Source organism: Physcomitrium patens, chromosome 6 (assembly GCF_059467195.1).
Source record: "Physcomitrium patens ecotype Gransden chromosome 6, ASM5946719v1, whole genome shotgun sequence".
Classification (NCBI taxonomy): Eukaryota; Viridiplantae; Streptophyta; class Bryopsida; order Funariales; family Funariaceae; genus Physcomitrium; species Physcomitrium patens.
Genome location: NC_143415.1, coordinates 17,710,422 through 17,779,977, shown reverse-complemented (window position 1 = coordinate 17,779,977; position 69,556 = coordinate 17,710,422). Strand labels below are relative to the sequence as shown.

Genomic DNA, 69,556 nt, shown 5'->3' with positions numbered 1-69,556 from the left:
ACGATTGACTTTTTCTGTACATGGATTCCTCTAAGTAGAAAAGGATCTAAGCCAGGTATTCTGCAATCTTAAAAACTTCGAGCACATGATTTTCTTGCAATATGCAGATACAAAATTTCTCAGGGCAACTAACTAAATGAACAATTCAAAGCAAAGACGAAGCGAGGGAAATGGGGTGATGCTATTGAGAAGAAGCCCACAGTCTCACTTCACTGAGTATACGCCCCTACCGAAAACCCAGAGACATGACCGAATTCACGAGTCCAAAATGGGTATCCATACCCAAGAAGCCGAGTTCCGAAGAGTGGCAAATGCGAATCGGTGCTGCGAATTCACCATGAGCTTGGAGTGTACAAAAAGGATTATTGCTTGCTTTATGGCATCTAAGCGACACAGCCCCTTGCCCTGCGTCCCCAGCTTCATTTCCACATTCATTTCGGCATCCGCATCCACGCAGAAAAGAATGTCCTCAGCCATATGACCCATACCCCGCAGTCCGTAACGCGAGAAATACGCCTCTCCCTCCCCTTGCATCCCTATCCACCCACCCACCCACCGAACTCTCCACCAATGTACCGCAAATGCTGTGAAATCCTAACGCACTCTCCTTACGGCACAACATTCACAGCCATAAAACAATCAATCGAGCCCACAAACCCTAAACACTCCAAAACATTCCAAACTCCAGGAATAGTCCTAAATGCTCTGAAATCGCAACATCCACGTATTCTCAAGAAGAACTTGGAGCACTGGAAACCTAACCATCGCCATGGCCTGCTGCCCACATCCGAGAGAGTTGTTTACAGCTGCAAACGAGGCCTGGATGGGTGTCAATCCACATCCGACTATGTCGGACAGCAAACCAGGGAAATGGAATGGAATTGGAGCTCTCGATGGAATCGAACTACGTGTGTGTGCATGTGGGGTCGTGTGCTTCGAAAACTAACCCGCACAATGTGATGCTCTCTCTCTCTCTCGGTGCGATTCGGGGATGCAAACCCTAATTTCCAAACTTGAGAGATTGCTTCATCTCTCCGGACATACCTTCTTCTTATTATTACTATTCTTCGTTTATGGCTCTTTTCACACGTCATGTTCATTTAAACTAATCATGACAATGTTCATAATTTTATTTATTACATGGGTGTGTGTTGAAAGTGTGTTTCATTGCTCTAATTATTGTTGGTATTACGTGCTTGTTGCAAATATTTATATTTATATTTAAATAATTTGACCACTTCAATGTAACAACATATGATGTAGAACACTTTGCAATTATGTCCAATTAAGGTAGAGAATGTGTCTTTATAAATTGCTTATCAGTTGATTAATCATATGTTATTACTTTTTTGAATTGTTTCCTATCTTTTGTCATTGTTGTTTAATTTTGGTATTGGTCTATTTATAAGGATTTTATATACTCATTTTATATTTAATTATTTATCTGTTTTCAGTGTTGCATAATTGTTTATTTAACTCTTGCTAACTTTACATTAAATATTACAATAATTAATTTTGTTGAATTGGAAATGTTTTTTACTCAAAAATTAGTAAATACAATAATAATAATAATAATAATAAATTATTCACATATTTATTTAATTACTAACAATAATGAATTTTATGGATGATTGTAAATCCACAATATATTTATTAGCAACTATTATGTTTAAATTTGTACACAAAACTTTATTAGGTTTAGCATCATTGCATTTTATCAAAATCTTCAATAGTTTATTTTTGCAATCTAGTCCTAAGTATGACAAACTACTTTACATCCTATAATAATTAGTTTGTGTGTACACAAATTTCTTAAGTTCAGTTAACAAGAGCATTTTAACAAATGAAGGAACAAGTTTATTTTTGTGGAGAAAGCTCATAAGTTTCAAGTTGTTTTAAATATATAAATATTTTTACAATCAATTGAAATATTTATTAAATGAGAGTTTGTACAACTAATTTCTATTCATGTGCTTGAATAAATTGTCTCACAAGTTTGTATTAAATTTCTTATAAGTAATGGTCTCTTTGTAAATGATTATATATATATATATATATATATATATATATATATTACATTCAAGCAAAAAGTATAGTATAATCTAAAATTTCTTGAGTGCAAAACCTTGTGCTTGCAGATAGTGGGTTAAGATAAAATTCCAACTGATATATATATATGTATATATATGAATTTATTTATTTATTTACTTGTGTATTAAATATCAATAAAAAATATAATCAGTAAGTTATAGTATAAATAATAGGTGAGAGTAAAAAAGGGATTTAAGGTCTTGTATTTGATACTTAGCACAAATAAGAGTTGTGGTGCCTCTTTTTATTTCTTATTCACAAAATGTGTTTTTTTTTTCATAAACAAACTAAAGTTGCATAGGTTCATCTCCTACACCTAATAAAACGAGTGGGCAAACCAAAAGTTTAGTACCCATCTAAATCCATCAACAAAATGAACATTTACTAAGAATTTCTATTTGTATAATATCTTTCCCAACATGAGCCACTAAATATCCCATTGCCTCCCTTTCTGAAAACCAAATCAATTACAAAATGCATATTATTTTTGATATTGGTACATTTACAATAATGGCTGTAAATTTTAATTATATCAGTAATTAAGTAAATTTTTTTAATAAGTTATTTTTAAATCTTTGTTTTTGAATGAAAAAGAAGTTTGTTAGTTGCAGAGAAAACAACATAAATTTAACTTAGTGAATTGTTGGGGGGAGGGACAAAGAAAAACATGATCAAACGATAAGGATTTATGATGGAAATGAATTTTACTGGGTTTAGATTTCTATTAGTTGAACAAATGATTTTCTCTGCAACTCCAATTGTCCACTCCAAAGCATCTACCAAATTCATAGTATGTTGGTTTCAGGTACAGATTACACATTCTGTGTTCAATGACAAGCGTAAATTATTCAATGATTCTTCAAAGTGCATATTAATGCTTGCATGTCTCATATCCATCTCCAACAAGGAAGTTTATGTCCACTCTTTGAAAGACATGACATGAGAGGAAAATGATGGGTGTTAGTTCAGGTCTAGTTATAAAAAATTGGGAGGCAGTATTGGAAGCCCTTCTGCTTGAAGGTCTATACACTGAACATCAATAATTGAACTCCATCTCCAGTAGGTCTAGATTAGGTTTATGTAATATCAGAGCAATCAAAATGATTGGTATAAGGGTATCAACAGCTGGAAATGAACAAATTGTGTCACTCTTATAACTTGCATGACTCTTCTGCACATTGCAGACCACCTGGGAAAGGTGGGTTATGTCATTTTCATGTCAAGTTCCTGTTACGTCTTAATGTATTTGACTTTTAGTCTCAGTATGAAATTATTGGTAATAAAGAAATTCATTTGCAGTGAGGGTCATTTTCAGCAGAATCATGAAGAGGACCTTTGGAATGAGATGCAGGGATCTCTCAGCGATCTCAACAGCGAGAAGACACAATCTCTCCAGTAACAATGAAACTTCTATGATAACCATCTCAATAAAGTAGCGCTTCTGTCATTTTGACTCCAAGTTGGGGTAAAACATCAACATCCATGTGCAGACATCATGGGCACTAAGAAATTGCAATAAGCGACCGTGATATCCAAGATGAGCTTGTTGCAAGGGAACTGGTATGCATAGAATCTATTTTCAAACAGCAATTAAAATCTGTGAGTTTTGCTCGAGTATCTGTAAAGTACTAGCGTACATTTAACTCCACTTCTAAATTACTGCATCCTGTCAACTCGCATAGATACTCTTAGAGATGATCGCTGATGCTGAATCTATCTACATCTATCCTTGCATTTCCGACGTTTGGATCAACGCGAGTGAAAACTAGAGTTGAGGAAGTTTAGAATGAGATACCCACACGCATGAGTGCAAGTAATAATTATTCATGGACTGCCAGTACTTAAATCAACCTTCGGCTCTTTTGGTAACAGGCAGGTGGGATTCAGATACGTCCAAAACACTTACAAACACCATTCTGCAAGTCGATCTTGAACACATCTATAAACACACATTTCTCACCAATTCCACAAACACCGACACAAAAGTATTACCAAGGTGAGGACAGGTAGTACCAAGACCACTGACACATAGTCCCACTTGAAGTTTTCAAAAGCAATGAATACCTGTATTTAATTCCAGAAATGAGCCTAAGTAGGAACGATTGATCGAAGAATATTAAACTTAAAGAAAGTGGGCGATCACTCTTCTACGCCGCCTGCTCCTTGCTAGCTGTCGCTTCCAGAAAGACCCCGTCACAGTCAAGACCGATTATCCTCGGATCAGCTTTGTTGTGCAACTTCGCATCTTTGCTTCCGTGCAATTAACCATGCCAACTTAACAAAAGCTGCCACTCGTTCAGTGTTGAGGTTAGAGTGTTTCTCACAGGATTAGATTACGAGGTCCGCCTCCAAGGACCTGGAGAGCGTTGACGGCCACTGTTTGCTCGAATTCTGATGCACCACTTATTGCTGAACCAGGTCCAACTTCGTGGCAAGGAGAGTCTGAAGCACTGGCTGAATAGCTAACCCATACTTGGATGACGAATCTTCACAGACATTTGCTTGCATGAGAAGGCAACTTCGAGATCTTTGAAATGGACCTGGGAATCTGGTTAGTCTAAACAAGGTATATGAATGGTTTAGTGAAAATTGCACTGTTGCAAATAAGAATTCTGGTAGTCAACATATCGCTCCCAGACGGGCTTGTACCTACTCATGGCTAGTTTTAGCCATGGCTTCATGTTGCCATTGTAATGCACAACGGCGCCATTCTCAATTGACTCTGCATCAATATTTGCGTCGTAACCAAGTCCTAAAATATGCCACCGTCTATCCAGAGGCTCTGTGAGCCCGTAGAAGGCAAGTAACCCTGCGGGCAACGTCCCCAGTTTCCAAAGCGTCCGGTCTACATTTTGTTCTTGCCAGTAGTGGTACCTAGCAGTTACATTCTTCTCTCTCCATTGAACCAAGTCAAACACATTCATCCCAAATGCCCAACCACATGCATCTGGATCAAAATGAGATTTGATCTTCGGATGGGAGAAGTTCAAGTACTTATGGAAGCGATGAAAGCTCTCCAGACAGGTTTCCACTGCACCGTTCACATTACCGTGTAGATCAAGCGAGAAAAGGTCGGAGAGATCTCGTTGAACCACGACATCATCATCCAAGAAGACGACCTACAAAGGAGAATCAAATGATGTCAGCCAACCAATAAACAAGTGAATCCAAACCTTGATGTAAAGCCCACCGCAGCTGTTACCACAAACATTTGAATGGAACGTAGTGATACGAGACGTGTACATTATCAGAATAAAAATAGCCCGTTAAAAAACTGAGGCGATATTCCTTAACCATGCAACACGAACACGTAACCACCTTGAGGAAAATAGGGTACCTTCTCCAGTGTGGGATAAACTTCCGGAATGTAGAACCGTAAATGGTTCAGCATAGACAAATATTTGGGATTCCGAAACTTGAGCGCAGTTTTTTGAGCTTCCCCCCCACCTGGAGTATTAGACCGGAAGTAGTAACTTTGAGTCTCTGCATCTTGAAGTTGCTTGAGAACTGGAACGTAAGTAGCATTCAACCATGTGAAGCTCTCCACATACCGGATCTCAACCGCCACACCTTTGAAGTCATTCTCCGCGAACCACGTTTGCATCGCCCCGTGGTTCACAAAATCTGTGACGACATGGAAGACAAGGCGCTCGGGATTATGTGAATTCATTATTGTGGAGTTGATGACAACGGAAGCACCCAGTACGTTGTCAGAAAACACACAGAAGTGCTGAAGAGCAGTATCCGTGAGCTTCGGGACGAAACTCTTCTGCATTGCCTCCGCTTTTTCGCGTAGCTTTCCATCCGTAGCCCACTTGGTCACAAGTCTCAAGCTTAAGCAGTGAAGACTCTTTGGAACTGCTTCTGCCGCTAGCTGCCCAAATGTTGCGCTTTGAGTAGCTGCTGTATTGGCCATTTCTTCCAGAGCCTGGATCAGTAATTAGGTCAACAAGAGTTTCTGAACTAAATCATCTCACAAGAAAGTAATGACCTACATGTCATCTCTTCCAATCATACAGGCTAATCTAAAGTACGTGTCGTCAAATAATCACTGGCGAAAACCTCAAGTTGTCCACATGACTAACAAATAAGTCGACAATTTATTCCTTATCTGCATGAAAGTTAAGTTAATACAATCTTTACACCATGTAAATCTAATACAAGGTAACGCTGACAATCAACCTTAGGTACACATTAGTGAAATTTGGCAAGCTTCAAGTTGATAAGGGATTGAATAGATGAAGCCAAGATGGCACACACACACACACACACATACGCAGGGCATGAAGCATAAACTCACCTGCATTTCGGCTTTCAGTTTCATGAGCATGGTGGCGCTGTCATAGTGCAGTTCTTTGGCTTGAAAGATGAGAGCAGACATCTCTCGCATAATTGGTTCTGCCCCTTCCCACAGAATCGGGGTTCCCCGAGTAGCGGCCTGAACACCAAAATTAGGGAAGAAAAAAGACTAAGGAAATTACACATGCGGAGGATATTAACAAAGAAGAAGAAGAAGAAAAAGAAGAGGAAGAGGAAGAAAAGAAGCACACACTACTTTGGAACAGAACATACGTGTGTCACAAAAAGATATTCCTGTGAAGCCAACCTACATTTGTACGCCATGCATCAATTGTGGCAGTAAACGTCAAATCATAACTGATACGGAATAGAACACCACCACATACCAGAGATAGGAGCTGTTGTGCAGCTCGAATTTGGGCACTCAGATGCCAAGCCAACTGCAGATTGTTGTTCTCTTTGGCAATCACAGCATAGGATTTGCAAAGAGTCATTTGATCACCAAGCTGTCTTGAAAGTGAGTCCAGACTGAGTGCTTCGTCGGTTGAGCCATCGACGCCAGGTATTCTCTCACCCTGACAAGTAGATGCATACAGAGGAGTAAGTTCAGGGCGAAGCTAAGAATGATTCAGCAAACCACTTCCTGATTAATGTATCAATCATCCACTTTTACACTGAATACTTCAAAAGTATCACAATGTCCTTCATTATGAACTCTTGAATCATTAGAAACATTTTTTTTCATTTAACCCACTCGAAGTTTGGCCATAAAAAAGAATTGAAGGCTCTCAATCACTTCTTCTCAAGCTGGCTAAAATTCACACGTCCCTCGCCAAATGAGACTCATTCTAATTCGTGTCCACACTCACCACAGATTGGGAAGGATTGGGATGCCATTGTAGCCCTACAAGGAGGAACCCTGCTATGAAAAGCACTCCTGCAGGATAATAGATCGACTTAATCTGAGATATTTTCTTCCAATCCGAGGATCGAACTATCAATCTTAAATTGAAGCTCTCACACAAGACAATGCAAAATTGAAAAAGGAAAAATAGGATCCAATGTTACAACAGCAAACCTCTAGAGATCGGCAGAAGAAAAATATGTTCCCGAAGCTACCGACCGAGGATGCAAGCATTGAGAGGAAGAAACAAAAACCTGCAATGAGGAGAAGGGAGAGATAAGTGGGACGTCTACGTGCAAGGCCTCTGCGACCAAGCTCTTTGCGAAGGCGCTGCTGGGGAGACGGACTGGAACTGTTAAACATCCCCGCTCGCATGCCGTTCTCCCTCCCTATTTTGACTCCGTTCAATCCCACGAACACCTCCTTCTTTTCCAGCAACATGCTCCGAGCCAATCCTTCTTCCGCTCCTTTCTAATCCCCCGAAGAAGTCCCTTCTCCACCATACAAACTGTGATCCGCGAGTTAACTGCCCCCAACTGCTCACTGTCTACTTGACGTAACCATTGCTATACCTCAAACCTCCGCGAGATGTGAGATTTGCCTTGCGAACTGACTCCTTATCGTAGATCTTACATCCTTTTCACCCCCCTCCCCCCCTTACCACAGGATCCAACCCGGCAAACTCTGCAGCTCAATCCTCAACGAATTCTTCACAAACTGCTACAACAACACCCACGGCCTCCCCAGATCCATCCACACTCCAAACACACAACCAGAACCTAAAAGCACTCTCAGCACGCACCACAACTGCTCTCCGTGCCTTCACCTCAGTAACAACTCCCACAATTCCTAAGAATCATCCACATTAATTATATATATATATATATATATATATTTACGCGGTATGAAAAACAAAAATAAAAACAACAACAACAACAACAACAACAACAACACTGGTAAGCTGGAGGGGTGTAAGAACTAGTTCAAGGCCGACTCTTCAAAGGCGTAGTACCGTCTTCTCCCCAAGCCCACTAACGAGTGTCTCACTCTCCCTCAACCATCTCTCTCTTGGAAACTAAAACCTCCTCCTCCTCCTCCGCATCCTGGAAAGACAACTTTGTGATGAGATCCGGGTATGGCCCACTTGCAAACTAGGCAAACAACTAAGACCCCAATGCGGCTCAGATCGTCACACACAGGTTTAGAACGAGACAAAGCCGGGCGTTAATGAGACAAAACCGGTGAAGCGGGAGTGAGTGAGTGTGTGAGAGAGGCGGGAGCTTGATGCGAGACGCGGACGATGAAGATGTGCGGACGGTGATACTGCCTCCATTGCAACTCAACCCAACTCAATTCAACTCAACAAGACCACAACAACAACAATATGCTACTTTTTTTTTTTTTTTTTTTTTTTTTTTACTGCTACTGCTACTGCTTCTTCCTCATCGTCTTGTGCCTCCTCTTCCTTCGAACTTGTGCTCACTGTTCCATGATGCTGTCTGTCTTGCACTCCTAGTTGCTGTTTTCGGAGCCTTCTTCCCCAACTAGATCTGGCCCTGTCTTTGTTTTCCTTGTTGTTGTCCATGGGCCTTATTTTTTCTTTTGCCTCTTCCTGCCCACTTTCACTCCCTTTGGATTTTTTTTCTCACTCTTTTCCTTGCTTTGGGTATCTCTGTGAATACTTAGAATGCCATGAATAGGGAGGGTGGTATTGCATCCATGAGGAGTTGGGTGTGACGTGGCTTTCTATTGAGGATAGGGCAAAGTATAAATTTGTTTGCTTGGGTGGTGGAGATTTGTTGCTTGGTGTTATTTTTATAATTGAATTAAATTGCATGAAAAGGATGGAAGTGTTGGTTTGTGGTTATTTTATTTATTAAATTGTTTAATGAATGGGCTTGATTGTGCCTACAGGTTTGAACCATTCAAAAATTATTTGGTAGCAGACATGTTTTTATGTATCCAGAAACAAACTACATGGAACTTGGCATGCTTTTTTGACAGTATTATTATGAGTGCATACGACAAAAGTCTTTGCAATAATTTTTTTTTGATTTTTTTAAAATAAATTTCATTTGCGGTGGTTTGAACAGTTGAGGTTTAGCTTTTCTAAGGAAACTATGATTGATGTGTTGATAAAAATATGTTTGTACCTAAATCAAAAGGAATCATAAAAATCATGAACAATTTAAGAAGTTAAAGTAAATGGATTGTAGGAATTTCGTATTTTATGATATTATTATTGTAAGTAAACCGTGTATATATCTGTATTTTAAGTATCTTATCTCTTGAATTTTTGTTTTAGTTGTGGTGGTGTTCTTATATGGCTTGTCAAATATTTACCACTCAAAATTCCTAAATATTATATGTATATTTTAAAGAAAACACATATAAAATATAATCATTTGTTGATCACTTTATGGTTACATCATTTTCGGTCACTTAAATCATATTTTTAAGATTGCTTTAAGTAGAATTAATAGTTAAAAACAAGATAGAAAAAGACAAAACAATAGCTGAGAATACGAGGAGAGATATAAACCCGGATGTAGTTGTAGTGAAAGAGATAGGTTATTTTCATAAAAGGGTAATAGAAGAGAACTGAAGTTGTCACTGAACATTATTGTTTTCAGATAAAAGCAGACTCATAAGGAGATTTCGAATTACAAGATACATTCGTCAAATCATAGTGTTATATTTGCTGCACATTTTTGCAATTTAGCTTTTATTAAAAAAAAAAAAAAAAAAAAAAAAAAACAAGGATATAAATTTAGTCTTCCTAACGTTGGAAGGAACATGGGAGGCAGGTAGTGAAGCTGGAACCAAGAGATCTCACATGGTTAATCCCTTGTTGCATCATGTTAATGAATGAGAACTATGCAACTGAGATACTAAGATACTTGGAGAGTGGAAAACCTAAATAAAATCTCTGTGCACAGGCAGATGAACAGCACTAAGTAAAGGTTACCATTGCTTACCGTGACTCTTTTGTAGGTGAACTAGTCTGAGCACAGGTGGCTATAGCCACAAGACAAACCTTAATACCATATTTGCAAAGTTTATCAGTATAAATACATCTGCTGTAATACACTTTGTTGTGAACATCCAAAGTTAACAATGACAAGAACTCAAAATTCTTAGGGTCTGCAAAAAACAAAACATTAATTTAGAGGTAAGCCTTATGTGTGAATCACAGCAGAAGTAAAACAGCAAGCCACATCATGCAGGCTAATCCTTCTACACAACAATCACTCAATTGCACCTGCTGAACAAATTAGGACCAAACAATTTCATTAGTACAGACTGCACATTATTTTTCAGAATTTCCAATTTTCTAGGGAGTATTCCTAATAAGTGCCATGCCGTATGCACGTGTGGGCTGCTTATGCAACATGATGTCTTCTTCCTCAAAGGCCTGCACGGTCACCAGACACCACAGTGAGAACAATGATGTCTCCGTGGGTTACACCAATGAGTCGTGGGGTTTGTCTAAATATCCCCATAAAAAACGTCATTCAAAAATGTAGCTAGCAGAATTGGGTGGGTAAAGACAGGATTTGGCTCTAACTCCAAATCATCTACACAAAACTTGAGACCACTGACAAAACAGCTAGTTGTGTGTGTAAGGCTCTGCCTCCCTCATTCTCTTTCTCTCTATGTATTTCTATATTTACGTTGATACGTTTTCCAGAGAAGGTAGAAAGTAGAAAAAAATGGAGATAGAAAAATAATATCTTTATCCTGCCTTTTTCCTAAAATTGAAAGAAATAGTTTAGGAGTAGAAATCTGAAGCTTATAATTAAAAGTCAAGGCACATGTTCTAGATCAAGTTCATTACTTGCAATTCATCCTGCTTCCACTTGCATGAGTACGCTGCAGTACTGCAAAAGCCTCATGTTCAGGTCTCAGAGTTTTAATATGAACCAAACTCCAGGTTTTGTTTTAGCACTAAAACAGTGAAATACCGCCAATGAAATGAAGTTCGTGAGTGCAGAGCATGACAAACAAATATGGAGCGAGCATCCTGAAAGTCTTCAAAAGATTCCACAGTTACTACAGCACAAGAGTGCGTACCTGCATAACATCTGGGGAAACACACCGAAACTGAAGCCTAGACTCTAACGTGTGAACTTAGCGTTCTGATTAAAGTAAATGAGTGTATCAAAATTCGCTTATGGTCATGTTCTTGCAAGTACCAGGCTTGGTAATATCTTCCATTTCTTGAGGAGGCATCATCCCAATCAAGATTCTTCACTCCTACATCGTTGTTGTAGAAACTGGCACTTGCGTTGTTTACAGGGTTGTAGTTGAGTTCCTGTATCTCCATTTTTGGTAACCGTGCCACGAAGCATCCGGGCTTGACATAGAAGACCGGGTCGGTGTTCCTGAAGAGGACACAGCCGCTAAATATAAAACTTGGTTGATTATTACTCTCATTTGTTTTAGTTCAATACTTTCGAGTAACCGAATTTGATCCCGGAGAAAACACAACGACAGCTGCCGTACTATGCAGAACATTTACACGTGGACACAAAACACATATTTCTAAAAGGCTCCAATGACGGCCTCGCTAGAATTTCTTACCGCATCCCCACCGCGAAATCTGAGATATATTTGGTTCCAGTTTCCCCTCGTCACCATGATTAAATGATGCAATTGCTCTTAGAAATAAATATTTACCTGGACTGCCTAAATGTGGTTCCATTATGCAGATATAATCACATGCAGGACTTCTAGAAATGCCTAGCTCAAGGCAAGAAATAAATAATTAGATCCACAAGCCCAAAATATATGCTCCATCTTTTACAGATTGCCGTCGCGACTTTACAAGAAACTCTTTTAGTCGAAATTGAGTACTTGACAGGAACAGGAAACAAATTAGGTAGCAAACAAATCATTAGATAACCAAATAGTCTAGGAGTTTTACGTATAAGCCTTAAGACAGTGTCCTTGTCTGGGAGCGCTGGAATGGCTCCTCTTTCCGTCGTTGTGATGGCTCCGCATGCATTCGCAAATGTGAGAGCATTACGAAGCTTGGGCTCATCCTGCAGTTATACACGAACACAGTGTTAAATCATGGATGTTATCGTCCTGATATGACCAAACATGTGTAAAAAGCACAACAATACAGCCAGTTCAAGACCCATTGGCCAGCAAGTGCCATCAACCAAAAACACAGTCTTATTAAATTTGAATGTGCGCAAGGAGGACCAGATTGAAACACGAAAAACCATGAACTATTCACCACAGTAACAAAGTAGCTATACAGACTTGAAAAGAAAACAGAACTAACTAGTTCACATGTACTAAATGTTTTCCTTACGTCTATTATGGATGGGACTACTGCAAGCTGGCTCAAGAGGCCGGCACAAAATGCATCACCAGCTCCAGTGGTATCAACAACTTGAACCTTAACACCATTAACATGGCCTCTGAACTTCTGTATTACCATTCCCAGGAAATAAATTAAGAACATACTTACACAGCATTAAGTGTGAGTAGTGCAATCTCAAGATGAACATTACATTGGCTTGATCATTGATCGTGTTTCAGAGAATAACCGCCACCAATTGGAACTATTACAAGCACTCACTACATTTTTCTTAGTCATAATTAACAGACAGCTTCCATCAAACACTATGTATTATCCTCAAAATGTATGGAACTCATTTTCAATTCGAAACATGTCAAATCAATCATATGAAAGACCAAAAAGACAGATATACTAGGATGACGAGGAGCATACTGGGGTGTAGTAACGACATCCCTCCCCACCCTCAGTCACCAGCATCAGCTTGCAGCGAGGATGGAACATTTTCATATTGTTTTGGTCATCCTTGGGATCGCCATCGGTGAGAAAAACAACCTCCTCATCACTAACCTTCAGAAGGTATAATTTCCGAAAATCATGATTTTGTTAGTTCAAGTTGGGCACCACCAGTACGTTCTCGCCACTTACAGTGCAGGAGCCAAACACTAATGTGCAAAGCTTCATCAAAGAATTAGGGGAAGACGAGGATAGTGATCTTGTCACACAAACCTTGATGATATCGGCTCTTTCCCAAATAGACTTAATGCCCTCTTTAGCGGCCGCAGCCGATGGCCACAAGGCCAGCCGAAGATTAGGGTCGTACGATAGTAATGCACCTGCTTCTTTAGCGATGCGCATTGCTTCCAGATGTGTCGAGCGAGAAGGCTCCGTAATTAAGCTGATGGAGCCATAGTGCAAAATTGACGCCTGCAAATACAAATCAGAATCTTTCTTCTTAAGCTTCTGAATTCTTCAAACTCCTAGCTGGAGAAAAAAAGAAAATCCAGCAGTACTATGTATTTTAGAAAGTGCGTACAAAATTAATGTTTGTGATGACACTCTATTTTATGACGGAGTAGTACAAAGCAGTACCTGCTTCAATAAATCAGTGTCCAGCTCATGAACTTCAAAGAGCATGTCAGCACTGGGATTGCGGTAGAACATGAACTCCCGCTCCCCATCCTCCCTCAAGGTCACAAATGCTAGCGCTGTCCTTGCTTGAGAATCAAACCTAATACCTTTGGTCTCAACTTTGTTGTCTTTTAGCACATCACAGAGCATGTAACCAAACTCGTCATCCCCAACCTGCAGCATACCCCAAGCTCAATTAAGATTGATATTTACCATTGAGTAGTTCTCCCATCTTCAGTAGAATGAATACAAAGTTTACAAACTTCTGCAAAAACGGAACTCCAGAAAAGCTATGACATCAACTCCAATACAATTCATTGCCAGAGAATGCTTGACCTCTCTCGGATAATCCGATTGGGACTATCTGCATGACCAGCAAATTCGACAAGGATGGCTTCGAAAGTATATCAGGAAGCACATGACAAACCTTGCCAACGAAAGCAGAATTACCGCCGAGCTTTGCAATCCCACAAGCTACATTCGCAGGTGCACCTCCTGGTGCTTTCTTAAACGCTGGGGCATCAGCAAGTGGGACACCTCCAACCGTAGGCACAAAGTCAATAAGGAGCTCCCCGAAGCATACCACCAAATCATTCCTACCGGGTTTCACTGCAAACACACAAACATACCATACAAAACCATAATTCATTCGCATCAAAACGCCTCACAACCATGTCCACCAACATAATTGAAGACCACGTAACGTAACAATATTCAAAACTACAACGTCCACTCAGGACCAGACTTTATGAGCTCTCGGGCATTTTGCAGGGTGACCTATTTTCTGCATCTCGCTTCATTTCTCTAAGTACGACCTGAACAGAAAGACAAGCGAAGAAGGTTTCTGAAAATTTTCACATTATAGAAAAACCAAAAGAAGCACTATTCAAGTTGGTAGTCAACATAAACACTGTGATAAGGAAGTTTCACACCAGACTTGAGAAAGCTGTGCCTAGGCAGAGATGGAGGGAAAAGTAGCAGAGATTTTAGAAAAGAATTCCCACCTTGGACAGTAATTTGATGGACCTTGAACGACGAGACACTTATCCCAACCCCTTGAGCAGAAAAATTGGCAGTGATAAGAGGAAGAAACGATGACTTCAGCAGAGCAAGAGAAAACAATGCTGACGACGATGCTGAGGGAAGCTTCATTGGAGAGATCAAACGCAGTTGGGATGTAAAGCCAGATGACACCATGTTGGAAACAGTGCGAAAAGATGGCTGTACATTACATGGATTGCAGAACAATCTGCCGACACATGAGCATGCCATCGATATACCCTCACTTCTCCCCCCTACCAGCCCACTCCTCTTGACCGCAATTTCTAATCCTTTCAATCTTGCGGCTTCCTCCGTCTCCTCTTCGCCAACTTCCTCTCCCCCACAACACTGTGAGCACGTCAGTTTTCAATTCTGGCTGGTCTTACGCCGACTTCATGGGCAATTCAGATCCAATCAACTCTTCCTAGACCTCTCTTCCTTAAAATTCTCCCAATTGCCTGCCGGCGAGTAAAGCAGAATTCTCTTCTCCTTCTTCTTCTTCGATGAAATTTAATCCGACGCACAATGCACCGGAGCATGCTGAGCACATGACAAACCTCTGATCGCGCTCTACCCCTTACCGTGCTTTACAAAAACCCTGCAACGCCCCATCGCCACGGCACTCCCACCCCCTCCTCCTCCACCCTCACCCTCGATGCCCGTGGCGTCCTCTGGCCCGAAAGTTCCAAACAACGGATCCAAATGGCACAAAGCTGGACGATAATTAAAGGTCTCCACACCAGCAGAAACTCCGCAGACCTCTGCTCATTACCACACTACCTGCAGCAAACGACAAGACAATGATCAACACATTCCTAAAATCGAAAACGAAGACCAAATCAAAAATCTATAACAAAGACACGCCGCACACACAGCCAAAGCGTGAAACAAAGAGAATACGAAACGGCATTGTTGTCACGATACTACAATCACATGACGATTGATCACTGAACATATGAGAGAGAGAGAGAGAGGTGATGTACCGAGGCGAGGACCAGCAACGGCATAGCGAGAAAGGCGAGGGAGATGCAAGAAGTCACAGTGCAAGGGCAGTGGGAGGAGGTGAAAGAGCACCTTCACAAGGAGGGCACGATTGGAAGAAAGGAAAGCGCCATCGCGCATAGGAACGGAGCCGAATGCATCATGCCAAGAAGCAAGAAGGAAATGCGGGTTGTGCTCCATTTGATTGTGTGTCTCACTACTGCGAGAGGATCGGCCCCCTCTCCGCTTCAACAACTCCTCCCCTTCCCCCTTCCCTTTTCTGATCATATCCCTTGTTCCCGCCTACTGTCTGTGTCGGGGTGGCGCCAGCCCTCGGGATTTCATTCTCCATGTCTCATTCTCCACGTCACTCCCGATCCGCCTCACCCCGCCTTTTCCACCTGCATGGACTGACTGACTCTGTGTGCCAACTTACTTCATGGCAGGCCTTTCAGCTAAAGAATTTCCCACAACCCCTCGTTGTGATCATTCGATGAATGCTCTCTTGCCACGCTGGCTCATGTTCTTGCCACGCTGGCTCATGTTCTTGCCACGCTGGCACCCATCCCTTGATGGCTTGGGTGGGTTTGTCAAATTCAGGTGCTTGTAATAGTTGCAAAATTTTATAAATTAAAAAATTAATTAAGGGGATTGTAAAATTGACTTAGGCACTTACTAAACTGACCCACCCTTCATCATTGGTTGAGAATTCAACAACTTTTTCATTGGTTTTTGACTATTTTGATGATGGTTAGGATGGGTGGGTTAATTTAATAATTTCCTTTATTAATTCATTACTTGTTGCACAAATAACTTAACATGAAGAATAGCATTCTTTTTCAAGTTCGGAAATAAAAAGTGGGGTATTACAATTATTGTTTGAAGACACTTGTACCAAGTAGATGTAGGTTTGATCATAAATTTTTGTTTTGCACATTTTACAATTGTGGATTAGTATCTAATGCGTTTTTAAGTAATGATGATGTAATTTCTTTGTCAACTTCATTTGACATTGTGAGATTTGAATGAATTTTTGTAAAGTAATACTTTATTTCAAGATAAAATCTATTATTGTATTTAGTATCACTTTTTATGATATTCACATATTTGTTGTTCATTGTTGTATTATATAACATTGTAAATTAAAATTTTGTTTTTAACTATGACTTCTAATGCAAATCAAGGGTCTCCAACAATAAATAAATGAAGTATTTTTTAGAATTTTTTCTCTTTAATATATATTTTTTATATTTCATATTCTATTCTTTGAGTATACTAAAGGAATGGAAATATATATATATATATATATATATATATTTATAATTTATCTATTTGCAATTACAACAATAAATCTTTTTTATTTTTCTAATAATAAAATTGTGAGTCGATTAGGTTATTGTAAATTTAGTTTTCACATCATTTTTCTCTCAATTCTACTAACATATGTTTTCACAATATAATTGTATCTATATATATATGTGTGTGTGTGTGTGTGTGGTTTTCACTAATTTCGAATGAAAATAATCGACGAGGATGAAACTCATGACTAGGTGAACGAGGTTGATTGAGCAGCGAAACCCTGTTCACACAGCCATCTCAATATAACCCTCAACAACTTGGGCAACGCTTCTTTAAGGTCGTAATAGAAGTGGAGTCAGAGAAGAGACACGTTTGATTATCCACGTGCGTGCGTGGTTGCCACCTGTCACAGCCTTCCACAAAAAGCCTACGTGGAGGGAGGACGAAGAACTGCTCATTGTCGTCGATGTTTGTCATCCATAAAAGGACGTTATTCATCCAAATCAACTCAATGGCGCCAGTTCAGGACACGGAGAGGGGAAACCCTAAACCCTGAGTGTCAGTTTCGAATTTCCCGGTTGCGACGTCGTCAATCGCGTGGCATGAAGCAGCGTGTGCATGAATCTCAATTAACTTGTCTTAGATCCCTATCGTCGCGAATTGCGCAAGAATGTTTTGAAATCTGCTTTGATGGACATTTCTAAGGTTTTTGAGATGGAGATAAATCCAGACGGCAGGGCGTTGCGCGCTGCGTTTCGTGCCATGGAGCCGACATCAGTGATTATTTCTCTGGCTAGGTGACGCAGTTTTCAATACCTGGGGACTGGATCACGGTCATTTTTTTTTGGATTGCCCTGGTCGTGTCAATGCGTCAGAATTTGCGTATGGTATTTTGCACATGCTAACTCTGTGGATAGAATGCATCCTTGCCATTCTTCTCTTTACGTGAATCGAAAGTGGATCGTCGGTGTTTCTAGTGGCTGATTTTGTCTCGAAATTAGTGAAGACTGGTAAAAGAGAGAATCACAAGTGAACGATCGAGTCGTTTCCCTGGCAGTATACTTATGGAATTGTTTTAGCTATGTAATGTACAGTTAGTCTTGGGATCTCATCTTGTCACAGCGTGCTGTGTCTCCAACCTTTTCATTTTATGTGGGGGAGATCGAGCGATTATTGTCTAGTCTTATTCTGTTTGTAATATTCCTTCCTTGAATATTGGAGTGCATCCTTGCGTGGCGTTTTCGTTTGATTCTTCTGTTTCGCCGATTAATTTTAAATTTGAATACTAATAAAAAATAACGTCGGTCTCTACTTGAGGTGATTTATTGTAATGTAACTCTGTGAAGCTATGCAGGAAACTAGGGAGGAGTGTTCTGTCGAATGATGCTCAGTCATTTTTTCTGGACATGTGCATCAATGACGAGGTTAACTGGCTTTTAACCTACTATTTTTATTCTTTTTCTGTTGCATTTCTTATCCTTGATAGCTCAATCTACGTGTAAACAACCTATTCTGACGAGATGCTAAATGGTACCGCTTGAGTTCAATTTAGAAATCGTGGTGAGGGTGCTTTCTCACGCTCACTCTTCTCATGAAGTGGTCGCGAAGATTTTCAAGCTGTACCCACCAAGTTGGTTGTACGTAAGGCGTACTTTGAAGGAGATTATTTTGGCAGCTGAAAAGGACGGTGAGGAAGTTTCTGATGGCTTGTATGAGCTGCACGCTATCTATTTGCTGCCACCTCAGGTGACTGATCAACTTGTATCACTTGTGTCATCAGATCAGGGACATTGTGGTATTTCTTTGTACAGAAAGTTTAACATGAGCATGTACCTCCGATTTACAGTCAAGCATCTGAAGGTATATGCTGGTTACAAACTCACTGAATATGACTGTGACAGGATGGCTCCTCTGAGCTAGCTTCAAAGTGCTATAAAACCTTCACTTATACAGTTCCCCCCAAATCTAGATCATACCTGGCTTGCCAGACAGACTCTAAGAAGTTCTTGGAAGAGGATGAGCAGCTAGTGACACTTCGAGTCTCTTCGAACATGCTGGAAGGTGGCACTGGGTATGTGCCTCATTTCACATGGCCAGAGACGATTTAGAGTTTTTTTTGGTCGGAAAGCATTCTTTGTCCATGCCTGTTGATTAGGATCAACCTTGATTGCCATCTTCTATCGCATTTTTTTTTTTTTTTTTTTTTTTTTTTTTTCATAAATGCCAGCGGCAAACCTGTTAGTAGGTGAGAGCTGTGAGACGATGTGTATCATGTTGTTCAGTGAAACAAGATAGCTCTCTGAAGGGGGATAGGTTCTCACTTGTATTTATAGTGTAGTCGAACTTCAGGTGCGTCAATGAAAATATATTCATCTTTAATGGTTGCGGGTTACGATTTTCCTGTAATCCAGCAACTGGGTCGTAGTTAATCCTTATGGTGCAGCAAGTCTGTAATGTTTTGTCATGGGTGTATGGTTACAGGTGTAGTACGTGGCCTGCTGGTCTTCTGCTCTCTGAGTTCGTCTTAAGCCATCCAGAGCTCTTTTTTGGAAAGAACTGCTTGGAAGTATGTATTGCTGAATGCTTGTCAATACTATATGCTTTTCTTTCCATGACTTTGCTTAATCTATGAAATGTAAAAACCATGTAAAAAAAGGTTTTGCATTCCTTTTGTGATAATGTGAGGCTGTCGCTAAATCTGCATACACTTAACGTCGGATTGTTTTGTATATTTTTTTATCTGAACCAACTGTTATCAAATAGGACGATGACTAGTATTACTTTGCTTTAAATTCAGGTAGGGGCCGGAACAGGCATGGTTGGTGTATTGCTTGCACGAATTGGTACAGGAAAGGTACTGCCTGGCGCTTTTCTTCGTAATTTTCATGTCAGAATCACCGAATACGTTTGCTCTTATGTGCTGAATTGGAATCACTGGAAAAAACACTTCTCTCTCTTTCAGGTTGCATGATGTGTTACTCGTACTCTTTCTATATGTTAAGTACTAGTAAATTGGTAAGCATATGCTAGGTGGTGATTCAGGTTAGGTCGCTGTTGAGGATTTCTGATTCTAAGTTTCATGTGTGAGTCAGATCATGTTGACTGATGGTTCTTTGGCTACCCTGGCCAACTTGAAGAATAATTTGTCTATCAATAATGTGGAAGTGGAAGAAGCGCAACAAGCCAATAGTGATTTGAACACACACTCTTCAACTAGGGTAAGAGTAGCAATTTCTTTCCCATATTGCACGGTAGTTGTTTCAAACTCTTGGTACAGTCACCTATTTTAATTGGGGACTACTTTCTATGTAGGTGGAGTGCAGGCAGTTGACATGGGAGACACTCTTTGATAAAGAACGTAATTTGGATTGTAATGTTATGTAAGTTGATCTTCATTTTCTGTTCAGTACTATACAGTTGGTTTAATCATAGAGCAATGTTTTTTTAGCACTGTGTGATGGCCATCAGTTGTATCATCACATGTACCAGCGAGACTTTTACTGTATATTTCTAACTGTCTTCCTTAATGCCATTGCAGCTTGGGGGCTGATTTGATTTATGATCCACTTAACATACCACCTCTTGTGAATTTGCTGGCGTCTCTCCTTCCGGTTGGGCGCCCAATACGGACTAATGGTTTGGAACAGAATGTGTACGAGTATCCTGTAGCATTTATAGCATCTGCTATCCGGAATCCTGATACTCTTGTGTATTTTGTGGAGACGGTAAGGAAAGCAGGTTTAAAAATGGCTGAAGTTGGAGAGACCATGCGACCAGCTATTTGTTTAACTGGTATCAGTGATCTTGATAGATCAACAATTTTAATACATAAAATACAAGCTTGGAAAGATTAGCTTTGAAACAGAGCATGTTTCTTGTTATTTTTCAACGCATAACTGTTTTATCATGTAGTGCAAGATGGCAGCTTGTTCATATGAACGTCTTTTATTTTAACATAGCATATTTGCGTGTAAGTAATTTAACATACATTTGAACAAAGCTTGAAGTTGGTTGAATCCTATTACTTTGTTTAGAGTTTTGTTCAAAATTTACACATAAGAGACATTGACAATTTGATACAACATTGATATATTGACAACTTCGTACATCAATATATGATCTATCAATCTGTTGTATTTATCTCAAGGTTTCACTCAAAGATGGTCTTTCAATTTGTCAATTAGCACTTGATGTTTTGTGGATTTGATTAAGTAGGTTCTGTGATTTATGTGTAAAAATATCAATGAGTTTCTACCAAATTTAGTGGGTTTAGAATACCAAATTTATATACACACAAAAGAAAAATAAATTTGTACATTATATGAGTTGAAAGCAAATCATGTGAAGTCAAAAACACAAATTCAAAGATAAAAGATGTGAAATAAAGTATTAATAAATAAGTTTGAGAAGTAATTATTATTATAACTATAATACCTTTGTGTACACATTAATAGAATTAGTTTGCTACTACACATAGTCTAACAAAGCCAATACTAATTAATCAAAAACTCAATTAAATAGAAGTTTTTTCACAACAAATATAAATTATGGAGTTACAATGAGGAGTTCTATTATACATATTGGTACTAAGTAGAGTAAGGGTAAAAATGCCATGATAGTATAATCATTGAAAATTTGATTTTTTAACCTTCAAAGCCAATGAAAGAATCAAGGCACAACTAGATATTCATCAAAAATATTAGGCTATTGGCTCTTATGTACCTTAACAAATAAATTTTAACTAAAGAAATTGTAGTAAAAAACCATTTTTTTAGCACAATTACAATCTCTATAATACTACTAGCTTTTAAAGATTAGAAGGTGACAAGGTGGTTATCTTTCTAATATAAGTGTTTCTTTATTTACTACTAAGAGTGGATTGACAATGTTTTCAACATAAAAATCTATATATTTTCTATAACCAAAGAATTATCAAAAATATTTGCATACCATGTGCAATGCATATTCTATATTGTTTTAAAACAATAATAACATGAGGAAACAACTCAAGTTGATTGTTATTGCCAATGCAAGAAAGATTATGAAATAAGCCTATTGTGCAGCATTGCTTCAAAAACAAAATCCACAAATTTCATCAAAATCCATTACTTAAAGTCAATATTGGTGTAAAAATCATGCAATAAAGACTTCTTTATGTAATATAACTTTTTCCCAAGCTCATAGTTTGAAAAAAACCAACTTTTATAAAGCTCCATTACCATCTACACCAATCAAAACATCTTTAAAATTTTCTACCATTTTGTTGGTTCAGAAGATGTTATTTTCATTTTATTTCATGTTTTTTCTTTTGATTTTTTTTTAAACCCTAAACCCTAAACCCTAAACCATTACCCAATAACATGTTCAAAATAACATAATCACTCTATTGACCTCACTTTGGTGGTGAATGTGTGCAACATTGCCATTTTTCCCTCTTCATTTGTACTACGTCAAGTTGACTACATTACCAGTGAGAATGTTTTTAACTAAATTGATTTGATGGTGGATTGCCAAGGCTAGAACAGGAATCACTTCCAAGACTACATGGCTCCTAATTTGCAAGCATAACATTCAATAGTAGTAGGTAAATTCATCAGCAGCGTTAAAAATCATCAACTGGAACACACCTTTTAAAAGCATATGCCCAGTGATTTTTCTTGCATTCTCAGATGCTACATGTACACTAAGTGTTTTTTCGAGACTTAAGCTCTAGCCTAGTCGACCTTCCTCACCGGAGATTTTCTTACGGACTCCGAGTAGTGATGTTTTCACAGTGAAGTGGGTGAGGATAATGACACAGTATAACTACATTTACTTAGCCTGCACAGCTGTTGACATTGAGAGATGTGCTTCTAGGTCACGACTGCAGCGAAACCTAGGTCGCTAAAACAAAGCAATAGGTCTAAATGATGTCAAAATCATCCTAGCTGACATTAGAGGATCTAGCGCGTGATTACTCAAAAATGTGTACTCAGGATGACAATAAAAGATAATACACAAGATGTATCGCTGCAAACAAATGCGTCTAAACCTGCCGATAAAAAATGTCTACTTCAAAATTACGATGCAGACACAATTCTTCCGAAATTTTGTACCGTAGGAAACACATCCAAGCAACATGGATTCCTTTCTAGGGATCAGATTCTAAACGAGAGACAGATGGTTTAAGTTTATTGCCGATTACCAACACCATCTGAAGAACTCAGTTAGATAGTGCTGTTCGCCTTGGCTTACCAGGTCGGTGAGAACATTGTCAATAGTTCCATGACAGATGGAATTGGATGCTGCTGGATCACAGCCGGAGCGTGCTAATAGAAGCTCAAGATCTCAAGCAGGAGAATGATTTCGGTCGAACCTTGTTTAATCGTTCAAAGTCCTGTGGTACATCAGTTGGAAATGCCTCTAATGAACCACAGCAAAGTTATTCTGTCTACTTGGAAGTGCTCTCGTTACCCTGTTTGTTCCAAATTAGAGAGTAATGCATCTTCAGAATTCTCCTTACGGTACAAAATGTCATAATGACCTGGACGATATAGAAGGATCACATTAGGTTCTACAGCCGCATCCATTCCTTCGGGGATGAAGTCATGGTTGTTCACAATCACAGGCTTGTCATTCACGTCCCCGCTCTGGTCAAGATAGACGACACGTACAGGTACTCCCAAAGCATCTGACAAAGCAGTAATGTGGACATGATCACTTTCCTCACCCATAGGTTCCACTGATGACCGACGAAACTGCACCATCCACATTCGCACTGTGAGTAAATTAATTGTGGATACATAGCTATAAAGACATGGCTGAAACATCAAACTGAAAACATGAAGAGCGTGACGCACTTGGTTGTTCAATTTTCACGCTGATTGATTTCGAAAGGCACATAGAGAAGCCTAGCAAATTGGACCTTGAACTGAAAATACCTGGAGCCATTCAAAAAGAGACTGATGTTGCTGTACCACGAGGATATGGATGAAAAAAGAGAAATGACATAGTAGAGCGTCTATAGCCAAAAACCCACCTGTACAACGCTCATGTTGCTCATTCCCTGAATAAACGGTTCAAAGAATTCCGTACGTCGGCCTATTTCACCAGACGTCACAAATCTGAAAAACATCACCACTGAAGTCTCCATTCTGTAAGATAACTTGCTGAAAATACACTACAATCAAAATAACATTCTCAACAGTGAGGATAAAAAAGAGGACTAAAAGACTTGAATAAGACATTATGAACGAAATTAATTCAAGACACTCAAGAACCCAAAGTAACCAATGTCATCTGAGCCACTCAGAACTGAGAGCAGAATCTTCTGAAGTGAATGAAACCTAACAGAACAGCTGTAAACGACAAGTCTGGTTTTACATATAAACGACAAAAATAAGCCTCGAAGTCTGACCCTCACGAACATTATCACAATTTCATACCCAGTCACTTACCAGAATTGGAAATGTATTGGTCTCTGCAGCGCTCTACTAGTGTCTCAAGGCTGATCCACCACAAAAAGTTAAATTAGTTTCAGAAACTCCATTTTCAAATAAAAAAAGCACGTTAAGATGTCACAGATATCAAAAAGGGCAGGGCATTGAGGAACATTGCTCAAATGTGCAACAAAACTACCGAACACACAAGAAAGCGTGGAGGGAAAATTCCACTAAACAGTATAATTTGGTCAGGAAGCTAAGACGGTTTCAATTTGTAATTAAAAAATAGCATACGTTTTTTTATACCTTACAGAGACTTCTTTGTCTTGAATGACGCTCTGCAGCTGCTCAACAAAAATCTGAGAGAAATGCAAAGATATAACATTCAGTAATTGACCTTATTTTTAAATGTGATACTCTTCAACCTCAAATCTACGTCTCCAGAAGTAACAACTTCGACAACCTTGTATCAACAAGAGCCAAAAATGTAGTGTCACTTACAGCCAGAAAATCTTCAAATGTGAATTCAGCAAAACCATGATCAATGAGGGTTTTCTTGCAAATCTCAATAGCCTTCTCCATGCGCGCGACCTCAGCTACATCTTGTGTAACTAATAAATGCTCCTGCACCAGTCATATGTTTCAATCAGAAAACACTCAACCAAATCAGGCTTAAAATCAAAATAAAATAAAATAACGATAAAATTGAAATGAACAGAAATTTGACACAGTATGCGTTTCAGAGAAGAACACTTGTGCTCACCAAGTAAGAGAACATAAAACTTCGGAAAAAACAGTTTCCATCGCCACGAGCACGCCTAATTGCACCGTACTTTTGTTTCAGTATCTGCGAAATGATCATCATCAATATATAGTACAAAAAAAACCTAATCAATAATAACTTCAACATGCACACTCGCCAATTCTGACCGAGTCTATGGAAGCAAAATGAAAGATGAATCAGTGAACTCCTATCTCGAGGAATCGAACTAAAGCTCTTGACGTTTACCTGGAGCTTGGCAAGAAAAACACGGCTGCCAGCTTTATACTCTTCTTCAAGTACAGAAAGTGGCTCCTGCAATGAGAGGGAGCACAAGGAGTCTTTGAGAAAAACCAACTTCATTGTTGTGGTTAGTGATGGCCTTGAGGGGAGGAGCTAGACGACCACTCTTGCAAAAGCAAAATCAAAGAGGACTGTTCCACATTTTGTAGGAGGATTTACACCACCTGAGATTCTAAGGCATAAAAATCTGCAACAAGAAGCACGAATACCGCGGAATGGTGGCGTAATAAAGTCTTTGAAACACAAATTAGAGATGACAGAAAAGCTTATCCCAGAATCTGAAAACTAGTTTAAACGTGCTATTGACTAGAATTAGTTTTTAGGACATAATACTTAATTGGTTATAACTTGTGCTTTTATCTAGTACACATGAGTCGCTAAATAGTTCTCCAGCGAAACTCCACTTCTCTCGATGATTTGAAATGCATCACGAAGCAACCTCAAAGTCAACGTTGCCTTTCAATTTAGTTGGCGCATGAAGTACGTGCATACATTATCGTCTCTTAGTCTGGTAAGAAGAAAAAAAAAAAGAAAAAAAAAAGAAAAAAGACAAATCACACGAACTGTCCAATGTTATGATAATAACCAATCACTTGATCTAAATGACATCCCTGACGCGAACTTAGATAAACCCTCAACACAAAGAAAGGAGACCCAAGACATACGGTAGGGCGATGGTGCCATAATATATTGGAATAATAGGACGGAAGCTCAAGAAGAGCGAGGAGGAAAAGCGTTATTTCTACTTTCCAATACTTCCTGAAAAGGCTACTACAAAGACATGCATGGTTGAAACTATGAGCCAAGATCTAACTCGTACAGATTTTAGTCAAGTTTTTGACTCCATCAATGTTGTGATCACTTCTGAGAACAACAAAGAGGTGTGTATTTAGGTCTCTGACCTTCTTTGAACTACAAACCTGCTCCATTATTAAGACTGACCATATGTTTATTGTGCCTATCTTCAGTGGCACGTGCATTCGAGATTGGCGTCACCCATCCCAACGTAATTTTGACAGCCTTACCTTCAGAAAACTACACATTCTGCGCGATGTCGCCTCTGTAATAACCGTGTGACGTGAGGTCAAAATCAATGCACCATGATAAGACTATACATTACACGATTACCAGTCCGCAGCTTGCAAGAGAAAAAAATATATGTGAAAAAGCAAGGCAATCCCACCTTATCACCCACAAATTCAAGCTTCTCCGCATCAACAGCCCTAATTTGGTTATGAAACGCCTGCATCTCATCATCGCGAGGCATATCTTGGTCACCTCCAGGTAGACTCCCATTTTCCATCACATTCTCCGTCACATCCATGTTTGTAATTACACCGACGTCTCCACCAAAGACTACGACTCACACTCTTATCTCACTCCGGCGCTCCTCGAAACCGATCCTCTCTTCGAAGAAATGGCCTCTGCAAGACCAATGCACCCTACCCTGGCCTCGGAAAAACTCAAAACCCCACCATCTGCTCCACAAATAAGCGCAACTCGCCTCTCCACTCGCCGAATGTGCTAATGCAACTCCATGTCAAATTCGGCAATCGTGAAACAGGTAATGGATCCAGAGTAGAAGAAGCGAAGTAGAAGAGGGGGATTGTAGTAAGTGGCGAAGGGCGTCGTCACCGTTTGTGGAGCTCTCCTCCTCGTCCCGTTTTGTCGTCCTCCATTTTCCTCCAGGTCTTTCAAACCTTCGCTCTTCTTACTTCCACGCAACGGAGAGAGAAAGACAAAGCGAGCGAGAGAGTAAAGACAAAAATCATGGCTGATTATTATTTAAGCTTCGCTTGGCTCATACCCTCCTCCTCGGGACATCTATACCTTGGTCGCTCATACCCTCTTCCCCTAGGTACCCACCCATGCCTCCTCCTCCTTCTTCGTCGTGAGCTTGGGAATGATTTGAAAACCAAGCTCGAAGTCCTTGTAACGCCAGCGATTCTTCCGAATAACGAGATGCAAAGCGTGATGGTGAAGCCCTTCAATCATGTGTGGTTCTAGTGTTTAGGTCTGTGCACTAGATTTGGCGTTGCAGGAGGGGTGGGTTTTTTGTGTGAGGCATTGGGGAGGTGTGACTTATTTGGGGGATCAGCGATGTCGCGGGAGAGGGGACGGGACGAGGAAGATGGTGGAGAGAAGCGGTCCAAGGTTTTCCGAGGGCGAGCCGAGGGCTCGGCCTCACGTTTCGACAAGCTGCAATCGAATCCAATTTTCAAGAAGGTGTGCTTGGAAGGGGAAGACGAGAAGACTTCGAGGCCTCGGCTGGGCCTCAACCTCATTGCGAGTGATGGCAGAGGGCATTTGTTCGCCTGGAATTCCAAAGAGCAGCTGCTGCATCACGTGGAAGTGCAGCATTCCGATTCTCTGAAGGCCAATGCCGACAATCCGTCTCTGTTTGCCTCGAAGATCTTTAAGGTTTTTCATTCGACCAAGACTTATCCAATGTGTTGGAATCTATTAGAGCATGCTTTCTGTGTAGGTTCTACGAATTTCGAATTTTAGATTTCTTGTGTGTTTTCGTTGTAGAAATTAAGTTTAAGATTGCTCCAGCGCTTTCTGCAACGTTGTAGAAAGCGCTGAGGCTGACTTCGCCGCAGGTACACTCTGTTTGCTGATCTTAGGGCTTAGGGTTTATGTGAGCAAGTTTAAGATTGCCCCAGCGCTTTTCATTTAGCTTGAACTACATGATGATACCATATTCAGCAGTGAAGATGATTTTCGTTCTAATAGTTAGTACACTTTTAACAAATGAAGTTGTTCGGCGCAGAATTTTATTTTCCATCCTTGAGTGAGTGTTAGTGGGTTGTGTTGATCGGAAAGATTTGGGGGGATTCTGCAGACTTTCAAAATCAGTCCTGAAATCGATTTCACTGTGAGATACATAGCGTTCAACAGAACAGGGCGTTCGTTAACAGTTGCTGGGGACACTGGCTTGATCGTACTTGACTTGGCTCCTCATTTCTCAGCTCCTTCAGTCTCATCCGGAGGCGCAACTGTCGTCAGGTACTTGAATTTGATGTCTTGAATATCATTTTATTACTTGAACGACTCGTATTCATCTTTCCTGTGCTTGATATCGAGACTCTTTATTTCAAGCTCCATTATTTAACACTATGGTTACACGGACATGGAGAGCATCGGCATGAATGACTGATGTCTCTCAATTTAAGACTCGAAATTTAATTATTGAAAGCTGGCATAGCTCCACATGTTGAAATGATAGTTGCTGGGACGTACTCGTTGCAGATCTAGCAAGGTCGGGGGTAGCAGGCTGTTTAATAAAAAGACTTGGAATGCATTGCGCATATTGCAAGTCGAATGGCACCCTTACAGCGACACTCATTTGGGAGTTCTCTCAACTGATGGTGTCCTCAGGTTAGGGTTATGATTACACGTTGTCGCTTTCATGTCTCTCATCATCTTTCTTTATCTGAACATTTCATGGAGATCAGCGGGGAAACTTAAGTGCCCTTAATACTCGATATTTTCGTTTGTTTTTATGTGGACAGTTGTGTCATTAATATCTACGTAGTCGTAATTATTCTTTTCAGAATACCTTTGTGCATTTTTTTTATTATTATTTTTTAACATGACATCGCTGGATTTACTTAATGTCACAATAGGCTATTTGATTTATCGCTAGACGTTGAGGAAGCAGAGCAGGAGTATCACTTGCAAGCAGAACTTCCTGCTCGTCCAGGATCTCATCCTCTTGCACGAGCTGTTGGCTTTGCTTTTGGTGGCGAACATCTTTGGGATCGGTTTACAGTGCGTTCTGAACTTATTGCTCATTTATGCTACAGATTATCGTTGTTGTTGGAATTGTATCATAGGACGTTGCGTTTATGGGATTCTTCCAAGGCCATGCTTGCCACTACATGCTAACTTTGCGTTTTGTACTGGTGCTTTTCGAAGTCAAGATAAAGAGGCCTCTTTCTAATCATTAAGGAACCATATTACGAAATTACTCTAGGCCTTTCTTATCTAGGGTCTAATGTCTCTTGTAATAGAGTTGCTGGAAGAAAATTAAGCTGATGAGCGTTTTGTTTTCCCTGGTGCAAAGGTCTTCATACTTTTCAGCAATGGCTCCATCTACGTTCTCTGTCCTGTTGTGCCCTTTGGGAGGTACTAATACCAAGCCTTTTCTTACACGCATTACCTTCTTTTTAATGTGCCCAGTTCAACTTATTCTTGGTCCTTCAGCAGGTGTGTGCTCGTTTGAAAACCGTTCCTTCCGTTAGCTAATCGTCGTGTACACGATTGACGATTGTTTTTGATAGTACCTTATTGATTGGTGTGTAACGCAGTATGTTCAATGGAGCAGCGATTGATGAGCTGGTGAAGGACGCAATGCATTTCACACTACCGTCTAGCACTCGTGACTCAACAGTGGTGCGCAACGCAAGTTTGGCACTCGCCTGGCTCGAGTCAGTATTTACTGGTCTTGCAGCGTGGTCAGAAAGCATAGGGAAAGAAGCTTTACTTTCATCCTTTATGTTGAAAGCACACGCGCATGTTCCGTTAGATGCTTCTGTGTTACTTCAGGTGAGTATCTCTGGCATTCTAGCCGACACGTTTCGTGTATATACCTAGCTACACAGGGTTGTTTTTTTTTGGTGAGGGGCATATCACGATGCATAATTGAAGCCTCGGAATCTAATTCTTTTCGTCATTTGACGTACTCAGAAGGATTGTCTTGCCTTTAATGTTATTAACTTTGTCATGTCGAGCTAATGTAGGACATGCAGTTAATATTGAAAGTGTCTTCAAATTTCATTAGCTACAGCAGCAGCCCGTAGCATTAGTTTGCATGGGGTTAGTATAATGGTTGCTTATTACCAGTTGTGATGTTTGCAGGGTCCTCTACCTATAACAGGTAGTGTGGCAAAGCAGGCTGAAAATATAGCGTACACAGTTGTAGGCTCGGACAGCATACTTGCCGTGAGTGGGAGAGATAGCTGTATTCATCTCTATGGCGTGGATGATGAGATGCAGCCCATGTGGAATACTGCCAACCCTCCCCGACTTACAGTAGATGACGATGGTCATATCTTATCGGTTGGCATGCTTGCTCAAGTTGCTCAGCAAGATCGGCTGTCAACCTCTGCATCTCTTCGTAGTATCGTTAATCAACATGGAGATGGTGCTACTGATGAAGATGCAAATACCCCTTGGACAGGTCAACCACCACCTTTGGTGGGCCTCGCAGATGTTGAGCTCTCCCTTCCTGCGCTGGTGTTATCTTCTGCTCCTATTTCTCTTTTTGTCGATCCGGTTGTTCCTGAAAGGCTCTACTGTCACCATGCGACTGGTATGGATGCCATTATTTTACAATGGTTACCATTTTCTGATGATTCTTTGAACAAAAGATTTACTGGTAAGTGAAAGGCTACTTTTTGATGAGTTTACGTTTCTTTTTCCTTGAAGCAACTTAAAATTCTAATCAGATTGAAGACGAGTCTTTATTGATTCAGTTGCATTGTTTCCTGGCTGCAGGAGACCCGCGTCCATCATTGGTTCCACTTTTGGATACATGCCCTAGTAGTAGTGTCGTACCCTCACCTTTGCTAGGGGCGGCTGCTATACTGGATCCTTTGGGAGAGACATGGTTAGTTGCAATTACGTCACGTGGTGATTGTGCAGTGGTTGATGTAAAGCCACAACGCCTTCAAGCAACTCCGCTTTACTTGGAAGGCACTAAGCAAAGTGACGATGAAGCACCAGAGGTTGGGGTTTTCCAGACTATGAGTCGAGACTTGCTTCTTGGACCAAAAGACATTCCTATTCCACAGGTGATCCTTCAATCGTGTTGCTATTATTTAGATCTCTTTATTCCTCTGAACTCTTGGTACTGCCTAAACGTAGGTCTTCCTGAATACAAGTGTTTCAGAACATGTCCATCCTGAAGTAGTTTGGAAACTCAACAAATTTTTGTGAATCTCCTGCAGATTGCATCTTCTGGCACTCCTCTAACAGTGGATAGCATTGAGGGTCGTGCATTTCTCCATGATCAGTGCAAACTGCTGCATGAGAAGTACATTCAGTATGCTCATCGGGTACGACGTCAGCACTATAAATTATCGATCCTTTTTGTTTTTTAGTTTTAGAAAGGGTTTTGTGGAGCTAATCCTGCATAAGAAAGCGTAGTGAAGCTGGCCTATTCCATAGTGCATCTTTCATCAAATGTATATATATATATATATATATATATATATATATATATATATATATATATATATATATATATCCCTCTCTTGTGTGTGCAGTAATGCACTGCAAGATTGTTATTTCTTGATCTTCTTTCAAAGACGACAGGTTTTTATTGGTTTTTATTTGCAGGTACATGTGGAACTGACTTCGTTTGGAACTCGACTTCATCAAAACGTGGAGGATCAACACAAACGATTACAGCAGGCTCAGGACACTGTTAAACAGGCTCAGCGAGATACTGTTGCTCTTGCTGGACGTATTGAGAAGGCATTAGATAAGACTTGGCAACTTGAGCAGCGAATCAAAACTTGTAGCAATATGCCTGGTTTACGACATAAACCTCTCACTGAAGCGGAACTGAATTTCAAATCTGAGCTAGGTTTGTGTAATTATTTCATAAAGTTGACGTTGCTGGTGATTTTTGTTGTTTTCCTTAATTAAATATTTGAATATTTTTGCCAACGTCTGTCTTTGGTTTTAGTTCATGGTTGACCTTGTCATTTTTCGCATTTACCAGCTTCTCTCTTTTTCCCTGTTTTGCAGATGCAATGAGATTTGAAAACCACGAAATATTCCGTTCTGTTATAGAGGTGTTGGTAGATCGTTGTGAACGTGTTCTAGCCGAGTCACAGGAGTATGCCAGGGGATCTTCTGCAAGTCCAAGTCGAGTGTCGTCCCCAGGAAGCAGGAAGATGACTCCGTATAGAGGAAAGCCAGCTGCTCCAGTTGTGTCAAGTTCTCAAATGTGTCATTTGAAGGTGTGAAAAATATTGCTGAACTTTTTGAAACAAGGCTCGTTTGCTAATTTTTCATTTTTTCTCTCTATTTTGTTTTATTTTCTCTTAACCTTTTTTAAGAAAATCTGTCTCTTCGTGTGCGCAGGCTGCTGTAGAGCAGCTGGTGGGACGAGTTACTACCACAATTTCGAATCTTGAACTTGTTGATGATACACTACAACAACGGGAGCGACTTTTGGACAGATGATATTGCTGAGAAAAGTAAATACTTATATATATATATATCAACTTGTGTCTTTATTTTTGGTTATATGTGACAAATTGTAGTGGTAGTTTTCATTCACACTAATAAAATTTAACCCCATACATCACTTATGAATTTCAAATAATTGAGGTGCTTATTATCCGTATGTTTTCACATCAGTGACATATTTTAGTTCTCCTAAATAAACCTCCTTACGGTTGAAGTATTACATCGTACTCTACGGGCCTATCATGTCTGTACAAGCTAAATCGTCTCTATTGCCAGTTGTGTGGTTATGTTGTTGAATGTGCCTCTTGTAACTCTCCTGACAATGCTCAATCCTTTGCAGAATTAATCTTCCACAAGTCTACAAATATTTCGTATTCGGACAAGTTACTCATCGGGTGGTCAGGTAGTTAATACTTGAGTTGAATCAGATGAGATAGCCATTCTTTTATTCGTATGGTAGACATTCTAGTTTAGACGCACATATTTACGATTTATTTGCTGTATCTCCAGTGCAGTTGCAGTCGACATCTTGCAAACTCTTAGACTTATTGGCTGACTCAACAAGATTTAAGTAGTCAACAAACTGAGTGGTCGTTGTGGGTTTTTTCAGGTTCTTATCCTATCTTGAATTTAGGCTGGTAAGCAGATGCAATCTACTCCATTTTTGCGATTCTAATTCAATATTAACGACCCCAAGACCGTACTTTATTCAATTCTTATATCAAGTTGTTTGATGTTTTTTAGTCTAAGGTGAGACAATGACGAAGATGAGTTCACGATTGCTACATGACTGACCAGTTCTAGTGTATTATCAGTTCGTAGAAACCAGAAAGTTTTCTAGTCCCATGACGTCCGACTGTCTGATAATGAATTCACGACAATGTAACCTGAAAATACGATTGATTTTGTATAGAGTTGCGCAGAATCTGAAGTAGTTATTATACTGTTATAATAACTATTGAAATTTCTGCGCCGGGTCATGAGAATAGTCGTCAAATGATAAATGCTCTTTCAACTGCCGACCTGAATGTCCAATTTATATTTTATCTGCACAATTCAAATGCTGCCAAAGATGGAAGTACAGCTAAGGGCTTTTGCCACCACATTTTACCCTTCCCAACCACAGATTGTGCAGGACCCAGTTTGCGCTTTGACCTTTGTACTTCCTCCGCCCATTATTCATACATGCGAAAATAAAGGCAACCATTTACGCAACCGAAATGCAGGCATTAGGGATTTATGGTTTCCACAGAAGAGGAAGACTATAATTATAAATACACACATGTTTTTTTGTTACTAGGATTCAGGTTTTTTATGAGAATGTTTTTGTGTATATGGCTATTTTGATTTTTGTTCATTTAGAATTACGTGTTAGTTAGGTATCTTTACCTCAATGGTCCCCACCCATGTGATAACTTTTTAAGATCACTTTCCAATTTGATTCAATCACACCAACAATAAGCATTTACATTATTTTTAGTGTATTTTATAGGCCTCAAAGCATGAAGTAATCTCATGTCTTATAAATGCCATCATATTTATGTTTATTTTACAAGATCATATAAGGTAGTTTCTAGATTAAGTTTAACGAGGGTATTTATACTTTTTACCATGTGCTTTCACAATGTATAATCTCATATTTTTTTATGGGTGTTGCTAATGGTACCACAATGTTTTCTATTGCCACCACAACTTGTTTTCTATTCCCACCCACAAATTATGGAACATTGCTAATGTACACACAATGAATAAAGTTTACATTTTTTTTAGATGTGTATTTTAGCATTCCATATAGTGCATTGGAATGTGCAATGCAAGTTTAAGGTTGCTTGTGAGAGTATTAGCAAAAAAATATGATAGCATGTGGTAGTAGTAGTTAGAATTGTGGTGGCATAAACACCACTCTGTTTTAGTACATTACTTTTGCATGACAACTTTTATTATATCTTTTAGCTTTATTCTTGTTTTTTTTTTTTTTTTTTTTTTTTTTTTTGGCATACCATTCTTCTATCAAGCCATTCTACTTTGTCTTAAACAATTATTAAACAATAATCTTTGAACTAATTTAATGTAGCCTTAGTTCTTATTGATATAGGTTTTATTTATGTTTCTAGTGTAAGTATGATATTTTAAGGCCTTCAGCCTTTTGTAATGACTATATGTAATCAATAATATTACTAAAATAAAATTATATTAAAATTAAAATTTTAAAATTTGGATCATAGCTTGAATTAATTCATGGTAAAATTTGATCTATTTTAGAAAGTTTTTCAAAAAAAATTATAGTTTTTAATATTAAAAGTCTATAAGTAGATGTTTAAAAATCTAAACATATGAATTATCATTTACTATCTTTATCAAAAGATTAGATGATTTTTGTTTGAATAAATTTATGGTTATTTAAATTTTTTATTTATGATAATATATTATATTTGAAATTATTTATTATTTATTAATATATATATATATATATTCAAATTCTTCATATTTTTTGTTATATTATAGTTTATTTTATCAATATTTTTGTCCTCCATATGTATCATATTGTAGTATGGTTTTTTAAATGATTAAAATCTAAGGATAAGGAGATTACCTCAATAGATGAAAAATTAATCTTTACAATCAATTATAAAAAGGCAAATCTTTTTAATGTATTATCAAACAATGTGTGAAAGTTTATCCAAACCTCAACTTACCAAATAACACAAATCAACTTTTTGTAACCTTCTATTCAAATATCATTAAAAAAATAAAAATCATGCTATAATATTTGTATCATAAGAATCATCTTCTATTAAACCTAAATATATAAAAAAAATCCTTACATATGTGCTTGATATACAATAAATAAAAATGCTCTTCATCTGCACAAAAATATGAAACAAAATAGCAAAAGATGTGCATTTACACAATAAGGAAGCTCAGTTACAAGACAAAGCCATAAAGAAGTCTTCTCGTTGACCAAAATCAAAGAAATCGTTAACCAACAGAAAGCCTTGCACAACCTAAAGAAAGACCTCCACTTTACTATTTATACAGTAAGTAAGTTTACATCTTTTCAGTGCCTAACCACATGGGTTTTTGCAAGTAACTCTATATGTTTGCAGAAACCAAAATGAAACACCATAAATCCTTCTAAAAATTGAAGCTTTACACCAATTATGGATGGATGTGAAGTCTATCTCTCTGTGTTTGTGTTGGTATAGATGGATGAAGCGATGGTTTTGTGGACGCAGGATAAAGGGCCCTTTGTTTTTGTTTTGGGCTTTACATTGTGCGATCGTCTCCACCTCAGGCTCTGAAGCCCCCCCCCCCCCCCCCCCCCACTGGCAGCGGAGACAATTGTGCTTTTATGGCTCCACGACGTTCATGCAACCAGGAACGTGCATTTGGCAGCTCGGAATCGTTGGGGGTTGTGGTCCTTGCCTTCCAATTGTGTAGAAAAAATAACAAAGTCAATTAGATGCGGCAGGATTGCTCGGGAGTGAGTGAGTGAGTGAGTGATTCAGAGTTGCCTGACTCCCTCAGGTTAGAGAATTGTGAAGAATTTGGGAAGTTTTGTGAGGAGAAGAGTTTTAGATTCGGAGGTTTTGTATTTCATTGAGGCGAAAGGCGGCGTCGTCGTCGTCGTTGTTGTTGTTGGAGGTGATGGCGACCCTGGGATTGAGAATTCAGCAAGTTTACTCTGATGGAGTTTGTTCTCAATCACGTGTAAGCACTAGATTTTATGGCGATAGGTGTTGCAAGTTCAAACAAGTGGCTAGGAATGGCGCGGGGATTGTGGTGCACAGGCAGCAAATGAAGATCACGGCTATGGTGGCTCCAGCCACGCAACAGGTGGCGGAGAATTCAGGCGAGACTGCATTGGTGGAGGCCTTGATTGGAGTGCAAGGGCGCGGTCGCTCTGCTTCGAGTAAACAGCTTCAGGTTTTTCGGAATTCGCTAGTTCGATTTCCGATTTTTTATGATCTATCGGTGGAACACATTTGGGTTTCGAACAATTTGTTTGAAACATTCTTGAGATAATATTTGCAGGGCTTTCCAATCAGTGCAATCTGATTAATTTTTGGGGGCTTTTTTCAGGATGTAGCTGAGGCAGTGTCTGCACTGGAAGCCACGGGCGGTGTGCCAGAGCCTGTAAGCACGCCCACCCAAAATCCCTGAAATGTTTTCCTACTCACATATGGACTGCTTGGAAACGTAGCCATTTCTCAAGAGCTTGACAATTGTTCTTTGCTCTGGAGTTACCACAATTCGGAGAACACAGCTTCTGATTCCCCTTTCTTTTGGCAACAGACAGGGTCACCACTGATCGAAGGACGATGGCAGCTCATGTACACCACCAGGCCAGGAACCGCATCGCCGATTCAGGTAAAATTGAGGAGAAGTGGTGGTCACCCTTTATTATGCACCTTGCTCCTTGACTGTTTGAAACCCTTTTTAGGGATTCCTAGTATACCGTAAGGCATCGTCTGAAGCCTATGTTCTCTGTTCGGTGCATGTCCAAGTGCTACATGTACAGCCTTCTTAAGCAAGTTGCAAGGTTTTTCCATACTCCGTTCATTTACCTTCACAACGAGGACATAGTATTCCAAAGCTAAGATTATGGACACTGTGATGATGTTGTTGACGCAGAGAACCTTCGTGGGAGTGGATGCTTTTGCCGTTTTTCAAGAGATTGTATTGAGGGGCACTGACGATCCTCGTGTTAGCAACATCGTCAGATTCTCTGAACAAATAGGCGAGCTTAAAGTAGAGGTATGATCGAAAGAAAGAAAAAAAAAAAAAAAATATATATATATATATATATATATATATCGTTTCAATGTGGAGTTGAATTTTTTCAAATTGTAGAGAAGGGGATACATGGATATGAATGATGATGTTCCAATTTTGGCAGGCAGCTGCATCAGTAAACAGTGGAGAGCGGATTTTATTTCGCTTTGACAAAGCCGCATTTTCCTTCAAGTTCTTGCCTTTCAAAGTTCCTTACCCTGTTCCATTTAGATTTTTGGGGGACGAAGCCAAAGGTTGGCTTGATACAACTTACTTGTCGCCGAATGGGAGCATTCGGATATCTAGAGGCAACAAGGTATGAATACCCACAGAACTGTGTTCTACATACTGTCAAATTTTCTGTGTTTGTGTTATGGATTTCAGTATTTTTCTCAAAGTCAGTGTTGTATATCCACGGCATCAACATGTGAATCTCGCACCCTCCATTTCAAGGTTTATTTATTTGTTTGTTTGTTTGTTTGTTTTTATTGTTGTAGGGGACGACATTCGTTCTGCAAAAGGATGTCGATCCGCGGCAGCGGCTGCTTCGAGCAATTGCCTCAAAGGCAGACGTTGAAAAGGTGAAAGCACGGTGACAAAGTCACAAATGTATTTTGCTGTATCACATATCAACTTTTCTGGCAGGTGTTGATTTTTTTCTTAGTGCTTAACATTTTTCTGAACACGTTTTCTATTCTCTGGACGACAGGAAATTGATGAGCTCGTCAAAAACAACCCAACAAAAGCTCCTACTGATTTGTCTATCCTTGCTGGAAAGTGGCGTCTTTTGTGGAGTTCTCAGGTAGACTGAGAGACCCTGTTTATTTATTTATTTATTTTTGAATTTAGGCTTAACAAAGTCCATGCACATTCCGTAAAATTTCTTAGAGGAAATCTAACATTGGTATTGTCGAACTTGATTGGATTTTCAGACCGCAGATGCTAATTGGCTTCAAAAGGCAACCTCAAACATTCCAAACTGGCAGGTAGTTCTTCTGGCTCTTGATTCTAGGTGTAAAGTTCCGTTGGTCATGAGTAACGTATCCCGTTGAATAAGTTTCATGCAAAACGTGCTAAAAATTGATAGATTGATAGCACCATGCTTTTTTTTTGATGTTTTTTTGTATTTCTTTATTTACTTATTTTTGCCCTGCAGATAGTGAAACCGGAGACTGGAAGATTCGAGAATCTGGTTCGGTTTCTCCCCGGTGTTCGCCTGAGAGCAAGAGCACGTTCTGAGTAAGCATATGATAGAATTTTTGTACTTCAGAATGATGTTGAGAGGAATGTAGCTCCAGGGTTAGCAAGGCCATGTATACTTCACATTTCACTCAATTCCAATCAATTTCACACAATTTTATTCAATGTCTGCCCTAAATAAAATAAAATTGGTCGATACAGAACCATCTCCGAGACACGACGGTCTGTGAATATCGAGGGAGCGGATCTGGAGTTGGGAGAGCTGAAAATACCATTGAAAATATCTGCGGAAGGCTACACTGATATCCTGTAAAGTTCTTTCTCTGTCTCTTCTTTTTCTGTTTTAATCATTCAATTGGTAATGCTTGACAACACATGTATAGGAATATTCTTTGTTCTGATTACAGTCCAGAATAGAAAGTCTGATCCACAGAATGGGATTGATGCATAACTCTATTCTAGCGTCCATGCAGAGTGATCTAACTCGAAAACCCAGAAATTTTGCCGAAACCACGAAATTCATTCAGCTGTGTTGGGTGGTGTACAGGTATATAGACAGTAAAATCAGAATTGCGCGAGGGAACAAAGGAAGTGTGTTTGTGCACATCCGAGAGCCAGATTCTGAGTAGAACTTAAGCCCGTTGGTCTTCACTATTTTTGATGGTCCTTTCAAGTAATATTTTGAATAGCTGAGTTTGCAAAATGCAAAATAAAGATTCAAATGTCTGTGTTAGTGCTCCATATCACACTACTTCATGACCGCGTTTGATGTGCTTTACTTTCATTGTACGTGGCTTCCACATACTTCATTTGAGCCATATTTAATTGGAGAGAATTGACAATCTGCTGTCCTCACCACAGGAGAAGATAGATAGTGTAATGGATCTTAAGACATCACATTGCGCATTTTTCAATATAAGACGATACTTGAAATGTTTCAAACAGATTTCAAGCTGTGCTATGTTATTCAAATCCTCTAATCTTTCACTGTCCAAGATTCAACGCGTAGTACTAATATCTAAAAAATTAAAAACTGAGCAAGAAACCAAAGAATCATTACCAAAGCACATTGTTCTGTTTAGAAAGCATTTGTTTTCATACTCTACGGTGGGAGGATTGCATAAAATCTTTAGAAGTGCTACTAGCCTTCCATAGAACGCTAAATATCTACGTTAGAAGATCGAACTCACAACGTAAAAACCGAGACATGAGTAACAATCTTGCTTCTAATCACTGACCAATTTCTTAAAGATTGCAACGGAATGGAACGACTCAAGGATCATACATGAAACTCTTGCATTAGAATCCGAGCATGGAAAAGCAACCCAAAGACGTCTTTGTAGAATTCTGCATTGAAGAGGTAGTAGGAGCATGAAGAATTGAGTTTCCCGTATAAATTAAGACGCAGATACGAAGTTTCTTCATTACCCTCTTTCTGTCTGCATAATCCCAACTCTGGCCAACTAGAATGAAGACATATCATTGACGAACTGACTGCCGCAGCCGCAAAAGAGGAAGATCGGGTCATCACCACCTGCTGTCGTCTACCTCTAGAAGTGGGTCACGGCCTTCGTATCTTAAAACCGTATCTCTGTGTGATTTCTATGTGTCATGGCTTCCAGGTTCATATCCCTGGACGTTCGGCATCGGGATCAGTCTTGTATCCGATCCTCGGAGGATGTACTGCATTTTCGAGTGCAAACTTAACCGCGGGTTAACAAGTCTTGAGGGTTTCGAATTGGAGGCGTATCATAACCTGGAAGAAGTGAGCTGAGGAGGAATTAACGAACTTGGTGAGGAGGAATTGGTTGTTGGAGGGAGTTGTGAGTTCGGTCGTCTATCGATCAATCTACTGCCACTCCCAATTTGAATTGCACGTGTAGAACTTCATTAAGTGAGTTTGTTTGTTTGTTTTGTTTTGTTTTGTTGTGATTAAATTGTTGTGCTATTACAATTTGAGTTTGGATTTTATTCCGTTTGACGTGATCAGTAGTGCATGAAGCGTCTGTAATATTGTTCTGGTTGAGCTGTACGCGGGTTTCATTGTGGAGTAATATAGTTGTCTGACAACCAGGTTTTAGGATGCTCTAGAGGGATTTCCTATCACGAGAATGGGAACTAAGAATTGTTAAGAGACTTGTACCCTGTGCGTGCTTTTCATCTAAATTGCTACGTCGTATGCATTTGAAGGAAACTTGTGCTTAGAGTAAAATGGAGTGAAGCAGGGGACATTGTGAAGGGAAGTCAACAAATAGGGGCAGCAAGCTTTGGTATCTGATTGTGTCCAAATTACGTGCTTGTGTGCAGGTATTCGTTTTGCTGACAACAGCTTTAGAGATCAGGTGTAGAGTTTTACGATTTATTCCATGCGAGAATCAACGTATGCGAAGCAGAAACAAATATCACTTTGTTTTGGAGATAGAGATGGCGTTCGAGGGGGTGAAGGTTACGCAGGAGGTATGGCTCACGTGCGTTACACACGCCCTTTCTACCGAAACTGAAGAGATCATGGGGCTTCTTCTCGGTGACATTCAGTACTCTTTTTACAGAAGAGCATGCCGCATATAATCTTGCTATGAAACAATCTACAAATAAGAGAGGCCAATTACATCCCCTTGCTGCAATTCACCTTTCTTCAACGTATCAAGCTTCTCTCACAAAGCTTCTGGAGTACTGTCTGTGCCCTGTTTCCATGTCACTTTGGGATCGCTTACAGCAGAACAATATGAGGTTGAAGTCACTGAAAGAGGAAGCTGTACTGCTGCAAGCACGGCAAAAATCAGGGAGTTCTTCTCGTAGCTCCAACTCTGCAAGATACCCCTTGAGGATAGTGTACCATCTTGAAAGCCCTAATACTGACAGTCAAACTGGAAGAGGCAGGTCTTCATAGCGGGCGCATACTAAAGTTTTTATTACTTTTTGAGAGATGCCGCGTTTCTCAACAACTAACTTAAGCCTGCTGCTTGATTGACTTAAAGTTATCAAGGATGCGACTTAGAATCACTTTGATCAATGTAACAAGCAGTTTTAACCCAACTAGAAGCATACATGTATATTATCTATTACTAGCTGACATGTGGATTAGTGGTTGAGGGGTTATTTTTGTACAGATAGCTGTTCCTTCGGTTCAGAGGCATGGATAGGTGCTGCAGCACTACAAAAGGTGCACAGTTATCTCATCAATACCAATTTATTGTAGTGTTAAGCGTACTTCAATTTTGCACCGGAAATGTAGCTTCTGCTTTCACGTTACATTTAAGAGTTCACAGTTGCTTGATAGGTTGAGGTGAAGTTATCATGGAACCTGGAAAATGTAGTCTGTTGTGCTCTGTTTCCATTAGTTCTACATGAAAAATGATAAAAAGGAATAAAAATGTCGTCTCCGCTATTCTGAATGTTGTGAGCCTCACTTATCCTTTAGATTTGGACTTGGTAGAGTGAGTAGTGTGGTAGACATGGAGTCGATACATTTGGATGACAAATTGTTGTGGTTTGTGTCTTCTCGAAAGTAGGTTTTCTGCGCGAAAAAGTAAAGATAAATGTGCCTGTTGCTTGTGCGCAGACAGCTGCAATGTGTGCAACGTTGAGACAGTGGGAAACGATGAGTAGTTGAGGCGGTAGATGGACAGTTTTGAAGCATTTTGAAACAGCGAGTTACTGAAGTTCAGAATTAAGGAACGTGGAACTCGCCTAAGCTCGTGATACTGGACTGAAATTGTTGCAGAAACAAGGGTAGATGGTTCGGAAGAATGGATTGGAGGGACTATATTTTATGCATGTTCGCTGCTGCGCATGTTTTATCACAACCAAGATGTGGCTTACGTGATTTTTTCCCATGATTTTTGTAGTAATCGATGTCTATACATTTGTTTCTGATGAGCAGTATTTTTAATACGTGGGAAATCTGTAAAAACTGTTATTGTAACTGTCATTGTGTGGGCAGGTGTCAGAGATAATCCTTTCATGTGTTGGCCAATGGATCTCGACCCATTACTCTATTTCTTTTGCTCAACACTATTTTCCCACGACCAGGGAGAACCTCGTTGCTGCCTATGTTTGCTGATATGGAATCTCTGTTCTTTGAAACAATCAAGTTGCACTTGGTTGATGAGTTACTTAAATTTAGAATTAAGTCACACATGTAGAGAGAAGAACATGTGCTGAATTCAGTAATTCTATCATAGAGACTGGGAAGCAGGTGGTTATTACGTGTACAAGTGCTTCGTTATAAACCTCAGAATTCGAAGCGTAGAAGCTCGATTTGCATTATCTCTGACACCTGCTCACACAATGTCTTCAATTGGATGCCGAAAAACGAACCAAACGCAGACACCAAGTACCATGCAGGAACTGGGTCTTACTGCATATCAGTCTTAATAAGCCCACGTAGGCTTGATATGTTCGAGTTTCAAAACGTACATTATCGCATCACCTATCCAAACTATTTGCTCCTGACCAGAAAAGATGATTCCAGAGGTTACTTAGGAGCTGCTTTTGGTTTACGTACAAGATCTGTAAGATCTAGAGCCCCAATCTTTGCTGCAACAATGAAGTCATTCTCCGTCAGCCCACCTGCATTATGCACAACCAAGAAAATCAGGGAAACCATCTTATGTGTGCATGAACCCGAATTGCAATACAGACGTTACCACGTTTGACTCGGAAATTATGGCAATTCTCAAAATAGAATGAGGTTGTCCAAGGTGTACCGACTGCATGAGTGGACATATTGATGCTCAACTGATTCCAATTCACTAAGTGCAGGTCTGGATGATGTCCTGTAAACAACTCTCTTACAGTATAATATTAATAACAGGGAAACATGGACACAAGAAAATTCCAGAAACTCAGTACACGATTTCAAGAAACTGTACCTTTCTACCAGACAACCACTTAACATGATAAATCAAATGTACATTAAACTGTCTTTAAAGTGCAACAGTAAATGCAGTACAAACTACATGATTGAAATCAACAAACCTTCTGCTTCGGCAACACCCGCAACCCTCTTCATGATCTCAAGTCCTTTCACAAAACTCTTGGCATTCCAGTTTCTACATAATTGCGGTATCCCATCAATTTCCTTGAGATCCCAGCCTGGAACCTGCACTTGGGAATCACGAATGTAGAGTTATAGACCACAAATGACCCTAATTCTTACCGTTCCAAACTTCAACAGCCATAATTGGCATCATCAACCAAATGAATAACAAAATGATGATAAAAATGTTTCACTTCTTCACATTCACGTGTAAAATATTTTACCCTTCAATTCTTGCGCATCGATTGCAAAAATTCCAACCACAAGTCAGAACATCAAATAGGCAACAAGCTAATTGAAAGACCTGAGGAAGCATCGACTGGGCTTTCTCTTCAGACAGGGGCTGGAGCTTGCCAGTCTCACAAGGGATACACTTCTTCTGCTCCAATGTCATCTCGGAAGAGGAACCTTCTGCATTCATACGTAGCTATCAGATGCGGCTCTCGGGAGCGTCAATCTATATTTACTCGTATTCTCGCAACGTATCAACAGAACAAATCGCCTTCACGAAATAGAGATTATTCAAAAGCGCGATCTCGTCAAACCCCATCCCTCCACAAAAATATCGCACGAAGCGAAAATCTCAGTTAGACTTCAAAATTGGGGCCAGAATACAACCACTCTACAACCACTCTACAACCACTCTACAACCACACAGCGAAATTCAGCACCAACCGAACAATCGGCAATTGTAGCCAAAAAGAAACGATAGAATATCGTCACCTTGGCTTGCAGCACGGATCGGAACCCACGAGTAGGGCGCTTCTCTAGTCTCTGTCAGCCTCCCGGTCCTCCCGGCTCCTCCAGAGCACCCAAAACCTCCAATAGATATCTGAGAGCAAAGTAGGACAGGAAGGTAACTGGCCAGAGCAGTCAAACCCATCACCAAACACACGAAGACTTCACATCATCATCGTGAAATCAGCATGGGGTGCCTGAGCACGGAATTAGGAATCGCTAAAGCATAGACGTATTCCTCCCAAAACCCACCTCCCATTTTGCATCAATTCATGGGACGATTGCTCACCGGAACAATTTTCTGCAAATTCGTGCATGGTGGTGGCAACCGGGAGAAACTCCATGCACTGCCAGCGCGTCCCACAACTGTAAACGCTTGCTGCATCCTCACCACTGATCAACGTGAACCCACCAAACACATACAACTTACCAAAAGCAGGATCACGAAAGTTCACAGTTCAAATCGCTTGAAAAAACCAGCTCTCGATGCAAGTCCATATTGAAATTTGGACTACCACGCCAACTTGAAAGCTGCCCACCCGTGAACTTGCACAGCACCACATGCCATTCGGCTGACGTGGCGACAGCGTGGACGACTAGTTGAGGTGATGTGGCGACAGCGTGGCCTGATGTCGGGTCTACTAGACTCTAGGTCCTGCAGTTTGTCCTCATGACCAGGCCAATGTAGATTAGGCATCTACCTATCTACCTAATTGAAGTCACTAATTCTACATCAAATTAGGCAGTTGACATACCACTCTCTCGTCACAGTATTTAGAGCCGTGATATATCGGAAGGTGTTTATAATAATATTTTGGTAAAGTCTACATATTGCTTGCATTATGAGTAGTTAATAAGAGTACCTCAGAAAGTGTTCTTCTTGTATTTCAAGTTGGAAAAATTGGCCTTTATTAAGTTCATAATGGAGATGTCAAATACCATTTTATTGCAAACAAACATCAACCTTTTAAAGTGGCCAAAAAAATTAGGTATTTTTCAACAATCTTCATATTTTGCAATTGTATTGTCATAGTCTATTTTTTTTTCTCTAATTTGGTAATTTTTTTATTATAAAATATAAAAAATAAAATTTTAATTAGATTAAAGTTCTAAGACATCCACGTCTTTTTCAACCAATCTAATCCTTGTTAAGAAAATAAATCTAGAAAGAATCTAAAAGATAATATATTAATGTATTAGTGAAAAAAATAAAAAAAATAAAAAATAAAAAAAAGATAGTTATAATGTAGAAAAGAATTGAAATGGATATTATTAAATATAAAGAGATTAGAGAGCCTTAAATCAAGACTAAAATATAAAAGAAGGTATTTACAAGATTAATCATGGTGTCTATCTTGCTTTTATATTTATTAGCTATAAAAAAAATCTTTTGAAAGCTTCATATGAACTACAAAGCATGTAACTCAAGTCTTAAGTTGGAAGTTGTTTCCAATGGAACTTTTCAAAAGTAAGTAACTTAATAGATATATATCAAAAGTAATAAATATATATATATATATATATATATATATCCACAAGGAATCATTTCTATCTCCATTAAGTTACTTACTTTTGAAAAGTAATAGATATATATCATATATATATATATATATATATATATATATATACAATAGAAGAAAGTTCTCAAATATTCTTGATAGTTTTGAAAAGGCCCTAGTAGCTCCTAGTAGATTTTAAGAAGAATTTAAAAGATTGTAGAAGATTTTAAAGAATCTTAGATGGTCACAGAAGATTTTTAGAGGTTTAGATATTTATAAAAATTAATAAAGAAGGATCTTAGGCTTACTTATCTTCAAAACATCAAAAAAACTCTTTTACTGCAATATTATTACAAATGGAAGCAAATCACAAGTTCTATCCAATAGTCTTCTATTCTAAGAAATTTTTAGTAGTAAAAATCAACTACAAATCTATATCAAAGAACTTTTTGTAATCATGGATTTATTTCAAAAATAGCATCATTATCTAAAACATACTTCTTATCCAGTCATTATATATACAAATCACAAGCATCTTGAATATTTCATGGCAATACATGTTTTGAATTGTTGCCAAGTCCATTAGAGTATGTCTTTATCAAGATTTTTATTTCAAGATTACTTTTCTACTATATATATATATACATATATATATATTTTATCAAATACCTTTTCTAAATATTTGTATCTTGTATCAAAAGAAAGAAAATATATTTTTTTGCCAATTATGGTTACCATCTACAACTTAATGGTTTTGACTTTTCAAAAGTTAATAATCTTGCAGCAAAAGATTTGACAAATCATTTATCTGAGCTACATGTACTAGTGAAAGTACAATTAAAAAAAGCTCAAAACAAAAAAAATTCAATGTAAATACCTATCACAAGGAATAACGTCAATTCTACATTGGCAATAAGGTATGATTACTTTGTTGTAATATTAAGACATTGCAATAGTCACAACCTTCAAAAAAACGTAATCGAGATGAAAATCTCCAAAAACAATATATTCTTCTTTGAATAGATGGCAAGATGTAACACATTTGGTATCACGACCTTGGAAGAGAGTCCCAATGTTTGGTGATTTTAATGGAGATAGAAATGATTCCTAATGGTATTTCAATTATTTTATTTGAAAGAAATTACAAAGGCCTTAATAATGATTATATATCAAAGTAGTCTTCTTACCTTAGAATGGAACATTATCAATGATTAAGAGGACCTATCAACTATCTTTGAAGGAAACAAAGATTAAATTAAGTGACAAATATAATTTGTCACATCTTAGACTTCATCAACATAATATCACTATTCCTCATGGAACTTGATTTTAAAAGGGGGAATAATGTTATAAACATTCATATATATTTTTATTATTATTCAAATAATATGATAGACAGAAATTGGTAAAAATAAATTAATTTGATAATATCTTATAGAGAAGCTTTTTAGAAGTTTTATAGACATATTTTTACCTTTATACTTTTCTACAAGTAATTGATAGGTTGAATACTTAGCTAACAAGTTAACTAAGTGTTGCACATATTAAGAGTTTGTAATATAAGCTAACTATATGGTGCACATATAAAAAACTTGTCTTACAAGTTAAAATACATGTTGAAACAAGATCAATCTATCTCAAGTGTCCAAGACCCTTCTAATCCACAATAACATAAAATTTCATTACAAAATTAACTAAAACTAAACCTAAAATTGAACAGAACAAAACTGAATAAAACTAAATAGAATGAGATACGGAAGACAAAACTAAGCAACTAGAATTACGACATAATAGAACAAAATAAGAAGATATAAAATCTAATTTTATTAAAAAAAAAGGTCCAAAGCCATACCTGATCAGATGCTTCAAAAGGCCTTGACTAGTCCTATTTATACTTTGTTCTATGATCCCGAACTTTCTAAAATACTTCTAAGTGATAGATTTCATTTAAATAATCACCTTAAATTCCTTCTAGAAGGTTCTATGGTGGGCCATATATAGATAATCATCTTAAACTCTTTCTAGAATATTCTATGATGGATCCTATCTGATTTACTAACTTAACCCCAATTCTAGAAACTTTCATGGTTCTAACTATCTATTCCTATATAAATATCTTATCTATATCATGTTATAGTTAATCCCCCTCCACTAATGTGGAACGTCTTTATTGGATGGGCCTGAATATGTGGCAGAAGCTTGAGGCAATATTTGACATTAAAAATCACTACAAAAATATAAAAAAGTCCAAGCGATTGACGTGCTAGTTTATGAATTTGGATTGATGTAGTAGATAGCAAGTTGGCATTGGAAAGTAATACTTGATGACTATCCCTGAAGATCTTGCATTACTTGTGGTTATTTATATATTATCTTTGTTGATTTTGTATAATAAGGAGGGGATATTGTGCATCTTGTAAGATCATTGTAAGCCATTATATAAATTCTTCCATTGTTGGGTTGTTGGTATCAATGAGACAATGGAGAATTACTAGGATAATTACATGCTAACTGGTATTAAAGAAAAATGGTGATTGATCAATACTTACTTGAATACTATCATTATAAGCAGACTCTAAGGACGTCTAGTATTCATCTCAATTATTATAATGAACTACCACAAATACCCACATCATATCCTCCAAGGTCTGATTTGTATGTTCTATTTGCCTATCTATTTGGAGATAGAAGACTATATACATGACAAGTTGTGTGCCTAATAGCTTGAACGAGGCTTGCCAAAAACTTCTTATGAAGCATAAATGTTGATTTGAAACAATGACATAAGGTGATCCATGGTGATGAAAGATGGTATCAAAGAAGACTTGTGCAAACACTGGGACATTAATATCCGAGAGTACTATGGCCAAGTAAAGTTGCTTTGAGAGTCAATCTATAAAGATGACAATTGCAGTATGATCACAAGACATCTACAGCAAATATGTAATGAGATCCATAGTCACCTACTCCCAACATGCTATAGGTAGTAGAATTGGCTGCAATAATCTAAAAGATGCTATATTGTGTGATTTATTACATTGACATGACTCATAAGAGCGTATACAGGCTCAAACATCACAATCCAAATCTATCCAAAATCATATCCTTGAGATCCGTTCTAGAGTCTTTTCTTGTCCCAGATGTCCAGATATTAGAATGTCATGTCCCTCTTAAAATGTGCATCTGGAATATAGCATTGTCAGAAACATATCTCTATTTCTTGCAATAGAATAAGCCATCACTAAAAGTTTAATCTTGATATTATATATTGTCTACCTTTAACTAATTATTAACTATCTTGAAATAAGCATCCAATGCTTAGCTTCCTTCTATTCTACCTCTTTGGTTAGATTTGAAATGATATTATTAATGGTAGCAACTTCTGCCTTATCTTTCTATTTGTTTTTTAAGTCTAATCTCCTCAATAAGGTATTTAGCATGTTTTCACATTTATTTTTATTTAAGTTGGATATCCAAAAATTACAATTATTCTTTTCAATGATGATGTTGTGAATTCATATTTTTTAGATGCGAATTGTATAGCAAGGGTTGATCGTCAATCCAAACAACCATTGGCTTTCTCAACAAATAGTATCGCCACACCTTTGTAGCATGTATAATTGCTAATTGCTCTCGATCACATACAAAGTAATTATGTTCTATCCTTCTAAGCTTGCATGATTGAAATGCCACAGATTGAAGGTGCCTACTAAAGTCTTGTTGAAAGATTGTTCCAATAGAAAAGTCAAAAGCATCAATGTTAAGTGTACAAGGAAGATTAGGATCATATGGTTGTAATATTAGAGTAGTAATGAGTGTCTTTTTCAACTTATCAAAGATTCTATGTTGTTCTTGTTTCCATTCAAATGGAGCACCTTTCTTCAATAGGTTTGTCAATGAGGCAACAATGTGAGTAAATCACCAAACAAATTATGATAATATCTAGCAAGGCCTAAAAATAAGTGGACTGTAGAAGCATCTTTGGAGATTGGCCAATCTTCCATTGCTTTCACGTTATTTTGTTCCATATGCATGCCTTCAAAAGACACCATATGCCTCAAAAAGATGACTTTTGACTTCCAAAGTTCACATTTTGATTGCTTGTAATAGAAGTGGCTATCTTATAGCCGGTGCAACACTTCTTATAGGTGTTGCTCATGCTTTTTAGGGATTTTACTATATATAAAGATATCATTAATGAAGCCGACTACATACTTATTTATAAGGTCCCAAAATAATCTATTCATGTGACCCATGAAATAGGCTAGAGCATTGGTAAGGCCAAAAGGTAAAATCATCCATTTATAATGTCTTTGCGTGTATAAAATGCTATCTTTTTTACATCCTCTCTTGTAATAATTATTTGCTAATAGAAATTTCAAAGCTCCAATTTACTAAAGTTGATTGCTCCTCAAAGTTAATCAAGAAGATCATCTATGCATGAAAGTGGATATGCATTTTTAACAATCTACTTATTAATGCCTCAATAGTCAATACAAAGGCAAAGTCCACCATCCTTCTTGGGTGCAAAGAGTACGTGTGCTTCCTATGGTGATGTGCTTTCTCGAATGAGGCCTTTCTCTAAAAGTTTATCCAATATCTTTTAGACCTCTTCAAGTTCTTTTGGTGCTAAGTAATAAATTGGTTGACTTATTGGTTTGGCTCCAAGAAATAATCCTATTTTAAAGGAGACACATCGATTAAGAAGAATGCCATTAGACAGGTCAATTGGAAAGACATCCCAATATCCTCGTATAAGTTGATCTACCCATCCTACTCCTTCCATTGTCTTTCTTATTATTGTTGCAAGATTTGGAACCACCATATATATTAGTTGTTTATGTTGTATTTACTTCTTTATAAAGGTCATTTCTACAAATAAGTCTTTTTTTGCAAATTATCTTTTCTCTTCACTAAATATGGAGGTACAAAAAATCACCTTACGTCTAGCATCTTTATAAGAGATTGTCTTTACTATTCAATCAACTTGCTTATTTTCCATCTCTAGCCATAGCATACCAAGGATAATATCATATCTTAGCTTTGTCACCTTAAACTTCTCTCTTAAGATGTAGGTGTCAATCAATTTCAAGGTTTTTTTTTCACATATCTTACTTAATATATTCTCTTGATCATCTGCAAGGTATATATATTTTTTCTTAATTACCTTTTTTTTAATTTTAAATCGGTTGATAATTTCAATTGAGATGTAATTTTTTGTAGAGTCACAATCTACAAGAACTTGACATGGTTGTCCTCTTAGTAGTTTTGTTAGATGTACCAATCAACTCTTTTTATTGTTATATGAGGTCATGCCATTTGTCTCTGAGAGATAATAGTAATCCTCAGTATTATCCTTCGAAGCTTTTATTAACGAGCCTTTTTTTCTTGCTCTATCTCATTATCAATTTAATAAGTTTTGAAACTATGAACCGGCCTTGTTTTGCTAATGCTTGAACTTTGACATTTTGGATAACCTTTGAACTAATGGCCTAGTTCTCGATAATAAAAACATAATTTCTTTTGTATCAATATTTTTCATTTTTTTTGTATCAATGATCATTGTAAGACATCAATCTCCATTGATTGTTGTGCCATAGTATTTAATAGTAGTATAGGACTTCGTGCTATAGGTCGTGCTCCATGATTTTTGAAATCTATAGTATCAATCTTCTTTGTAGTCTAAATCGTCTCTTCAAATGTTTATGGATTCTTTAGCTCCATCTCTTCTTGGACTCTAGATTTTAAACCTTATAGGAATCAATCCATCATCTCTACCTCCAAAACATTGCTAATTTGAAGACATAGGAACTTGAATCTAGAGACATAATTTTACACCAACTTAAATTGTGCAACACTTGCTAAATAATCATGTACTATCTTCTTTGTATTCATGGACCAAAATTGATTCCTAAACTCAATCTCAAACTCCTTCCAATCAAAGAATCCATCTTGAGCTTCATAGCTTTGAACTCGATGTTGCCACCAAATGGTTGTTGCATCTCTCAAATAATTAGCTGCATATATAATTCCTTTAGTGGTATTTGCTACAGATAGTCGGAGGTATTGTCAGATGTTGAAGAGCCATTAACATACATCTTCTTGTCTTAAAGCCTTACAGTATATACTAGACTTACTCAATTTCAATTTGTTAGGTGTTAAGTCCATTATCCTCAAGGCTTCTATTTGCCCTTGCAAAGTAGCTATGTGGCCTAAGATGTATTGTATTTGAGCTTCTATTTGGGATTGCTTCACCATATCTCCCATGCTATAATTTCTCCATTGGACTCTATTATTGTAATTCCTTCTCATCTACTAGCTGCCTTTTTAAGAGTAGCTTGTAGTAGCCTCAACACAATACCCAATGTGACTATAACAATTGAGCTTGGATTAGATGATGACTATTGAAATACTACCAAAAGAAAATAGTCTAGCACTCGCTCTGATACTAATGAAATAAGATCAATCTATTTCAAGTATCCAAGACCCTTCTAATCTACAATAACATAAAATCTCATTACAAGATAAGACAAAGTGAACGAGAATAAAATTGAATAGAACTAAAGAGAATGAGACACAAAAGACAAAAATGAGTAACTAGAATTAAGACAGAATGGAATAAAATATGAAGATACAAAATCCAATTATATTAAGAATAAAGATCCGAAACTATACTTAATTAGATGCCCCAAAAGACCCTGGCTACTCCTATTTATACTTTGTTCTATTATCTTGGACTTTTTAGAATGTTCTTAGGTAATAGATCTTACTTAGATAACTACCTTAAACTCCTTTTAGAAGGTTCTATAGTAGGCCCTACCTAAATAACCACTGTAAACTCTTTTTAGTATGTTCCACAATAGATCCTACGTGGTCTACTAATCTAATATCAATTCTAAAAACTTCCATGGTTCTAACTATTTATCTCTATACAAATATCTTATCTATACCTTGTTATACATGTCTTACAAATTAAACACATGTTTGAGGTCTTATAGAACATCATCATGTAGCTCCTAATTAGATAGTATATATATAAAAATGAATGAAATCTTCTTCATTCTTATCAATGCATTTCTAATCTTTAATCTTATTTGAAGATTTTTTTAATCTTTTTGTCTTTGACAATAGCAATTCGATTTTCAATACTATATTGGTTTTGAGTGAATATCTACTCTTTTTGATTGAAAAAAGAATATATCAAATTTTTATTGATTTAAAATTTATATCTTTCATAGCCTTGTAGCAAAGTTTATAAAAAAAATTATAAAATAAGAGAATCGCATTATGTGCAAAAGACTATCTTCTCTAGAAGATACAATATATAAAGAACCTCTAATATACAAGTATAGATTTTAATGAGCTAAGAAAAAATTAGGTATCAATAACTACAATAACAACTCTAGCTTATTTTGCTTTCAGCCAGATTACAAAAGTTAGTGCAAAAAAAAAAAGACAAGCACAAAATAGAACAGAAAAAGTCCAAATGATAAAAATATTGATTCGAAGAGCAAGAAAAAGGGAGCTTTAGCATTTATATACCAAATTGCCAATTCTAAGCCTAACTCCTCATGATTGTTATTTTGTTGTTACAAAAAGTAAAAAGATCTAGTTATAATTTATATAGAAATCACATTAATATGTATGTCATTATGTAAATGTAATAACAAATTAATAAAGTGAAGCTTATTTGAATGAATTTCAATAGAACAGATAATAAAATTTTAAAAATAAAGCCACATATATATATATATATATATATATATATATATATAATTATATGTATATATTATTTATATGTATTGGTAATGACAATAATTCTTTAATAAAACCTAAAAATTGATCTAATACTATGCAATCATTCATTCTTTGCCTTAGCACCATAGCCATGTGTATGGCTAGGTCCATGGAAAGTAATGCCATTAGAATAACATTCTTTGGTTTAATTAAAATTTAAATATATATGTACATATTTAGAATAAAAAATTTATGGCACATTGATGATTTTCATGAACTGAAACATGGTTTTATATATAAAACTACAGTTTATTGAAGAAAAAGAAGTCTAAAGGCTACAAACACTTAGCATCAGTAAGGATTGTACTCTAATAGAAGTGTGGAGGAAGATAATTCTTACTTCCAACACTCTTTACTTATAGGTGGTGGTTTGCGCACCAATGAGGTAACTTCCATCCATTTGATATTAGATCCATTTCTACCTCATCTTATTAAAGCCTCGATACCACCACAATAACTTACTTTACCTCTTTGCTGCCTTTTTACTATTAGCAACATACTATGCTTAAACTTTATGTGATTGTAACTAAGCAAGTACTTGCTGTTCTTCAACACTCCCACTTTGCTAATATTCAAAATTTTAATCTAATCTTTAAATTAATCACACAATGAGAGTTGCTTCTAATTGCACTTGTCCAATGTCTTCTAAGAGTTGCCTAATCAAACATGCCACCATTGCACAATGACTTACTACCATGTTCTCTGCCTCCATCATTGATCTTGCAATAGTAGGTTGTCTTTTACAATTCCATGAAATGGCTCCTACTCCAATGAAGAACACATATCCTTTTAAGTACCTCAATATCTTGTTTATCATTTTTATTTTAATGGATTGGTCTACCCTTAGACATGGTACCATGCCCTTGGTGATTGTTTCAATCCATACAAAGATTTCTTCAATTTGTAAACAAGATGTTCTTTGCCTTGTTGTACAAATCCTTGAGGTTGGTCCATGTAGATGTCTTCTTGTAATTTTTCATTCAAAAAGGCCGTCTTCACATCCATTTGGTGTATTTCCAAATCCATTGCTGCCTCAATTGCTACAATGGTCCTTATCGTGGTGAATTTGGCAACGGGTGCATAAGTCTCATTGAAATCAACAACTTGTGAATATTCTTTGGCAACTAATCTTGCCTTGTGCCTCACCACCACACCCATTGCATCTCTTTTAGTCCTAAACACCCATTTACAACCAATACTAGATCGATTTGGTGGAAGAGGTGCTAATTTCCATGTACCATTGTCTATAAGAGATTGGTACTCTTCTTCCATAGCCTTCTCCCACTTGATTGCATCTTCACTCTTCATAGCATCACACAAAGACAATGGATCAAAAAGAAGAGCAACATTTGTATTTTCTTGACTTACTTGAGGGAAGATGTGATCCTTCCACCATTCGCTACATTGCCTTCTTTTTCTCAAATGATATCTCCTTTCATTGATTGAAGAACATTCACCTTGTTCTTTTCCAACTCTTAAACCTTGTCATTTTTCACTCAATGGTTGGAAGTCTTCATCATTATCATCATCCCAATCTTCAACATCTTCATTTCTTTCATTGTTGGTCCTATTAATTATAGGAGCCTTCATCTTTTCAACCTTCTTTGGCTTTTCATCTTCATCATCTTCATTAACTTCATCTTCTTGTTTCTTTGTTGAATTCAAAGATGTGTCCATAAACACACCATTACTCCTACTTGGACACATCTCCAAGTGCTCACAAGCACTGTTGTGCTCTAAAAACACAATATTACGACTTTTGATGATCTTCTTGGATTCCAAGCACATTAGCTTATATGCCTTGGTACCTTCACAATAACCAAGAAACACACACTTTGTATCTTTTGCATCAAGTTTGGACCTCATACAATCAGGTGTTTTTGCATATACAATGCAACCAAAGGTCCTCATATGGAAAATGTAAGGTTGTCTACCACTCTATGCTTCTTGTGGTATCATTGATGCAAGAGCACTTATTGGACATCTATTTCTTGTATATACTGCATTCACCACAGCTTCCACCCAAAATTCATAGCCAAGGTTTTGAGCATGTAACATACTCCTTGCCATCTCTACAATGGTTCGATTTGCCCTTTCAGCAACACCATTTTGTTGTGGAGTGTACGGAGTTGTGGTTTGTCTAGAAATTCCTTCATTCTTCAAATAAATATCAAATTGCTTAGATATGTACTCACCTCTATTGTCCGTACATAGCACCTTGATCTTGCATTCACTTTGTTTTTCAATAAGTGCTTTAAACTCCTTAAACCTCCAAAAGCATTCACTCTTGGCTTTAAGAATATAGATCTAAATCTTTCTTGAATAATTATCAATGAAAGTGAGGAAAAATCTTGATCCTCTAATACTTGTATTTTTCATAGGTCCACATACATCTAAATGGACAATCTCTAGTAACTTGGTAGCACGTATTGCTACACTCCTTGGAAATGAGGCCTTTTGTTGTTTGCCTTGTATACATCCTTCACATGTAAGTTGTTTTGCATTTTGGCTTATATTTCCAAGATCTAAGCCACTTACCATGGTCTTGAGCTCTTTCGTGCTCTTCACATTCAAGTGGCCAAGACGACAATGCCATATATTCAACTTATCTTCGTTTGATGTAAACTCAGCAAATGCAGCTACCTCCATTCCATTCACCTTCTTACAAATGAGGTAGTACAAATTTCCATCTTTCAAGCCTTTGAAAACCTTGTCTCTACTCAATGATCTTACAAAACATCCATTCATGTCAAATTGAACTTTAAAACCTTCCATTACAAGTTTACTCACCGAAAGAAGATTTTGCTTCATCTTAGGCACATGAAAGACGTTTTTGAGTCTGATCTGATTGGTTTATCCATTCACAACCACCTCGACCATAATAGAGCCAATTCCAATGGCTTCACATGTACCACTATCTGTCAACACCACGTTTGATGCTGAAATAGCTTCATAAGTATCAAATGAATACTTATAAGATGTCATATGCTTGGAACAACCTGAATCCACAATCCATCTTAACATGGCAGCCATAGAGGTCCCATTTGTTGCCGTGAATGCATAATCTTGTCCTTCAAACTCGTCTTGCACACTATTTGCATTTTCCTCCTTCATCTTTTTGCCTTTGTAGCAATTTCGAGCAAAATGGCCTATTTTGCCACAAATGAAGCAAGATTTGACTTTACCTCATTGATTTGGATAGTTGCCTTTGCCTTGACGTGAATACAATACTGAAACTTCACTTTGGAGCTTCTTTTTTTCTTTCTTGGTTACTTTATGAGTAAGTCTTGCGGTCACATAGTCCATTGTAAGTTCTTTTACCTTGATGGACTCGAATGCTACAATAAGGTAGTTATAGGATTCGGAAAGGCTCATTAGCAATGTCATGACAATATCACTTTCTTCTAAAGGCTTGTCAACAGTTGCTAGTTGGTTTGCAAGAGCCTTTACCTTATTGACATGAGCCATGAGGTCTTCACCTTCTTCCATCTTGCAAGTAAAGAACTTCTTCCTTATATAAATGATGTTGGATAAGTTCTTGCTCTCATAGATGTTGCAAAGAGTCTTCCATGCTTTCGCTGGTCCTTTACAAGAGATAATGTGAGAGAAGTTGGCTTCATCCACATTTGTTGCAATCAACCCAAAAGCCTTCTTTTCACGGTGTTTGAACTCCTTCTTCTCTTTCATATCAACATCTTTGCTTGGAGCCTCTTCACTTTCATCTACAATATCCCAAAGATCCAAAGATCCCAACAAAAGCTCCATTTTGACCTTCTAATGGTAGAAATTTTCACCTCTAAACTTCTTAATAACTCTCAATCCTTCACCCTCACTTGAAGCCATGTCTAAGGCAGAGTTGTATCAACAAAGGTTGTAAGAGGAAGTCCTAATGCTCTTAAAATCAGCAAGAAGGTTTAGTAGCCTTAGAATCACAGAATCCTTCTTTGTGAACAAACTAGTATTTATATTCTCAAAAACACTCTCAACTTCACTTCTAAGGTTTTTCACAAGTTTCGTGACCTTTCCAAATCTAAATTGTCACTCTAATATCTCTCTTATATTCACAAGTCACCTCTATACACCAAAAGAGGCGTATAAAGCAAAATAAGCAACTTTATGTGATAAATCAACCATCAATATCAAAATGCTCTTAACCACAAGTACGAGCAAACTAAGATCTAGATCTAGATCTGAATCTAAAAATTAGGTACTTTTAATGCCTAACATCAGCAACAACTTGATCTATTCCACACTTACAAAATACTTCAAAGACTTTATAAGACATTCAAGTAAATGTCAGTGGGCCCATAACCTATTGAAGAAAAAGAAGTCTAAAGGCTACAAACACTTAGCATCAGCAAGGATTGTAGTCTAATAGAAGTGTGGAGGAAGATAATTCCTACTTCCAACACTCTTTACTTATAGGTGGTGGTTTGCGCATCAACGAGGCAACTTCCATCCATTTGATATTACATCTATTTCCACCTCATCTTACTAAAGCCTCGGTACTACCACAATAACTTACTTTACCTCTTTGCTACTTTTTTACTATTAGCAACATACTATGCTTAAACTTTATGTGATTGTAACTAAGTAAGTACTTGCTATTCTTCTACATTTTAAAAAAAGTATTACATATAAATAAGAAAGTGTTTGAAATAACTTGAAAATGGTAAAAAAAAAGTTTTTTAAATTATAAATTTTATTTTAAATCTAATAAAAAAAATAAAATAAGACATTACAAATGAGTACCTAAACAAGAAAAATACATTACAAGTTTTTTAATACTAAATTTGTATTAAATTTCTATCAAAATTTTACCGACTAATTAATTTGATTTAGTTTTTGAATGACTTAATTAAGTGCATGCAAATCCTGATTATTTTGAACATATAATATTTCAAGTTATTTTATTCTTTTACAATTAAATGTACAAAAGTTTCATCCAGCTCATGGTATACAATACATCATACTTCATTCCATAATCTTTCAGAAATTAACTCATTTACAGCCTTCCAGTTTGAATATATATATATATATATATATATATATATATCTATATATAGATATAAATATAAATACTAAATTCATAATTATTACTTAATTTTCTCAATATTTTACATGTTTTCAAGACTTATTACAATGCATCATAATTGAACTACTAAATTTGTAATATGTAATTATAAGTTAATAATATTTTTTTCCTTTCCAAAGCACATCTTTCAATCAATATTCTAGTTATTTATTATTTCACATGATTTATCAGTATGATTGTGAAATATATATATATACATACACATACACTTATCTAATTGGATATTTTTTTAAAATTTGGTACTATTATTGCAAATAGAAAATTGGAATAAAAATGATCTATTATAGAAACGAGCTTGTGATAATATTGGTTTATAAATATTTTTATGAATTTTTACAAATTTTTTAAAGAGGATTTTGTCAAAAGGATACTTCGAATTCAACACGTTAGTTTTAGCTCTTCTATATTTTATGATTCCAATTTTTTTGATAATAAAGATATCGTTTTTGAACAAAGATGTATAACAGTTATTACTACTTACAAACCAATGGTTTAAATGACTACAAAGATGCAAAATACACTATTTTGAAGGTAATATAGCTATACATATATATATATATATATATATATATATATACACATATACATATACATATATATATATATACACATATACATATACATATATATATATATACACATATACATATACATATATATATATATACACATATACATATACATATATATATATATATATATATATTTACACACACACACACATATGCATTCTCTTTCAACATGAGGTTTTACATATGCATGTTTTTAAACCAAAAAAAATAGCATTTATTTATTAAGTGACTAATTATAAAAATATAGTAATTTATATGAAATCATAAAAAATATTTATAGAGATAGATCATCTTTCAAGATAGTTCCTTTTTAACAAAATTTTCTTTGTAAAGTTCATTGATACAACAGCATCTTCAAGAAAGGATTGTTATCAAAGTTAATAAAAGATTATATATTAAAATTAAATTTTGCAATACTAAAATGTTACAATAGTATAATACATCCTTGGAAAATATAATTAATTTCAAGATTTGTTTCTTTAGTTTATATTTTAATATTCTTTTATTAGTTACAAGATTCAAACAAGACCCTTAATTTTACTTCATTTAAGATTAAGACAATAATAACTATATTTATTTATTTAGATAATACAATTAAATTAAATTTGTCACATATTTTTTTTGTATTGTGTACTGTTTTAAATAATATAGTATGAAGTACCACCTATTCACATTGGTTTTCAACAATCTTAGAACAAGATCATTAGAGAACCTTCATGTAGTTATTTTATATTAATTTCTTTTTTTTACCATCTTTGCTTAGGCTGTGGCATTTTTCATGTATATTATTAAAATATGCCATGGACCAAGATCAAAAGCCAGCATTTATTTGAAGTTTAAAATGCATGTAAACTAAATAAGCAGAGCCTGTTATCACAAAAATTTAGACAACTTGTAGGTTAGAAAAATACTTGAAATATAACTGTGTGTATATGTGAATATATATGTAAATATATATATACACATACATAATTTTGATAGACAAGAGAATAAAAAAAATGAAGAAGATAATGTCTATTTTGATTCAACTTAATAATGTTGAAGTTTGCAAGTCTAATTAATTTTATGGGTTTTTAATATTTATAATGTATTATTATATATAACATATATAATACGTATCATTTTAATTAGAAAATACATAAACCTTTTTATATTATCTTTTTATCTTTCTTGAAATAAATAAAAATTAAAACATAAATTTTATATTACTTATCCAATTAGTACTATTAAGATTATCCAAATTATTTAAGTTTTAAAGCTACTAAAATAAATTTTACAAAATTTCATACTTTTTAATAAAAGTAATATCAAATACACTTCTTATTCTTCTTCTTCTCTCTCTTTTTTATTTTTATTTTTATCATGTCTAAAATTATTTTTGAAAAAATATATTAATCATACACTTTGATTCTTAGAAAAAATACAATAATATGGCACATAAACACATGCAACCAAATATGTGAAAATACCAATGTAGTTTAGATTATAATTGAAGTCCAGAGAATATCGATTTATATTTATAATGTTATTTTATGTGTTTTTTAGTATTATCTTAATTAAAGATATAATAATTTAATAAATACATAATACTAAATCTATCTATAATAATACAACTAAAATAATAAAAATTATCAAATAAAATACTATACATATTCCAAATATAATCTATTATCTTGGATTCATGATCACTGTTATGAATATTATAGCAAACTACAATTTGATTAAGAAATTAATATGTGGAATTCCTTTTACTCTCTTTAAAAAATACATTACAATGAAATTAACATATATATATATATATATATATATATACACATAATATCAATACGAATTTCCATTGAATGTTTTTCAAAATGAGATTGTATAGAAGTTGGAATAGATTAGAATGTTAGGTTAATTTTTCACTTTTGATCATTATAGATATAAAAAAATTAGAATGTAGAACAATAATGATAAATTTCTGGAATATTTTTGAATTGAAGTTTTATGTAAAAATATCATCAAAATTTATAATCAAAATTAAAAAAAGTAAAAAATTAAAATAATTCAAACTACTAATTGATATCATAGATATTTAATAAAATAAAATACGATAGATTTTGTTCAGTAAATTTATTATAAAAAATAGTAAAATATAATATTTTAAGATTGATGAAAGAAAATGGTTTTTATTTGAATTATTTATTTTACACTCTATTGTATAGCTTTTATAATAAGTTACAAATAAGAGAAGTATGGATCAAATATAAAAATATTATATATTATAAGTATTTTGAATTTCATAATAATTAACTTAATTCATGAGAAATTAAATGGTTTTTATATAAGATATTATACTTGATTATTTTAAAAGACATGGAGATTTTAACAACAATAAAAACTATGAAATTAGAATCTAATGACATTAAGATCATGTAAGATAAATAATTTCATACAAATATATACAAGAATTTATTAAAAAATTAAAAAATACTTTCAAGAAATTAAAGAAATAGTTGGAATATATAAATACATGTTATAATTAATAATAGAGGACTTATCTTGAATTATTATGAAAGAAAAGTGGATAATAAAGATTTATATAAGAGATTAGAAAAAAATGATATCAATGCAATGATCTAGTCAAAAGACATTCAAGGAGTTGCTTTTAGAGTTGTAATGGTTTTATAACATGATTTATGAAATTTTTATCAAATGAGAATTATTTCAAAAGATGGTGATCAATGGATATAACAAATTTGATCCATATTATTTGAAAGATGTTATTGATGATAAAAGAATATTGTTCAAAAATGTATATAATATGATTGAAGATGTATGTAACAACTCTTGTGCTTTCAAATTGATTAACTATATAATAGAATAACAACCTTACATTCAAAAGTTTAAATATAGAATAAAAGAATATATGTCTTTTCTTAAAGATTTCTTTAAAATTGACTATAGAAAAAAAAATTGAACATTGAAAGAAAGTCCGGGATTGGTAGTATACGTGGCAATATGGTTGGATTTTGAAAGTATTACAAATATCATATCTTTTGGAAGCTATACATACTTATTAAATTGATAGACTTTAGAATATCCAAAGTTAAAGTATATAGTGATGAAAGACCAATAAATTAAGGAATATATGGAACAAATTATTACATGGCTCTTGAAGCAAGATATCCTACAAACAAACTCAATCCATATAAAGTGTATGTTTTTAATTTTAGAATTCTTTATTGTGACATTTTGATAAGTATTGAAAATAAATGGGACTAAAAAGACACTTCTGATTATCTAAAGATGAGATTAGAAAGGTTACAAAAATTTGATCATAGACTTTAATTATTAATTGAAAAATATTTGAATATTTAAAATTCTTCAAAAAGACCTTCATTTTTAGAAATTGCAAATAACCTAATAAAAGTGAAGAATTTTTTTTTTTTCATAATTATCTTATACATAATAAAAAGATAGTATTCAATTCCTATATAACACTTAAAAAAAATTCAAAGATAATAAATCCATTACAAAATATAAATAAAAGATAATAAATCCATTATAAAATATAATATTTTATAATATAAGAACTTATTATTTATCTTATTATATTTATATATAAATTAATAAGTATTTTCAAAAAGAATACAAAGATTCAAGTCTTGAATTGAAAAATTTGGAGTTGAAAAAATTATTTCTTAAAAAAAACATAGTAAGTGTAGTTATTGAAGAAAAAGAACTTTGAAGTCACCAACACATAACATTATCAAGGTTGCTTATAAAAAGAGTATGGAATAAGATATATTTGACTTCCTAAATCCATTACTTATAAGTTAAGGCTACTCCCTTAATGAATAATTTTCATTTTGTAGTGACTACATCCATCCAACAATCTATTAAGACTATACATAGCTATCTTATCTACAATAAGAATATACTTTTAATATATTCTTTATAATCTTAAGATCCTTTGTTTGTTCATCTATTTTATTTCTTTTCCTTCTTATATATCAAGAGCCAATCCTTTCATCAATAACAACTTATCTAAAATAATATCTTCTATAATATAATTTATTTTACTTTCACCTTTACTTATTTATTTTAACACTTTTACTTTGCTATTTGTTAAAGTCTTTCGATTCTAATATCTTTGTCAATATGTGATGTCTATCCTTTACTAATGCCTTTGTTAACAAATCAATAAGCATATCTTTTGTTGAATAATATTTTATATCAATCACTCTCATTTTAATCTTTTCTCATATGAAGTGGTGTTGAATGTCAATGTGTTTGGTTCTTGAATGATCGTTTGGATTCTTTTCAAATACAAGACATCTTTGATTATCACACTCTATTGAAGTTGCTTCTATTTGTACCACTCTAATGTCCTCCAAAAGTTGTCTTAACTATATTGCTTCCATTGTACTATAACTTGCTGCCATATACTCTACTTCTATTGTTGATCTTACAATTGTTGGTTATCTTTTGCAACTCCATAAAAAAACTTCTATTTCAACAAAGAAAACATATTCTATTATTGTCTTCATAATCCTTTTAATGGCTATTTAATAGATTGATTCAGCCTTTGACATGTGTTGACTTACAACACTCACTACATATACAAAATCTACCTTGAACCAACCATTGCATACATAAGTGAGTTCACTAGTGTCTTATATGGAATATCTAATATTTATCCTTCAACTTCAGCAAACTCTTCATTTGTGAGTTTCATCAACTTCAAATTGGCCTCTATAGATATATATATATATATAGGCTTACACTCTTTTAAATTGAATTTTTTTAATATCTCTTTAATATACTTGCTTTGGTTCATTTTAATGGTCTTTTTAGCATGATCTTTTATAAATTATATTTCTAAATAATAGTGAAGCTCTTCAAAATCACTCATCTCATATTATTTTTTTAACTTTACTTTTCAACCAATCTATCATCTTCAATGTGTTATTTAAGATGATCAAATTATAAATATAGAAGATAGCAATTAACATAAACTCACTTGATTGCACCACATACATAGAATGATCAATCTTACTTCTTTTAAATCCTTCATTGAAGAAAAATGTATCAATATGATGATATCATATCTTTGATGATTGCTTGAGCCCATACAAGGATTTTTTCAACTTATAAATAATTGTTGTTTGCCTACTTTAAGAAATCCTTGAAATTGATCTATATTGATGTCTTTTTATAATCTTCTATTTAAAAAAGCCATCTCCACATCCATTTGATGCATTTCCAAGTCTATTGCTACCTCAATTATCATAATAGTTTTAATAGTAATGAATTTGGCCAAGGAACCAAATGTCTTATTGAAATCAATACTAGTAACTTGTAAAAAGCCTTTGGCAATTAATCTAGTCTTATATCTTATAATATTATCTATTGCATCTTTTTTGGTTCTAAATATCTACTTACAATCAATTGAAGATTGATTTGGTGGAAGTTAAGTCAATTTTCATATTTTATTGTCAATGAATGATTAGTACCCTTTTTCTATGGCATTTTTCTACTTCATAGCATCTATTGTCGTGATGCACTTAATTTAAGTGTATCAAAGATATTTAAAGGATAATTAATTTTACTTATAGAGAAAGAAGAGGAATATAATATTAATATATTTTATAATTTGAATGGAATTTAGAATGTGAAATTTATATCTTGAATGGATTATTCAAGCTTGAGGGTATTGTCTTTTAAAATAAATACTTGGCTCTATTATGGTTTAAAAAAGATATTAGAAGAGAGTTAGGGATAGGAATTTTTGGCATCAAGGTTTTTTTAATTTTGGAAAAAAAGTGAGGCTAGGATTGAAGGGAGGGTCGCTGGAATTTTTAAAAAAGAAATGAAATTCAAGTCAGGTTTGAGGTTTTGAAGGCACTTACAAAATTTTCATTTTCATATTCTAAATTTTTTAGAGAAATTAGATTGTGTTGCTATCTTTTCAACAAGCTATAGTATGGAAGAAATGGAGCTATGAGGAAGAAAAACTATGCAAATTTGTGAGAAGGGAGTCACTAAAGTTTTTTGGGTGGTGAGATTTAAGATTGGTTTGAGGTTTCTTATTGCATTTTCTGATTTTTTTTTTTTTTTTTTTTTTTTTATTCTGAGAATTTAAAAGAAGGTAGAACTCATTGTTAGCTTTTCAACAAGCTTTAGTATGTGAGAAAAAGACTTGTGACAAGGAAGTTCTAAGCTGATTTATAGACAAGAGTTTTGAGTTAGCAATTATTGCAAGCACCCAATTTATTTTCTCTTTGGTTAAGTTCTCATTTCTACAAGATTTTATTCATAGACTTTAAAAATTTGAAGTTTATAGCTTAAATTAATCTCAATAAGATAAAAATTTTCTAGATTAGATTATCAATAAGTAAATTATAAGTATTTTAATAAGATAAGATGTTGGTTTAAGATTTGAGTTAGGAGTTGGATACATCTTAGAACAAGAAAAAAATTAGTCTAAATTTTAAACTTAGCATTTGACTTTATTTGGGCAACATTATACTTCTTATAAGCTACTTGCAATGAAGGAACTTATGTTCTCCCAAGGAAGCTTATCTTCTTCATATCATAGTCTTCATTGTATTAAACAAATTCAATGGATTAGAAAAGAATGTAATATTGGCATATTCTTCACTTACTTGAAAAAAGATATAATTTATCCATTAATCACTAAGTTGTTTTTTTTATCTCTCAAAGGATATCTCTTTTCACTTGATAATAATTCACCTTCTTGTACTCTAAGGTCTCTTACAACCTTCCTCTTTCTTAAATATTATCTCTTTACAATTAATAGTTAATACTCTTCATCATCATCATCTTCAACATCGTGATTGTCTTCATTACTAGTTCTAGCAATTATAAGCATACTTTGATCTACCTTCTTTGGCTTTTGATCTTCACTTACACCTTTACTATCTTCATTGTCATAATTTTTTTATTTTTTTATTTTTTTATTTTTTCTAGAATTAGACATGTATCTACAAAGATTCTATTACTTCTACTTGGATACATTTCTAAGTATTCACAAATACTCTTATATTCCAAAAATTCTATATAATGATTCTTGATAATTTTTTTGATTTTTTAAAATATATAAATTTATATGACTTTGTATTTTTATAATATCCAATAAATACATATTTTTTATCTTTTGCATCAAATTTGGATCTCATATGATTTGGTATTTTTGCATAAGTAATACATCCAAAAATCCTCATATGTGAAATATAAGGTTTATTGCCAATCCAAGCTTCTTGTAGAGTTATTGATGTGAGTACTTTTGTAGGGCACCTATTCCTTACATACATTACTATAACCATGGCTTCTATCTAATATTTATACTAAAGATTTTGTATTTGAAGTATATTCCTTTTCATCTCTACAACAATGTAATTTGTTCTTTTAAAAACTTCAATTTATTGTAGAATGTAAGGAGTATAGGTTTGTCTTGCAATTCCTTTAATCTTTAAAAAATCATCAAAATTCTTTGACATATACTCACCTCCATTTTTTGTATGTAATACTTTGATCTTGTACTCACATTGCTTTTTTACAAGTGCCTTAAACTCCTTAAATCTTAAGAAATACTCTTTCTTGGTTTTAAAGATGTAATTTTACACCTTTTTTAAAAAATCATCAATAAATATAATAAATTACCTTGATCTTCTAATTGATGGCATCTTTATTGATCTACAAACATCAAAATATACAATCTCTAATAGTTTACTAGCATATTGTCGTAATATGTAAAGTCTTGCTTGAAAAAACTCCGGACATGTAGAAGATAAAATAGAAATTGTAACAATAAAATCCTAATTCTAATAGAATATAATTAAATTCTAATTAGACCATAACAATGCTAAGCAAGTTTTAATCAAATTCAAAGAAACCTCAAAGAAATTACAAAAAAATAATAAGAAATCTTAAAGAAATATTAGAATGATTACAAATATATCTCAAATACATCTCAATTCAATCTTAATTTAATCCTAATTAAAATCCTATTAAACTTCATTCAAAATTTAGGCCAAAAATTAAGTAAATCTTAAACCCTAAATAAATCCTAAACAAATCTTAATAAAATACTAAATTCTAAATCAAATCCTAATCAAATCCTAAATCCTAAATCAAATCCTAATCCTAAATCAAATCCTAATCCTAAATCAAATCCTAACCAAATCCTAAATCCTATATCAATTTCTAACCAAATTCTAAATATTAATCCTAAATCAAATCCTAATCAAATCCTAAATCCTAAATCAAATCCTAATCAAACTCTGAATCTTAAATCAAATCCTAAATCAAATCCTAACCAAATCATAACCAAATCCTTACCAAATGTTAATCAAATCCTAAATCCTATATCAAATCCTAAGCAAACCCTAAATCCTAATCCTAAATCAAATCCTAATCAAATCCTAACTAAATTCTAAATCCTAAACCAAATTCTAAACTAAATCCTAATCAAATCATAAATTCTAAATCAAATCCTAACCAAATCCTAAATACTAAATCAAATTCTAATCCTAAATCAAACCCTAATTCTAAATCAAATCCTAATTAAATCCTAAACTCTAAATCAAATCCTAATTAAATCCTAAACCCTAAATCAAATCCTAGTAATTCCTATAATAGTTTTAAACCTCAATTATTAATGAATGAACCGTTGATCTTAACTCAAAATTTTTATACTTTTTAACAATTAAGTTGATAACAAGTACAAAAAATTTGAAAAGAATCAAAATTATGAAATAGAGGATAGCTTAAAAAATGTGCTTGGATATTGGCCAGCTTCCTTCTCTAACCTTCATGCCAATCTCCCAGAGCCAATATCTCTCCTTTTTACCATTCAATTGATCTCAAAATTTTTATGTGTATAGAAAAATAATTATAATATTTTTACACATAAATTTTATTCCAATTCAACTAGTAGATTGTAAGAAATCTTAAAAACCCTCATTAGACCTAAAATTCTATTTTTTAAGACCTTGACCCATTTAAATTTTAATAATCTTCAATTTAACTATTAAATCAAGCTAAGATTCATAATACATATTAAGCACAACTATGAGCATTAACCTAAAAAATTTCATTTATAGATATGTTACAAAATTCTTAAAATCGCCCAAAACATCAATCCTATTTTATTTCACAAAATCCAAGTCATCTGAAAACAACTTGACTTTGTAAAACTCTTACAAAGTCATTATAAATCCAAATCGCCCAAAATCAATACTCATAGAAATCCTATCTAGTCTGATATCAAATTCTACTCTCCAATCTACAAAAAGAACCCCCAAATTATCGTAGGTGCTTAGTTTTATGCCTCGGGGTCTAATTTCAACCCAGGTTGATAACCGGCCCTCCTTGGGTATCAAATTTTGTCTTTAAAAGCAAATGGCATAGCATTGTAGCAAAATTGACCAAGATCCAAGCTATTTCTGATGAATTGGAGTTCTTTCATATTTTTGGCATTCAAATGACCAAGTTATTGATGCCAAATTCCAAACTTGTCTTGATTTTGTGGAAACTGAGCAAATGCCATCACTTCAATTTCATTCACCTTTTTATGATTGATGAAGTAGAGGTTGCCATCTCTTAAGCCTTTGAAAATACATTGTCCATCTAATATCTTTACAAAATATCTATTTATATCAAATTTAATCTTATAACCATGTAATTTAAGTTTGCTCACCAAAAAGAGGTTCTTTTTCATCTTTGGCATATGTAAGACTTCTTTCAATCTGATCTTCTTCATTTAGTTCTTTACAATGATTTCCACAATAATAGAATAAATTCTAATGGCTTATACCATGCCATTGTCTCGCAATCAAATATTTGTTATTAAAATTTCTTCAAAAGTGTCAAATGAATATTTATATGGTATCATGTGCTTAGTAGTATCCAAATCTATAATCTAATTGGACATACCAACCATGGAAGGTCCTTCACTTGCCATGAAAGCATAATTATCTCTACCAAAACTATCACTAGCATTGTTTGTATTTTCCTTATTTCTTTTCTTGGCTTTGTAACACTTTTTTGTAAAATGACCTGATATTTGATAAATATAAAAAATT

At 35.7% G+C, this 69,556-nt stretch overlaps 8 protein-coding genes and 1 long non-coding RNA gene across 19 annotated transcripts in view; 4 read left to right on the top strand and 5 right to left on the bottom strand.

Annotated features, from left to right (window-relative positions):
* LOC112283211 (uncharacterized) overlaps positions 1–1,017 on the bottom strand; it is a 2,570-nt gene extending 1,553 nt beyond the window's left edge. Inside the window, exon 1 of one of the 2 annotated variants that reach the window (XM_024521651.3) lies at positions 283–1,017. In XM_024521651.3, the coding sequence (XP_024377419.1) occupies positions 283–534 (252 nt within the window). In that variant the 5' untranslated portion in view covers positions 535–1,017. The remainder of the gene's footprint in view (positions 1–282) is intronic. The other variant, XM_024521652.3, reaches the window with a different exon arrangement.
* Positions 1,018–4,135: 3,118 nt separating this feature from the next.
* On the bottom strand, positions 4,136–8,638 carry LOC112283358 (putative galacturonosyltransferase 10). Its single transcript, XM_024521948.3, has 6 exons — positions 7,549–8,638; positions 7,260–7,327; positions 6,777–6,965; positions 6,392–6,529; positions 5,429–6,019; positions 4,136–5,210 (listed from the first exon to the last, which is right to left on the bottom strand). The coding sequence occupies exons 1-6, from the start codon at positions 7,733–7,735 to the stop codon at positions 4,671–4,673; spliced, it is 1,713 nt and encodes a 570-aa protein (XP_024377716.1). The 5' UTR covers positions 7,736–8,638; the 3' UTR covers positions 4,136–4,670.
* Positions 8,639–10,560: 1,922 nt separating this feature from the next.
* Positions 10,561–15,998, bottom strand: LOC112283359 (fructokinase-1). Of its 7 annotated transcripts, none has more exons than XR_002970081.3 (11): positions 15,761–15,998; positions 14,741–15,557; positions 14,164–14,345; positions 13,698–13,910; positions 13,335–13,532; positions 13,041–13,175; positions 12,618–12,734; positions 12,222–12,339; positions 11,879–12,037; positions 11,491–11,679; positions 10,561–10,709 (listed from the first exon to the last, which is right to left on the bottom strand). XR_002970081.3 is itself a non-coding variant. In XM_024521949.3 (10 exons), the coding sequence occupies exons 2-10, from the start codon at positions 15,006–15,008 to the stop codon at positions 11,588–11,590; spliced, it is 1,482 nt and encodes a 493-aa protein (XP_024377717.1). In that variant the 5' UTR covers positions 15,009–15,557; positions 15,761–15,998; the 3' UTR covers positions 11,296–11,587. The 7 variants fall into 7 exon arrangements, 5 of the variants coding, with proteins under 5 accessions (XP_024377719.1, XP_090107574.1, XP_024377717.1 ...); XR_012217673.2 differs by lacking the exon at positions 10,561–10,709 and adding an exon at positions 11,066–11,175; XM_024521949.3 differs by lacking the exon at positions 10,561–10,709 and having other exon boundaries at positions 11,296–11,679.
* A 1,612-nt stretch (positions 15,999–17,610) lies between these two features.
* On the top strand, positions 17,611–21,042 carry LOC112283361 (uncharacterized). Of its 3 annotated transcripts, none has more exons than XM_024521953.3 (9): positions 17,611–17,854; positions 18,412–18,481; positions 18,666–18,803; positions 18,959–19,128; positions 19,539–19,623; positions 19,855–19,911; positions 20,150–20,275; positions 20,370–20,437; positions 20,596–21,042. In XM_024521953.3, exons 1-9 carry the CDS (start codon positions 17,748–17,750, stop codon positions 20,909–20,911), a joined length of 1,137 nt encoding a protein of 378 aa, XP_024377721.1. In that variant the 5' UTR covers positions 17,611–17,747; the 3' UTR covers positions 20,912–21,042. The 3 variants fall into 3 exon arrangements, with proteins under 3 accessions (XP_024377721.1, XP_024377724.1, XP_024377722.1); XM_024521954.3 differs by having other exon boundaries at positions 17,629–17,854; positions 18,404–18,481; XM_024521956.3 differs by lacking the exon at positions 20,370–20,437.
* A 2,342-nt stretch (positions 21,043–23,384) lies between these two features.
* Positions 23,385–27,288, bottom strand: LOC112284041 (OVARIAN TUMOR DOMAIN-containing deubiquitinating enzyme 1). 2 transcript variants are annotated; one of them, XM_024523542.3, is made up of 9 exons: positions 26,725–27,286; positions 26,567–26,601; positions 25,488–25,553; positions 25,242–25,325; positions 24,980–25,102; positions 24,785–24,837; positions 24,494–24,543; positions 24,076–24,176; positions 23,385–23,794 (listed from the first exon to the last, which is right to left on the bottom strand). In XM_024523542.3, the coding sequence occupies exons 2-9, from the start codon at positions 26,582–26,584 to the stop codon at positions 23,507–23,509; spliced, it is 783 nt and encodes a 260-aa protein (XP_024379310.1). In that variant the 5' UTR covers positions 26,585–26,601; positions 26,725–27,286; the 3' UTR covers positions 23,385–23,506. The 2 variants fall into 2 exon arrangements, with proteins under 2 accessions (XP_024379310.1, XP_024379309.1); XM_024523541.3 differs by lacking the exon at positions 26,567–26,601 and having other exon boundaries at positions 26,725–27,288.
* Positions 27,289–27,392: 104 nt separating this feature from the next.
* On the top strand, positions 27,393–33,766 carry LOC112284039 (nuclear pore complex protein NUP88). The gene is made up of 14 exons (XM_024523538.3): positions 27,393–27,962; positions 28,387–28,550; positions 28,794–28,922; positions 29,171–29,315; positions 29,611–29,672; positions 29,855–30,092; positions 30,405–30,924; positions 31,044–31,339; positions 31,496–31,603; positions 31,887–32,136; positions 32,301–32,515; positions 32,640–32,755; positions 33,088–33,150; positions 33,358–33,766. The coding sequence occupies exons 1-12, from the start codon at positions 27,642–27,644 to the stop codon at positions 32,739–32,741; spliced, it is 2,550 nt and encodes an 849-aa protein (XP_024379306.1). The 5' UTR covers positions 27,393–27,641; the 3' UTR covers positions 32,742–32,755; positions 33,088–33,150; positions 33,358–33,766.
* Positions 33,767–36,136: 2,370 nt separating this feature from the next.
* LOC112284040 (putative plastid-lipid-associated protein 12, chloroplastic) lies at positions 36,137–39,464 on the top strand. Its single transcript, XM_024523539.3, has 11 exons — positions 36,137–36,674; positions 36,831–36,884; positions 37,044–37,118; positions 37,383–37,505; positions 37,648–37,839; positions 38,021–38,104; positions 38,233–38,325; positions 38,456–38,509; positions 38,680–38,762; positions 38,925–39,032; positions 39,271–39,464. The coding sequence occupies exons 1-11, from the start codon at positions 36,396–36,398 to the stop codon at positions 39,350–39,352; spliced, it is 1,227 nt and encodes a 408-aa protein (XP_024379307.1). The 5' UTR covers positions 36,137–36,395; the 3' UTR covers positions 39,353–39,464.
* Positions 39,465–40,275: 811 nt separating this feature from the next.
* LOC149989190 (uncharacterized) lies at positions 40,276–42,598 on the top strand. The gene is made up of 3 exons (XR_016503460.1): positions 40,276–40,617; positions 41,031–41,886; positions 42,286–42,598. It is a non-coding gene; the product is annotated as an uncharacterized LOC149989190 (long non-coding RNA).
* Positions 42,599–42,944: 346 nt separating this feature from the next.
* LOC112284042 (pterin-4-alpha-carbinolamine dehydratase 2, mitochondrial) lies at positions 42,945–44,988 on the bottom strand. Its single transcript, XM_024523543.3, has 6 exons — positions 44,792–44,988; positions 44,488–44,596; positions 44,069–44,175; positions 43,704–43,827; positions 43,433–43,501; positions 42,945–43,295 (listed from the first exon to the last, which is right to left on the bottom strand). Exons 1-6 carry the CDS (start codon positions 44,885–44,887, stop codon positions 43,201–43,203), a joined length of 600 nt encoding a protein of 199 aa, XP_024379311.1. The 5' UTR covers positions 44,888–44,988; the 3' UTR covers positions 42,945–43,200.
* Positions 44,989–69,556: the final 24,568 nt, after the last annotated feature.

Coding starts and splice junctions, on each gene's coding strand:
- LOC112284039 (XM_024523538.3), top strand. CDS start 27,642: ATGTCGCGGGAGAGGGGACGGGACGAGGAAGATGGTGGAGAGAAGCGG. Junction 32,137..32,300: donor GAATTTCAAATCTGAGCTAG/GTTTGTGTAATT, acceptor CCTGTTTTGCAG/ATGCAATGAGATTTGAAAAC. Junction 32,516..32,639: donor CTCAAATGTGTCATTTGAAG/GTGTGAAAAATA, acceptor TCGTGTGCGCAG/GCTGCTGTAGAGCAGCTGGT.
- LOC112284040 (XM_024523539.3), top strand. CDS start 36,396: ATGGCGACCCTGGGATTGAGAATTCAGCAAGTTTACTCTGATGGAGTT. Junction 38,510..38,679: donor CAAACATTCCAAACTGGCAG/GTAGTTCTTCTG, acceptor TTTGCCCTGCAG/ATAGTGAAACCGGAGACTGG. Junction 39,033..39,270: donor GAAGGCTACACTGATATCCT/GTAAAGTTCTTT, acceptor GGTGGTGTACAG/GTATATAGACAGTAAAATCA.
- LOC112284042 (XM_024523543.3), bottom strand. CDS start 44,887: ATGCAGCAAGCGTTTACAGTTGTGGGACGCGCTGGCAGTGCATGGAGT. Junction 44,597..44,791: donor ATTTGCAGAAAATTGTTCCG/GTGAGCAATCGT, acceptor CTTTGCTCTCAG/ATATCTATTGGAGGTTTTGG. Junction 43,296..43,432: donor TATGTCCACTCATGCAGTCG/GTACACCTTGGA, acceptor TGCATAATGCAG/GTGGGCTGACGGAGAATGAC.
- LOC112284041 (XM_024523541.3), bottom strand. CDS start 26,865: ATGGATGTGACGGAGAATGTGATGGAAAATGGGAGTCTACCTGGAGGT. Junction 24,838..24,979: donor CATTTGAAGATTTTCTGGCT/GTAAGTGACACT, acceptor CATTTCTCTCAG/ATTTTTGTTGAGCAGCTGCA. Junction 24,177..24,493: donor CCAATACATTTCCAATTCTG/GTAAGTGACTGG, acceptor TGGAGACTTCAG/TGGTGATGTTTTTCAGATTT.
- LOC112283358 (XM_024521948.3), bottom strand. CDS start 7,735: ATGTTGCTGGAAAAGAAGGAGGTGTTCGTGGGATTGAACGGAGTCAAA. Junction 7,328..7,548: donor CTCCCTTCTCCTCATTGCAG/GTTTTTGTTTCT, acceptor ATTATCCTGCAG/GAGTGCTTTTCATAGCAGGG. Junction 6,966..7,259: donor CCAATCCTTCCCAATCTGTG/GTGAGTGTGGAC, acceptor TCTACTTGTCAG/GGTGAGAGAATACCTGGCGT.
- LOC112283361 (XM_024521953.3), top strand. CDS start 17,748: ATGGACATTTCTAAGGTTTTTGAGATGGAGATAAATCCAGACGGCAGG. Junction 17,855..18,411: donor GTGATTATTTCTCTGGCTAG/GTGACGCAGTTT, acceptor GAAGCTATGCAG/GAAACTAGGGAGGAGTGTTC. Junction 18,482..18,665: donor ACATGTGCATCAATGACGAG/GTTAACTGGCTT, acceptor GTGGTCGCGAAG/ATTTTCAAGCTGTACCCACC.
- LOC112283359 (XM_024521949.3), bottom strand. CDS start 15,008: ATGGCATGCTCATGTGTCGGCAGATTGTTCTGCAATCCATGTAATGTA. Junction 13,911..14,163: donor ATTCTGCTTTCGTTGGCAAG/GTTTGTCATGTG, acceptor GGTATGCTGCAG/GTTGGGGATGACGAGTTTGG. Junction 12,340..12,617: donor TAGTCCCATCCATAATAGAC/GTAAGGAAAACA, acceptor GTATAACTGCAG/GATGAGCCCAAGCTTCGTAA.